Source organism: Pongo abelii, chromosome 1 (assembly GCF_028885655.2).
Source record: "Pongo abelii isolate AG06213 chromosome 1, NHGRI_mPonAbe1-v2.0_pri, whole genome shotgun sequence".
Lineage (NCBI taxonomy): Eukaryota > Metazoa > Chordata > Mammalia > Primates > Hominidae > Pongo > Pongo abelii.
In genome coordinates this window covers 142,083,013-142,150,000 of record NC_071985.2, presented here as the reverse complement: position 1 = coordinate 142,150,000, position 66,988 = coordinate 142,083,013, and the positions used below count along the sequence as shown (strand labels likewise).

Sequence of the window (66,988 nt, the reverse complement as noted above, 5' to 3'; positions counted from 1 at the left end):
CGAGGCAGGCGAGGAGCAACCCCCAAACCCCGAGCCCCAGGCCACCGAGCGCAGGAACCGGGGAGGGGGAGCGGTTTTCGCCCCTGGGGGCGTTTAGTCAGAAATGTTAGGAGAAGGTGCCTGAGGGAGGGGCCGCCAGTCGCAGCGGAGACTCCCCGTTCCCTCCCACTTCTGGGCTTCGGCGTTGGGGTCCGGCCTACAATCTCTTCTTCTGCCCAAGCGAGACCCAGGGGAGTGACACTGGAGGCGTCTGCACCCACAGGGCAGTGACGCGGGCCTCGACTGGGGAAAAGAGCGGAAGGGCTGAGTCCCTATCCCTATTCCACCCATTTCTCTAGTATCTACCTCAGGGTTAGCCAGCGGCCCTCCAGCGCTCAGGCCAGCCTCGAGGGCAAAAGGCAACCCCACCCAGGCCGGTCAGGGCGCGTCTTCGGGCAACGCCACCATCCAGGGTCCGCGGCCGCAGGGAGAACTCGCCTCCCCGCCCCGGCACGGGTACTGTCTGCGGCCACGTGCCCCGGAGGTCGCGGCCCAGCCAGCCCCGCCGACTTGTTCCGCTCTCGCCCCAGCCCCCGGCGGGGCGGGGTGGACGGCGCCCAGATCGGGATCCTGAACGCCCAGCGGGGCCGGGATCGCCTCCTCTCAGATGATCAGCCAGCGTCCCAAAACCGCTGTCGCGTCCCCTTGGTGCCTGGGTTGGGGTGAGAGAAGGCAGTCCAGGAAGAAGATACTCGTCTTTGGCCAAAAGCCGATTGAGCGGAAGTGAGAGAGACCGGGATTTGATATCAACTACCCGCAAGCCCCAACACTCCAGGCCCCCTGATTGTTATGAAATGGGCCGGCAGGGTGCCCACTAGAAATCTAAATTACCCTTCCTCACTGGTGCCTGGAGTAGTCCTTTGGCCGCGCAGTAAACTAATGTTGCTTCCTTTCTCCTTCACCTTCCCTCATCAGTGTTTTCTCCAGATCTTACATAATGCTTAACCCAGTTGTTCTGACCTAAAATTAAAATATATCCCTTAACAGTGTTCCTAGACAAGGGTAACTATAGAAATTCTGCCTGGAAATAATTCTGCCTGAGGCTGTTAACTATACAAGTTGCTTTCCTGCTACTTCCTTCTGGAACAAGATGAAAATCCCCCAATAGAAGCCTGAAGTGACGGAAACTATTACTTCTATGCTGTTTAGTGCGAGGGAGAACAATAACAACAACAAAAATACTTCAACCTCCCCAATTTTAAATTTTCTGATAACTTTGAACACCTTGGCATTTTAAAGATCCAGGTGGCATTTTATCGATAAGAGTAGTAACTGATACCAAATTTTACAAGTTCATTTCACCTTAACTGTCAACTGAGTTTATTTTCCTTAACCAAACAAGCCATTTCCTTAAGGTCATTTAAAACTGAATTTCTTTCCAGCACACAACCATATAGTTTGCTCATCCCTGTCTTGTTAAGGGACACCTAAAAAACAAATACTATTACATATGTATGCATATTACAATCATGAGGCAGTATTTCAAATTAGCACTTTATTCAACTAAGGTGAGAGGGGTTTTGTTTTCATAAAATTGATTAACAAAATATGTTCTTACATATAGATAGCTTTTCTGAGATTAAGTACATTTTCAGTGAAATAAGCACAGACTGACTGAGGCTGCTTGGTGGCAGTAAGATTGTGGAGGAAAAGAGACAGTATTGTCAATGTATGTAATTTTCACCCTGAACACGGTGTGTTTGTTTTTTAATTTTCAATCCTCGTCCTACATTTGCCAAGATGTCCACCTCTGCAATGGAGGGACATATATACAGGGTTTGTGGTTTTGAAACAGCACACAACTCTATGCTGCAAATGGCTCTGATCTAAGGTTTAGGAATACCTGGGGGCCTGGGGCGCTCCCTTGGATGTTTGCAATTCTGTAGTTCAGAGCCTCAGCCAACATGAGCCCCATAGACGAGCTCCGCAGGTGTCTTACACTCCAGTGTGGACAGCAACATTCCTGGCAGAGACTTGTGGGTTAGACAGTACCCCCTGGCATAAGCACAAGAGCACGGAGTATGAAACAGTCCCAACTGTAGTAGTGAGAGCCTCATCCTCCTGGACAAGGGAAGGAGCAAACGTCACAGATTTACCTCTTCTACATAAAACCAGTTGGTGAGGTTTTTACTTCTTTTCACTTTATGAAAACAACTAACACAGAAATTCAATACAAAACGTGTATCAAATTTAAAGACAAAGAAATCACGAAACTCAATTTTTTAAATTGAGTACACATCACATTTCACATACAACACATGCCAGAATTTCCTCGTGGCAAGCGAATTCACTGAAGACCTGCAGTGCATCACATCACAATGTGGAAAACACAAATGTGACTTTCTTTCAGTCTAACTGCATACTACAGGAAATGTGGTTTCAGGTCAGTGTGATCTACTTGTAAATCTAGACTTCTATGTCCATACCTGCCTATGTGCAACCCAGCCTATAAGATTCTGTTTCTAGGCTGGGTGTGGTGGCTCATGCCTGTAATCCCAGCACTTTGGGAGGCCGAAGCAGGTGGATTACCTGAGGTTAGGAGTTCGAGACCAGCCTGGTCAACATGGTGAAACCCCGTCTCTGCTAAAAATACAAAATTAGCCAAGTGTGGTGGTGCATGCCTGTAACCCCAGCTACTCGGGAGGCTAAGGCAGGAGAATCGCTTGAACCCGAGAGGCGGAGGTTTCAGTGAGCTGAGATCATGCCATTGCACTCCAGCCTGGGCAACAAGAGTGAAACTCCGTCTCAAAAAAAAAAAAAAAAAAAAAAAAAAATATATATATATATATATATATATATATATATATATATATATTCTGTTTCTAAAATTAAGAAAAAAAGTATTTCCTTAGTTATGCATTTTTTTTTCTCACCATGGGCTTTGGGTGAGCTGTTTTTCTACTGTCCTAAAAGTTTTTCCCAAGTCTCTCTAGGGCCAGGAAATTAACACAAATTTGATCTGAGATGCTAATGGAAACTTTCTGCTTGGGACCTGCCTACAGACCACTTTTCCCACATTGAAACTAACACACTTCTGCTACACATTCCTGCTATAGTAAGAGCAGTAGGCATTTGGGTAGAGCAAAGAATTCTGTGGAATAAGGGTGGGAGCAGTGGGGATGAGGGGGTGGCGAGATCATCAATACATAACATATACATAACAAGAGACAACAGGAAAGAATGCAGAACCAGAGTCTGTTCCCAATGTTTAAAGAGAACCTCCCCCAACTCCTTCTCAAGTCCTGACCATAGGGAGCAGGTCCTCATAGCTCACACCTATTTTCTGGAGAGCACAAAGGCTGAGGGCATCATTCAGATTCTGGTGACCTGCAACTAATACAATATTTGTGGAATGGGAAGTTCTGTCCTAACCCTGGAAACAAAATAGAATTGTAGTCTCCTAAGCAGGCAGTCACTGCCTCCAAACCTCTGGGCCCAGAATCTTGAAGGAGAAGCTTCCAAATTTCGCCAAGATGGCTCAGCACGCCCGTAATCCCAGCACTTTGGGAGGCTGAGGTGGGCAGATCACTTGAGGTCAGGAGTTTGAGACCAGCCTGACCAACATGGTGAAACCCGGTCTCTATTAAAAATACAAAATTAGCCCAGTGTTGTGGCAGGCACCTGTAATCCCAGCTGCTCGGGAGGCTGAAGCATGAGAATCACTTGAACCCGGGAGGTGGAGGTTGCAGTGAGCCGAGATCACACCACTGCACTCCAGCCTGGGTGAGAGGGCGAAACCCTGTCAAAAAAAAAAAAAAAAAAAAAAAACAGATGGCTCAGCAAACTGAAAGTGGCTGCATCTGAGAAAAAGGAATCTTGGCGCTGAGCGTGGGTGTATGGGAGGAGGAGGGATAGTGGTCAGGGCCTGATTGTATCTGCAGACTGCTACCTATACAGGTGGGATTCAATGACTAAGAACGTTTCCTAGGGTTTCTCCAGTGAGTTTTGGCTATCTCTTGAGGCCCCTTTCCCTAGATTTTGGAATTTCACGTAAAGCTGGGAACTTTGCCCCACCCTCCGACATCTTTTTCTATGGGAAAAGAAATCTCTGGCTAGGGGAAGTTAACCTTTATTTTAAAGTATGTGAACAATCCCCATCTCCTTGAAAGTCTTGAAGAGAAATTCAGCAGAGTGGCATTTTCCTGCTTTCTGAACACATCACCTACCAATTTACCTAGGGTGCTGCAGTGGAGGCGGCCAAATAGCACCTGAGATAAGAGAAAGGAAATACACTCCTACAAAGTTGAACAAACAAGTATTATTCCAGCCTCTCTCTCCTTCCCTATCCTGCGCCTCTCCCTCTGACTCCAAGAATAAGTCACCAGAGTGCCCTAGAAGATTCTTGAGTTTCTGCTCTTAAACGGCTCCTTTTCCAAGGAGGAACGAGGTCTGTTTTCTGATGTTGGGGCCTCAGATACTCTGTGATTGCAACTTAATTTTGTCGTTGCTTCTTTTCAAGATTATTTGGAATGAATTGTTTCTTTTGTTTACTATCCAACAAATGACCTCTGCTAATCTTGTATTCTATCTCCCTAACATATGGAAAACCTATTTATTCTAGCCAATCACAATAAAGTGAAGAAAACCCCATTTTATGGAAAGGTATATATCACTAGTCTGTTGATCATTAAAGATATGATTACCAGTGAAAACCCTCTGAAGATGGCACATTTATGCTTCCAGGAACAGATGGGGACACGCATTTTCCTTGCAAATACTTTTCAAATTGCTCTACTGGTAGCAGTATAAAAATGATATACAGATGCCAGGGCCGGTATGGCCAGGATGAGTGCGCCAGATTTACACAGTAAAGCCTTCACACGCGGGCTGTCAGTTTTGATTGATCTCTACTATACCTCAGGAACTTGTTGACTAGGTAGGGAAACAGTGCAAATAATTCACTGCAGCAAGTCAGATAATTCACACAACCAATCGGTCTGCTTCACTTTCTGGCCGTGACATACGAGCCTTCCCTACAAAGATGCATCATTTTCCAGCTTGAGCAATATTCAATGTCAGGGAAGAAAAGGTATTAAAGGAGTTCGACTATCGCAGAACGAGAAGTTATTTTGGTAATGGGGGACAGATCCCGCTCTACTCCAAGTCCTACCAGAGCTTTCAGACCCAATTGTCATTATCATATTGATTAAAAAAAAGTTCATCATAGTGCAATTTTAGGTTTAACGCCAACAGATCGGGAAAGCGCAAAGAATTATCCCACAAAAGCACAACATTCTTACCGCAGGGACGTTTCCCTGTTCCAGTTCATTGATGGAGTTGATTAAGTTTAAATGAAGCAGACACTGGATAAAAGTAAGGGTATTGACCACTGGGCACCGAGATCCGTGCTTGAAAGGACCTGATACATGCAGAAAAGCAAGATTTGCTAAATGCTCTAATCTTCAATCAAATCTTACATCAATACAGACAAAGTTTGGTAATGAGAGATTCAATGAAGCATGCGGGAGAAAGAATTAATCCTCTTGGTCTAAACTGGCTTCAACTTTGAAGCTTGCTCCGAAGGAAAGACAGTTATCTAAATGCTAAATAAGAAACTTATTGTACTTTTCATGGCATGCTAATCTTTTGTCTATTTCATCTCTATTATGTGTATGCTCATAGATTGCAGTTGTCATGGTGATGATATCTAGCCATGCTCGGGGGACGGTGGTGAGAAGCCGGCGCGGAGGTGGAAAAGACCCCCACGCAATCCACAGTACAAAAAAAAAAAAAGGAGAGAGAGAAACAGAAAGGGGAGAGGAGTGGGCGGGGACCGGACCCCTCCTCAGCTCTTCCCGCCAGGCCCAGGCTCCGCTCACGTCAGAGTCCTAAGGAGGATTGGGCCTCCTGCACTTGGAACCGCGTGGTGAGGCGACCTCAGCGAGGCGAGCAGCATTCGGTAGCGGTAGTGGAGAGGGGGTCGGGCATCCGTCTCACCTCAAATCCATTTCCCTATAAAGGTTTCCAGCTTTTAGTCCGTAGGCTCCTCCCTCCCCATGGCGTCCCCTTCACCCCACAGCGCTGCTGGATAGAAAGGACTGTTGGAGAGGGGACCGAGAGAAGAAAGGGCTCGAACACTTAACTTTTGGACAGGTTATGCCTGGCTGTGTCGGGCGCGGGAAGGTGAATCTTCTGATCCTGACTGCCAGAGGGGCATGAATACCGAGAAGAGTGGCCCACGCAGCCCTGGCAGGAGGTGGAAGCTATAGGGTCACCCAGGGCCTTGGCGACCAAAGGTGACCCTGGGCCCTTTATGTGTTTTACAAAAGTTGCCAAATTAAGACGGGATTATAACTGCTCGAGTCCTCGTCAGGGCTGAAAGGTTGGGAGCCTCAAATATGCCCCGGCAGTGTTGATGAAAAGCTTAAAAAGTAATAAAAGGGAGAAAAGAGCGAGGAAAGTAACATGTATAACTCTTATTAAAGAGAAGAGCCACAGAGAGGTTGTGAACTTGAATCACTGTTTGAACTTTAATTTGTTCATTAACAGGATTTGCCCCTCACTGTGAATGTTATTACTTCCTTTTGCCACTCAGCAACAACTCTGGGCATAATAAAAGAGCCTGGCAAAAAGTTAAACGCCTGGTAATTAATTCATTTAATTGAAAAAAGGGGGAAGAGAGAAAGAGAAGTCCCAATGCAAAAGCAGAAGGCAGAGAGGTTGGAGGAGGGGGCAAGGCTGAAATCTCCATGGAGGCCCTCTCCAAGGCCCACCACCTGTAGGCAGGAGGAGGCTTGGTCTCTGATGAGGTCTCTTTAGCAAAATTAATGCCAGCAGCCCCTGAAGACCCTCTTCCCAATGGCATCTGCCGCTGGTCCAAATCCCCTGGCCAGGCTTTCAGCCAGGGGCTAGTTTGGATGATCTGTTAGGGTGGCATGGATACCAGAAATCCAAAAGCAATAGATATTCATAAACTCTTTCATTAAAAAGTTAAGAGATATCTTTTGCTTTCTCCTCTCCCTTCGATCAGGTTTCTTATACAGTCTTCTCTTTCTAGGCTGGAGTGAAAAGGACTGCCAGTAGCTTGATATAATCTTCATGTTTGCATCTTAATCAGCCTTATAACATCATGCTTTCTTTCCTTCCCCCACCCCAGCAGATGATTTAAATAAACCCAGGAGACGAGAAATGAAATGAACACTCCTTGCTCCTCCTGCTCAAAGCACTAGGACTAAGCCAGCTGGCTTTGCCTTTAACCTTGCAGGGCCTACCTTTTTCTTAGCCACTTATCTTCTTTCTGTGTTCGTCAACCACTGCACACAATCTTCTTTCATGTACATCTTTTTTCCAAGGGAAGCAACGTACTATTCAGGCACCCCAGAGCTATTGGCACGATGTTGCCCTTGCAGCCAAATAAGAGAACAGCGAAGTTCAGGAAATCAGAGGTAGGTCGGTTATCCTTTCCTATTTAATATGTTTAAGGCTTACCACAGTTAGGATTTCCTAACATTTTGAAAACCAGTGTTCATATACATAATCAGTGTGATTTTCCTTAGAATTATCTACCATGTATTCTCCCATTACAAAACTACTAAAGACAGAAAAAAAGAGAAAGGTAGAAAATGTGAGACATTATAAATTAATTCCTAGTATCCAAAACTATTTCCTAGGTTTGTTTTTTAATTAAATCACTTCTAAACCCCAGGAGAGAACAGAATTTCACTATTATCAAATAAATAAAATCGTCAACATTACTATTTTGCTGGCAGCATCCTCGCCCTTTGCCCCAACCCCTCTTGGTGTTACAATCCTAACTGCAAACTCCATACAGCGATAAATGATCTGTACTTATGTCTTCCTGAAAACCAGTGGTTGGAACACACTCGATCTGTATTAATAATAGGAAGGGGGAAGGGGTTTTTAAAAGGGGCTATTTTATAAGTTGAAGCAAATTATAGGGCTTATTTAGCATCAGAGTTACTTCTCACCTTTTACTGTCCCTGGATGCTGAGTGATCTCTCTTTTCCAAAGTTGTGGGTCTATCCTAGTTTTATTGTAGACAATTAATACTAAATATTAGGAGTCTACAAACAAAACAAACAAAAAAGCTCCCCCCTACTCCACACTGCTGAGCCCTAAATTGCTTTTATGAAAATAACTTTAAAAAGACATTGGCCAGGTCTACTAACCCTTCCACTATCCTCATCTAGACCCTGATTATTTTACACATAAAGGAGTGAGTTTCTTCCTTCCTCCAATACAGCTTTCAGAGTGCCTTAAGATTAACTATCCTAAACCCCTACTTTGCCTTGGTAGTTCTGATTGCCTATAACAGCCCCAGCCCCCAGCTTTTTTTTTTTTTTTTTTTTTTTTTTTGAGATGGAGTTTCCCTCTTGTTGCCCAGACTGGAGTGCAATGGCACAATCTCGGCTCACCACAACCTCCGCCTCCCAGGTTCAAGCAATTCTCCTGCCTCAGCCTCCCGAGTAGCTGGGATTACAGGCATGCACCACCACACCCGGTTAATTTTGTATTTTCTCCATGTTGAGGTTTCTCCATGTTGAGGCTGGTCTTGAACTCCTGACCTCAGGTGATCCGCCCACCTCAGCCTCCCAAAGTGCTAGGATGACAGGCGTGAGCCACTGCTCCCGGCCAGCCCCAGCTTCTTAAATTGGCTTTCAAGCCTCCTTCCTACCCTCCCCATAGGCATTAATTAGCTGTTCCTGGTTTGTTTTCCACTACTAGCCTACACAAGGCCAGACAGCTCTTCAGGCAGACAGCTCTCTCTTTGTTCCCTGAAAACAGCACGTGAATTGTCTTTATTTTACTGAAGATGCCAGGCACCATGTTAGGCATTACAAATATTATCTTATTTAATCCCTTCCATTTAAGAGATGGGTATAATTATACCCATTTTAAGGCTGTAGAAGGCTAAAGAAGTTAAGGTACTTGTCCAACTAAGGTCTCACAGCAGCGCTAGGATACTTACATCTGGCTCAAAAGCTGGTATACTTTCCACTCCAGCATACTCTCACCCCTGCTGTGTATGTGCTGTGTGTTCTCATCCCTCCTTCCCCTTGCCATCTGGGATGATTTCTCAATTTCACGCCATATATCTGACTCCTGTCCAGTCTGTAAATCCGGAAAGAAACTTCCACCTCTGTCTTGAAACCTTTCAACCATCATCCTAGTCCTTGGCAGATTGCTTAATTTATCATCTGCAGCACTCACTTGGTGCTCCCATTTTCTGCCTTGTATTGTCAGTTTTATTTTTATTCAGTCCCTTCCAACCAAACTGAAAGCTCCTTGAAGATGGGAATTTGCCTTATATTTATTTACACTCCTCCCTGACTCCCCAGAGCCTAATATTACAACTCCTGTTTGTCATACACTCACCTCATGCACACTAATCCTTAGAAGTGAGCACTGTTATTACTGCCATTTCGCAGATAAAGAAACTGAGACTCAGAGAGATGAAGAAATTTGCCCAAGCCACTAAGCCGGTAAGCAGATCTGATATTCAAACACATACTGCCTGAATCAAATGTCCCTTTTCCTTTGTGACTGTATTGTCCTGGCTCACATATATGGTGCCTCACACAATGTGAACTTCTGAAGCATTCCTGTATGGGGGATACTCAGCAAGCCTCCAGAAAACATCCCTCTAACATGACTTCAGAGAAGGGCATTGTTTTTACTCTTCATGAGGTGAAATCCGGCAACTCAACAGAAGAAAGGATGAGTATATACCCACCTGAGGACACCCACATCCACTTCCCCCTCCTCTCTAGTAGCCATGCCTCATGTTGGTGGGAGCCAATGATGCTGTCTATATCTGTACAGGGGTTTCTGTGAGGTAGAGAGGCAAACTGACCTTCCCCCTTAATCCTCTGTACCTTTTAAATACACAGAGGAAAGAAGGAGAAAATTAAACTGTTAATTTCTTTTAATGGTCTGCAGGGTCCAGAGAGGTGGGGTCCTGCTGTGTCTGCAAAAGAAATGAATTGCTGCTGTGGGAAGAATAACAACTGTTTTTAGAAAATGTTCATAGCTGACCGATTAAGCCAATCTGTAGAACTCAAGTCAGCTTCTTCTTCTCCTTTAAGGCATGAACATGGCAATGGGGATTAATGAAATCTCTAAGAAAAGAAGGACCATTGGGAGTACAATAATCAAGGCCTAGGAGTCTGGTCAATTTTCTCCACAAAGAAAGATTGTCCTTTCAGTGCCACTGCTGCAGAATTGAGCTTGATAGTATAAAGGGGGCTATCTTAAGGTTACTTTATACATAACAGGTCTTCAGGAAGTGTAAAAACAAAATCTCTTGCAATGGCAACAGGGTACTTCCTATGAATCTGAAAAAGGAGTAATGACTATATTATCCATTTGTCTCTAGTATCCACGCTAAAACTATTCTATTCTCCCAAGTTCCCACAGGTGGGTTTCTAGCTTTCTTTATATTTCGGTTCATATATTTGGACAACTCCAGGGCTATAAGCATTACCTTCACCTATAAAACCTGCATTGTAGCACACAAAATCCTGCACATGCACAGCAAGTGTTTCATTTACTTCATCTCAGGTAAGGCACAAACTACCCTGCAAAGTAGACTAGTAGATATTACTATTATATACATTTTGCCTATGAGGAAAACTAAAATTTGCCTCGAGAAACCTAATTGGGACATGATAAACCTAGTTCCCACTCCCGGTCCAGGACTCTTTCTACCACTTCTCAATTCTCATGGCAGTTCTCTACCTTTTCTGTACTCTGGATCCACATGTGAATTTTGGAATCAAAAGACAGGAACCTCTCTCTTTAAAAGAGATGGACTTCAAATTATACTCACCAGGCTTCTACTACAACTACCCTCTCCCCACTCCTGAAGCTATAAACACTATACACAAAATTTAATATTTAGACTCAAATTTTAAAATATTTGCATGAACTCTTAAATCTATAGAAGCTGAGAAGTCATGGCTGGGTGCGGTGGTTCATACCTGTGATCCCAGCACTCTGGGAGGCTGAGACGGGAGTATCGCTTGAGCTCAGGAGTTCAAGATCAGCCTGGGCAACATGGCAAAACCCTGTCTCTACCAAAAATACAAAAAATTAGTCAGGCGTGGTGGCACACAGCTGAGGTCCCAGCTACCTGGGGGGCCAAGGTAGGAGGATGACTTGAGTCTGGGAGGCGGAGGTTGCAGTGAGCTGAGATCATGCCACTGCAGCATTTCCAGCCTGAGTGACAGAGTGAGACCCTATCTCCAAAAAAGAGGATGGGTAGTCATGATGGTTAGGCTCCCCATTTAAAAAGGAAGGCTAAAATCACTGTTACTTGTTTTTCCACAATTACTATTTATGGATAGTTTGCCAGATAACTGTTACTCCCTTGTACCCCTAACTTTATTTTTTTCTTTTTTTTTAGATGGAGTCTCACTCTATCGCCCAGGGTGAAGTACAGTGGGACGATCTGGGCTCACTGCAACCTCCACATCCCGGGTGCAAGTGATTCTCCTGCCTCAGCCTCCCGAGTAGCTGGGATCACAGATGTGTGTCACCATGCCCAGCTAATTTCTGTATTTTTAGTAGAGACAGGGTTTTACCATGTTGGCCAGGCTGGTCTCAAACTCCCGACTTTAGGTGATCCACCTGCCTCGGCCTCCCAGAGTGCCTCCCACAGGCATGAGCCACTGCTCCTGGCACCTAACATACATTTTAAGAGTCATTCTGTCTACCTAATGGACAAGCAGTCCAGTGTCTTTCCCCAGAAAAGATCTAGAATTGGGTCTGTCCACCTTGTTCACTGACCTTTTTAATTAGGTGTATAATCCTGGTATCCAGGGCCCAGCAGGTTTTCCCTTCCCCAACGTCTGGACAATACCCAAGTTCATCAAAGTAGAAACAGGACTCGGTTCCAGACCTTATACCTGGCTGAAAGAATGATATTCTTTTTGTCTCAGCTCAATCTTGGTTAATCTCCATACGCAATCTAACTCTGGAGTGAAAGAGAGGAATGACTCTACTTGTTGCATTGGGACTACTGCCCTATTTCTTTGTCTGCTGGCTGACCTTCCCTATGTAAGAGCATCAGCATTTGCAACATTGGGTTTAAGCAGGAAAGCTCTTTCATCTTTGTCCATTGGCCTTGATCTCTCCTGATCAGTACGGTCTGGATTCTTGCTAATCACTAATGATCCCCTGGCCCTCTATATAATACTAAAGGTATTAGACTTGAACTGTATTCCTACTCAGCTAATTACATTCTTTCTGCTTTTCTTCGTTTTCTGTATAGTCTCAGCTGGAGTTGAATTTGAATTATTTCCTCAAATTTTAAATTGTTTGCTGGTTTTTGGAAAGCAATGGTAAGTTGTTCCCTCAGATGAATACAACTAATTATAATTAAAAAGCCCCATGACTAACCTCTTTCTCCCCCATCCTGCTCTTTTCCTTGGATGACTTTCCATACCATCTCCCATATTCTGGCCTTGAATATTATAATAAGAGCTTAATTCACTGGGCTAGGAGTTTCATGATTCTGTATTTTGTAAAGCAGGTTGAATATTATTAACTTAAAACAATATGGTGGTTCCACTACATATATACTTTTCAGTCTGTATTTATAATCAACTACTAAAAATGACAAGTGTTTTACCTCACAGGTTAGGCCTCACCCATAGGCTAAGAGAAGGCGAAGTTTTTTGTAATAGTCAAAGCCTTGCTCACCAAATAGAATACAAGTTACATTTGATTTCTTAAATGAGTATGATTCTTTAATATTTCAAGGAATGTGGAATGCCAATCCTGTGGAATTATATAGGGCAACCCTAATTTTAGCCATGACATCTTGAATGTTTCCCACCCAATTCCATATTCTAGAACTTAGCTTTTTAAATCATACCAAAATTATGCACTCAAAAAATTTAGAATCAACCAACTAAACTCTTGACAATATAACTTTTTGAAGTAATATGTCTTTATCATACATACCAATGCACTATACATGTATCTGACTGTTAAGTTAGTAATTCATTGACAATCAAAGAGAATGCGTAGCACTTTCCTTAAGGCTGTCCTTCAGCAGCTACTCTTATTCCAGTGGTGCTGCCATATGTTAGTATGACGACTTTATAACTAGTTGAAAAGTCATTGAGGGAAGCCATCTAATTTTCTTTCAGCTTGTTTTGACCCCAAATTATATTATCCTGACTTGACCACCCACCTTATTCTTCAGGGCACTGAAGGATGCTAAAGGAAGATGGCTTGCCACCTCCAAGGCTCTTAACCCAGATGTGCTGTGGGTTCTGAAAGCAGTGCCCAACAAAGAGCTCCAGAAGTGTTTTGAGCAATGGCAGCAATGGAAGCACCTACACAGTAAGTGACAGCCTTCCAAGATGACTTGATAGATGAGAACACACGAAAATGTTTGTGTAAGTTCTGGTGTAGTTGTTAACACGCAGACATTAGTTAGATCTTGGTTATACAGTTTCAGCCCTCCAGCTGAGAGTTAGGGACAAAATTATTCCTAACATATTGTACTTCAAAAAATGGTACATCCTTTAGGTGCATCTTGCAGATTTCACACAAAATGTTTTAATATTTAGGATCTAGATATTGTTTTGAATGATTTCAAGCATTATCCAAGAAAGATGAAAACTATAACTGAGAAAACATATTGAGTATGTTTTTATATTTTTATTAAACCAATTAATTTTAACCAGGTGTATGTATGACTACTTGGGATGCATTTTGTTTACTTAATTGTAGACAATTCTGACTTAAGATTGGGAGGAAAAAAGGTACTGTATGTGGTCTTGATTTTAACTAGAAATATAGTGCTTTTAACTCAAATGAAACCAGCCCGTCCAGTATACCAAATAAGGAGCAAGACCTTTTAAGGATTATTTTGCATTCTAAAGTAATTAAAAGAATATCCCGTTCAATCATGTATGTCCTTTAAACTTTGCTTAATAAGTTTTAAAGGAGAAAAAAAAAAAACATGGTACTGTGTGGTACTGTGAATACGGCACAATCTGGAGAAAACTTTCTGATTCCTAACTTATTTTTTTCCCTTGACTTTCTACTTAAAGTAATCAACACAATTTTCCATTTGTATCAAAGAAAGGCCACAGTTTTTAACTCTTTCATAATAATGTTCCTTGAGTTTCTTGGAGCAAGGAGAAAATATACATATTTTAGTTACATTTCAACAATTACTTATTAAATGTCCATAGGGATCATGTTCAATGGCAAAGTGAAGTGGAGGACCTATAATAGATAATGAATAAATACTTATTGAATGGATGGATGGAGGAAAAGAAAACTGTATCTTGGGCCCCATATAGAGTTCACTATAAAATTAATTCCCACAGATTAGCCTCCCAACGTATTTGGTCCATGTAAATACAACTTCTGGCTATCATATAATATTAAGCCTAAAGCATCTGCTTAAATTTGGACTTGATTTTTCCAATTATTCCAGTTTTAGAAAATGTTTGGTCACATAAATAGAGCTCTCTCACTAACTTACTTGGACTATTTGGTTACATAACATCTCTGTTCCTCAGTTTATGACAGAATGGAAATAAGACAAAAACCTCCTCCTTCCTATAGGGACTTTTTTGAGTACCTTGATAAATACCTACAAAATGATAAATGCTACTACCTCTTTCAACATTTGCACGATGTTAACTAAACACAAAATATTTTTAGTGTGTGAATTAAAATGCCTCTTTTACTGATGGCCTCAGATGTTTCCTTGTAAGATACCGTGTCAAGAACTGGTTTATATATTATCTGTCCTTCCAGAACGCACTGACATCACACTTCCTAATAGCTTGGTATGATGACTGCTGTCAAAATCGCCTGCATGGAACCATCCCTGACCTGGACTGACATCATATATTAGCGTGACAGAGACTAAAAAGCTAAGAACCGCCGTGCGATGGCCGGCTTTGCGCACCAGGGATGGGGGCTACGCTACGCGTGAAGGGCCTCAGTCCTCGGGCTTTAATTTAGGAAGAGAATAAAAGCTGGAGGTCTCGTGGGCGGGACTGGAGGCGGCCAGATAGGCAAGAACCCGCAACAGGAGTAGGGACATTTTTTCTTCAAATTCCAATCCCATCCAGCGATAGACAGGCGCCTGGGTCTCCCTCCTCCACGACCACCACACAAGGCACACACTTTTGCTGGAAACTGAAATCGAAGTCTCTGAGGCAGGCTGGGGGCCAGGCCGGCAGCGGGGAGGAGCAGGGTCCAGCCACTTCGGCGTGGCCTTGGCGAGCGCTCCAGGGTCAGGGGCCGTCGTTCTCGCCGCGCTCCACAGCGCGTCACCCGCTGCCCTCGCGACCCCCGGGCGACCCCGGCATCGCCTGGCTGCGCCGTCCTGGCGGGCCGGCCCTCTCCACGCCCTCTCCTGGGATTTGCGGCGGGCACAGCTCCCTCCAGACTGGGTCTCTTCACTAGCCTCCTCCCCGACTGCAGCGTGGGAACCAGAGCTATCCGAGTCACGAGCCCCAAGTGCACACAAAGCCCCCAACGGGGCCACGGCGCCTCCACGCCTCGCTACCCCCAGCTCCAGGAGCGCAGAATGCAGCGCCCTGGGTCACCGCGTCTGCCCTGCGGAGCAGCCCCGCTGAGGGGAAGCCTCGGGCAGGAGGTGCGACCCCGCGCACGCAAGCACCCCCGCCCCAAGCAGGGCCCTCTGCCCGAGGGAGACTCTCACCTCAAATAAACGGGCGCTGCCGCCTGCAGGGGGAGGACAGCGGGCGGAGAATACTCACGATGGGCCCAGCCGCCCGGTGACTTCGCTGGGAACCACGCGCGGGCTCGCGCCGGGTGGCGGAGCCCCAGCCTGCAGTCCTGCGCCCGCCCCAGCCCCGCCTCCTCGGAAGGGAGGCCTCTACCGTCCGGCAGCGGACCTGCAGCCGCCGCGGGAGACGCTGCCCCGCCCCCAGGCCCCGCCCCCTGTCCCGCCCCTCGGCCCCTCCCCGCCCCGCTGGCCTCCTTTTCCCCTGCCCCCTCCCTCCGCTCCTCAACGCCCGCCGGGTGCAATCTGCTCTCTCCGGGAGACGAACGCGAAGCGACGTGGAAACCCTTCCACCAAAATGAGCTGTGATATCCTTTTGATGGCTATAATTTATTCCAAATCGTCCCTGGACTGAAACGATCAATTAGCAGCCCGAAACGCACTGTGAAGTAAATTGTCACACTCTCTATTACAGGATGGTTATCATATATTTATAAGGTGTGTTTTCTGCAATCAGAACCAACAAGGTGTTGAGCGATCAGTCATACACGCACTTCTTCAAAAAGAGAGGGAGAGAAGCTCAGCATTGTGTGGCGGGGGAATAATCCTCATGACAGTTCTCTCCCCACCCAGTGATGTTTTGTCTTGTCACCTGGGAAGTGCAGTGAGGGCCGGAGCTCTGGACGGACTCTCTTCGCCACGCGTGCGCCTGGAAGCAGGGTCCCTGTGAACTACGGAGAGACCCCAGAGGAGAGATTTCCTTATTGTGTAAACACAAATCAGTTGTAAGGGCCGCTCCCTCTGTCTTTCTCTGTCTTCTCTCGTGTCCACGAAAATAATATCTTACTCTTTGCTTCTAAGCTTCTAATAGAATGTTTGCATCCTACACTTAATCATAAGTATTTTTTCTTCTTCCTCAGGTCTCAAGGTGTTGACCTCCTCTCTCGATATTTAATTGATGATGTCTGGTAGAAATTATGTCTGGGTGATATGAAGTTTACCCACAGAGAGAACCCTGCTTTCTGAATTGAAATCCTCAGCAGAACTCTTCCATCATTCATAAAAGAGATAGCCCAAAGTTCTAAGTAAGTAATAAGAAAGGGCGATTTAGGCCAGGCCCTGTGGCTCACACCTGTAATCCCAGCACTTTGGGAGGCCAAGGCGGGCGGATCACTTGAGGTCAGGAGTTCAAGACCAGCCTGGTCAACATGGTGAAACCCCGTCTCTACTAAAAATATAAAAGATTAGCCAGGCATGGTGGTGCGTGCCTGTGATCCCAGATATTTGGGAGGCTGGGGCAGGAGAATCTCTTGAGCCAGGGAGGTGGAGGTTGCAGTGAGCCGAGATCATGCCACTGCACTGCACTCCAGCCTGGGCGACAGAGTGAGACTCTGTCTCAAAAAAAAAAAAAAAAAATACTGATTCAGCCTGGTAGCTATTTTGACTGGACCAGGCCACGGAGACACTGTTATTTTCCTTCTCAGTGGTCAGGAATATACATCTGGAACTTCTGAGTTTTTCCCCTTACAAACTTTCATCAGATAGTCATCCATGAACCACCTATCAATCATTTTTTAGAAGAGTTCTAGTTTGCATCCAAGTGGTATTCCTTTTGCCTGAAAAACATAGCTTTAGTGCCTAGACTACTGGTTATTGATTGTGAAAAAAATTTAGCAGCTAGAATTATGCCTTTGTAGTAATAAAGTGACATTCATGCAGAGTGAATCACAAGGTGTGAAGGTAAGATGCAGAATTTATACCACATTTTTCTTAGGTTAAGTGCCCCCATGACTTTTGCATGGGAGGGCTTATCTGCAATGCCAACCCTTGAAGAATGGGGAGAAAGGAAATCTGGTTGGGCATTTGAGCTGTGGAGGCAGCTGTTGCCATTGGGCTTTCACCCCCACCCTGCCAGCATAAATGAAGTACCACATTCCTCTGTCAGAAAGCAATGGGGATAGGGAACCTTGCTTCATCTAAGGACTGGCACAGCAAAGAGCCAGACCCAGCACCTTCACCTTGTGCCTTCCAATATTATTGATTTAATTTGCATTTAACAGCTAATATTTATTGAACATTTACTCCATGCCAGGCACTGAGCTTTAAACTACAGGTGCACCTCAATTTATGATGGGATTGTCCTGATAAACCTATTGTAGATTAAAAATATCTTAGATTGAAAGTACATTTTTGACTTACAATATTTTCCATTTATGATGGGTTTATTTGAACATAACCCCATCATAAATCAAGGAACTTTTGTACCATTGTAAAGTTGTAAAGTAGAGAAATGCTAAGTCAAACCATTCTAAGTTGGGGACCATCTGTATGTGTATTATCTTATTTAATTATTTCAACAATCTTATTGGAGAAGGTTCTTTATTTTGCCAAAGGGAAAACTGAGACCTGGAAAGATTAAGTAATTTATGCAAGACCACCCTCCTAGTAAGTGATGACTTCAAATCCAAGTCAGTCATGCCCACACTCTTCACCCCAATAATATAATACTTCAGAAATTTAAGATTTTGATTTAAGATTTTTTTTCCACCAAAAAGATTTTAGTGGAGCTGATGATACAATGAGAGTGGTAAATTCTGGGAGACGATTGAAAGAACAGCTGTTTGCAATAGAAAGCCACACTGGGTACTTACACAACCCCTCCCCACCTTGGTAGATTACCTCTTCTCTGTTCTATCCTTCCTACACTTCGTGATTTCTTTTTCAGAGTTACCACCTGCCATCTAGCGAAACAGACCTCACTCAAGGTCAATGATGGCTGCTAAGCTTGGGGTTGATGGGGGAAGGTGGATGCAGCAGACCCCAGAGAAAACAGAGCACCCTGAGGAGGAGCCGGAGGAGGCCAGAGGCCCTTGTCTCAGACATCCACCTCTGAGAGTGAAATGTTGCTTCCTAATGAACTTTAAATTACCAACATCACTAAACTCTCCCTTAATAGACTTGTAAAGATTTGCTTGCTACCTTTCTCCTCCTTCATGTAGAATTTGTAATCAAGAGCCCAATTTTGTCATTTGGAAATACTAATTATCTAATCATGGCATGCTGTATAAAGTACTTGTCTGCCCAATTAGCTAGGACAATTATTAAAATTCAGAGGCCTAATTATGTCTCAATTTAATGCTGGCAAACTTGCATACAGAGCAGTAATTAAAATCCTCTCTTTCCCTCTGCCTTTAGGGCAGGGGATGATTAGGCCCTGTCAGGGGGTATACTGAACCAAACCAGTGAAGCGTATTGTGCAACATGACCCTGCATTGTTAAGTGTGTCAACATATTAACCTGAATTCCCTTCAGCCCCCACATAATCACATTTGGTGGAAGAATAAAGGAGCTAAAACATGAAGCATTTTATTAAAAAAACATAAATTCATTTTAATTAATGCTGTGAGAGTTCTGGTGAATTTCACGTTTCCAAGTGCTGGAAGACATAAGACTGGTTCATCTAATTACTAGCAAATTTGTTCCTGTTACAACTACTTTTTTTACCCATTTAAAGAAAATAATTTTTTGGGGTAGCATTAAAAAAACAAAAGTCCTAGTTAGCTTCCAGTAATACAGTTGATTACCAGCTTTGATGATGGAACACAAGTGAACGTTGACTTCCAAAAGATTCAAACCCAAGACTGGAGGCATTGAGGGGGGAAAATACTACAATTTAATACTTGAAAGATGTTAATAAAAGTGGAACATTACAAATCATAATATTGAAATAAATTCAAAATATTTATCTTTTGAGCTCTTAAGTTTGATGTCTGAAATTGAACCAGGGTGAGAAGACCAGAGCATTGCACAAATTCATGATGCTTTGCAAGCTCCAGACAGTGTGTGTCCACCTTGCTAGCATCTAAACCACCTTCTCTATGGAGTAAGGAGAGCCACAAAACCCATTAAGACTCCTGAGCTGTCCTCTAAGTTCTGGCTTTCACTCATGATGGTCTTTAGAGATTATTCATGTATTCAACTAATGAAGGACAACATTTAGTCTAGACCAAAAATGAATTATTCTGGAGCAGAACTTCTTTCAATTGCTTCCCAACTTCTTGCTGTATGGATAGCTTCCACGGAGTAAGAGACACACAAATACACACTCATGCACACTCGCACAGTCCCTTACTTGGACAGAGATTACTCTCATCTCAATTGATCTCTTTTTCTTTTTTTTTTTTTAGATGGAGTTTTGTTCTTGTGGCCCAGGCTGGAGTGCAGTGGTGTGATCTCGGCTCACTGCAACCTCCACCTCCTGGGTTCAAGTGATTCTCCTGCCTCAGCCTCCCGAGTAGCTGGGATTACAGGTGTCCACCACCACACCCAGCTAATTTTTTATATTTTTTGTAGAGACCGGGTTTCACCATGTTGGCCAAGCTGGTCTCAACCTCCTGACCTCAGGTGATCTGCCTGCCTGGGCCCCACAAAGTGCTGGGATTACAGGTGTGAGCCACCATGCCCTGCCAATTGATCTCATTTTGAATCTCGTGATCACCTTGTAACACACGTAAGGCAAGCATGTCTCCATGTTAATATGGGGCAGTTAATATACTTGCCGAAGCTCACCACTCCATACTCTTACTTCTTGGTTGTAGGCAGGGTAAGACTAGACTCCGTTCCCCTTGCTGCCCACTGAATCAGACAGTTAGCTATGGATCAGTCACCAATCAGGGATGCTTACTTTGGTTAAATATGTCATGTTGAGATCGAAGTATAGATAATGTTATAAACAATGAGACAACAAGGGGACAGCCTATGTACCAACACCAGAGGACCTCTTGTCCTCAGTCAATACTTACTTGCAACATATTTAGCCATATTTGTTTAGATTTGATGCCTCTGGCCCATTTTCTTCCTCTTTAAGCTTTTATATTTCTCAAGTTTTATATAGTTTCATCTGGGCCAGTGATAGTAAAATTTGGGTTCCTTCCTCCTAATCTTGCTGTGGTACAATGTGGTGTGTTTAGGGACAATTCTGGCTGGTACACGCCCTCTTACGAACAAAGGCAGTGACTACAGCTATCTCTATAAGAGATGGTTGGCTGGAGCCAGGACAGGCCCTTAGGCACTTGTGCTACAAAACCCGGGGGTGGTAGTCCTCCCTCCACACCCGCCGCTACCCCCCACCCCCACCTCCCAGGGAGTATGCCCTGTGTCTTGAAAATGGCCTTGCTCTGAGCCTCTTTGGATGGCAAACTGAAGTGCAAATCTGTGTTCTGACTTGTTCCCGTGGCTGTCAGCATGTTTTCCTCTTGTCAGCAGCAATTGACTGGTCAGGCTCACCCCTGTACAGCAATTGTAACAGCTCATTGACAGACTAGTGACCCAGCTGGACCTGATAATGGAAAACTATTGATTTTTGTGGGCTCCACGAATCTAAAATGAACGACCGATGTAATGTCATCAATTGTCTCGGACTCTGATAACCCAGGGGGAAAAAGTTTCAGGGATTGCTTGTATTTCCTGACAATAGTGTTCCAAAATCTCACTGAGTATATGTAAGAAGAAGCCCATTTCTTAGATGGGCTTTAAATGACCCCGATTAGTCCATCAGGGTTTCAACACCGAGGCTTGCATGTTAAATGAAGTGGAAATTAGGATTATCAATTAGCAGAACTGAGACATAACGTACAATTTAGGAAAGATATTTGTGGAGAAGCACTTTGAGAGGAAAATGTTTACAATGTTTATTATAAAACAAGCTCACAGGAAAAAAAAAAAAGCTGGGAGGAAACCAAAATATATAAGCTCTCCAAGAGCCTTGATGTGTGAAATTGTGATAGAACTATGAGGCTGCTTTGGCTTGCCTGTGTTGATTTATTTGTAGTAGAAAGAAAGGCTTGAAAATAATGTAGAGATGCCTTAAACATGTGTTGCAGGAAATCACTATTTAGTTTTGTTTTTTAAACAATTTTCTCCTTACTTGATCATTTAAAAATCCCCAAACGTTGCTTAGTGTGTTTTTTAGAAACAAGAGCATTTTTTTCTTGAGCCAAATTAGCAATGGGTTGGAGCTAATTTTGCCCAGTGGACAGGTCTAGAAAATTCTGTACTCTATGCTGAATTCTGATAGATAGGATTTCCCTTAATGGCCTCTGCCAAAGGGAACTTGGTTTAAAAAAAAAAAAAAAGGCAAGGCTATTGATCTTGGCTGCCAAACTGATACATTTAGTTCACAATCCACTTGTAGTGAGAACATAATCATCTTATGGTCCTGATCAAATTCAGACATTCTTAGAACACAGTTCTGAAGGCTAGACAAATCAGAGAACATAGAAATAACAGAGGTGCTTCCCCATCCATTTTATTTGCTCAAAGAGGGCTAGAAGTCCCAGTAAGGGTCCAGAAAGAACAGGCCCCAGAGGAGATGAATCTATGTGTGGCTGGACTCCTGTTCACAGGATGCTGCCATCTTCACACTCTCCTGTCATGGTCCTTCTCTGGCCTTTGATTAGCATTGCCCCTTACAACACTACACCTCTGGTTTTCTAGCACTATCAAAATCAACCTTGCCAATTGTTTGGCTGGCTACCTATTAGTAAAGACACACAAGGTTGAGGTTGAGACCTGAAAGAAAATTAGGCTAGGCAAAAAAAATTGGTATTTGGACTTTAATAAATAAAAAAGGCTTGATGCAGAGAACACAAAATTTGCCTGATGCTGTGTGATGTGTCTTATGGCCCAGCCAAGGCATCAACACGTCAAAGGTAAGGGGTGAGGTCTTATATGTTTTGGAATTCTCTTCAGTGGTTTTCATGAGGCCTTGCCTGTCGCAAATATATAAATAATCATTGAATAAAGGAGCAAAAAGGCTATTTTTAAGTATAGAAAGATGAAGGTAACATTTTCCAGCGTACAATAGATTTGGGAGAAAATATTTGCAATCAGGGTTTTCCATGTGCAGGCTCATGCCAGTCCATGAAGGAGCTTCACCTGTCTGTGGTAAATATAAATAAATGAACAAAAGGAAATTAATAGGATTTTATAAAGCAAAATTTAATCTTTTTAAAAGTCCAAGATTGTCTGGGCACGGTGTGTCATGCCTGTAATCCCAGCACTTTGGGAGGCCGAGGCAGGCGGATCACCTGAGGTCAGAAGTTCAAAACCAGCCTGGCCAACATGGTGAAACCCTGTCTCTACTAAAAATACAAAAATTAGCCGGCCGTGGTGGCATGTGCCTGTAATCCCAGCTACTCAGGAGGCTGAGGCAGGAGAATCCCTTGAATCCGGGAGGCGGAGGTTGCAGTGAGCCAAAATTGTGCCACTGCCCTCCAGCCTGGGTGACAAGAGCAAAACTCTGTCTCAAAAAAAAAAAAAAAAAAAAATCCAAGATTATAGTCTTTTGAGATGTTAAACATTTTCTTTTATAAATAATGATTATAATAAATTAATAACTTTACTTGGCAAGGCAAGATTAAAAGTTGGCAAAAATCATACACTGGTCTAATACCTTAAAAATTACTTTTCTTTAGAAGCCAAAGAATGGGTGCACTAATCTAAATACCTATTGTGCCTCTTATTAATATTAAGGCAATCCCATATGACTGTCAACAAATAGAAATATTCATGATTAAGGCACAGCATTAGATGTGATAGGTGTAACAGCACTGGCCTAAGGTCTAGTCATTTGGAGCTTCTTTTAGGTTTTTGGTCTGTATTCTATCTTTATAAATTATTAAATTATTAAAAAATTTTAATTTTTAAACCCAAATCTGTGATTTGATTGAAATGCTGAAAGATGCAATATTAGTCACCATACTTTTAACTTCAAGATACTCTTTTCTGATAACACAGTTCCTATCTTCTGCCCTATGCAATGTCAGGTCTGTTCCCAGCAGCAGTTCCACAGTAATGATGCCACTTGGAAGAGAAAACAATTTCGTTTCTTTGGTTTTTAATTTGATGTGTAAAGTCAAAATTTTAACTCAGAGTATGTGTTTTGCTGTGCTTTGTAACTTGCACTAAAGATTTAAATGTATTAAACACATTCCTTGCAATAACTATTAATAAAATTACAGTATTTATTAATAGAAGATTAATAACTCTGGACCCAGTTTCACCTCCACATTTAACATCTTCCTCTTGTATCTTTTGGAATGCTTTCAGCTGCAGGTAAAAGAGGAATGCTTTGTGTTACTTCACAAAGCAGATCAGAGATCTTGTGGTTCCAGGATTGATTGATGCAGTATCTCAGCAACATAATCGAGGACCCAGGTTTTTTCCATATTTTTCACTGGCTATCTCAGCATGTTTACTTGTCCTCTTATACTCTCTTCCATCATGGAGAGCAATATGACCACACAGTTCCTGGTGTTCAATGTAGATAGTAATACTTAGCAGCAGGAAAAGGGGACATTCCTCTGTTGTGTCCCTTTTAAGACTTAAGGAACACTTCCCCAAAAGCCCATTTTCTCACTTTCCCTCAAGCTTCATCCAGAGTTGTGTCATCAGCCTGTTTCTAAACTGTTTGCTGGCTAAAGGAATAGATTAATCATTATTGGATTCTTAATCTATATCCATCCTCTGGGGCTAGAGAAGAGCACAGCATCCCCTAAAGTATATCACACCTGAAAATAAGTCACCTGAAAAGAAAATTAAGTTTCTGTTAACAAGGAAAAAAAAAAAAGGACACATCAACTTAGAATAACTGTTTCGACGACACTCCCTCTTAGAAGTCAGCCATTATGTAAGAAATTCAGATGCCCTGAGGACACCATACTATGAGGAAACCTGACCCAGCCATTTGGAGAAACACAGAGGCACCAGTCAAGTGAGTGAGAATTTTTTGGACCTTCTAGCTCAGTTTAAGATGAATACAGCCAAGTGAATAATCCAGAACTGCCCAGCCAAGTCCTGCTCAAATTCTTGACCCAAAGAGATAAAATGGGTGTTAGTTTAAGCCTCTAAGATTTGGGGTAGTTTATTGTATAGCAATAGGTAACAAAACATCCAACAATGTGGTGTCTAGAAGAGAGACAGTTTAAATATAGAGGTACTAAGAGGTTGAAATTAAAAGATGGAAAAAAAATACTATGCAAACAGTAAGCATATAAAAGATGGAATTACTATATTAACATCAGACCAAAGTAGGCTTCAAGACAAGCAATGTTGCCAGAGAAAATGGGTAAGTTTCATAATAATAAAATTATAAGTGTATGTATCTAAATCAGAGATTCAGAATACATTGTGCAAGAATTGTCAGAACTAAACAGAAATAGATCATTCAGAATTATAATTAGAGATTTAAGGCCTCCCATGTAGCCCCTCCCCACGCCCATGATTAAGAATACAGAAAAGCTTAACAACACAATCAACTATCTTGATATAATTGATATTTGTATAACACTATGTAATAGTCCATTTTCACACTGCTGATAAAGATATACCTGTGACTGGGAAGAAAAAGAGGTTTAATTGGACTTACAGTTCCACATGGCTGGGGAGGCCTCAGAATCATTGTGGGAGGTGAAAGGTACTTCTTACATGGTGGCAGCAAGAGAAAATGAGGAAGAAGCAAAAGCAGAAACCGCTAATAAATCCATCAGATCTCGTGAGACTTATTCACTATCACGAGAATAGCAGAGGTAAGATGGGCCCCCATGATTCAATTACCTCTCCCTGGGTCCCTCCCACAACACATGATAATTCTGGGAGATACAATTCAAGTTGAGATTTGGTTGGGACACAGCCAAACCATATCATTCCACCCTGGCCCCTCCAAATCTCATGTCATCACATTTCAAAACCAATTATGCCATTCCAATAGTCCCCCAAAGTCTTAACTCATTTCAGCATTAATCCAAAAGTCCACAGTCCAAAGTCTCATCTGAGACAAGGCAAGTCTTCTGCCTATGAGCCTGTAAAATCAAAAGCAAGCTAGTTACTTCCTAGATACAATGTGGGTACAGGTATTGAGTAAATACAGCTGTTCCAAATGGGAGAAATTGGCCAAAACAAAGGGGTTACATGGCCCACGAGAGTCCGAAATCCAGCGGGCAGTCAAATTTTAAAGCTCCAAAATGATCTCCTTTGACTCCAGGTCTCACATCCAGGTCATGCTGATGTAAGAAGTGAGTTCCCATGGTCTTGGGCAACTCTGTCCCTGTGACTTTGCAGGGTACAACCTCCTCCTGGCTGCTTTCATGGGCTGGCATTGAGTGTCTGTGGCTTTTCCAAGTGGACGGTGCAAGCTGTCAGTGGATCTACCATGCTGGGGTCTGGAGGATGGTGGCCTTCTTCTCACAGCTTCACTAGGCAGTGCCCCAGTAGGGACTCTATGTGGCAGCTCCAACCCCACATTTCCCTTCTGCACTATCCTTGCGGAGGTTCTCCATGAGGGCCCCACCCCTGCAGCAAACTTTTGCCTGGGCATCCAGGAGTTTCCATACATCTCCGAAATCTAGGCGGAGGTTCCCAAATCTCAATTCTTGACTTCTGTGCACCGGCAGGCTCAATACCACATGGAAGCTGCCAAGGCTTAAGGCTTCCATCCACTGAAGCCACAGCCCAAGCTCTGTACGTTGGCCCCTTTCAGCCATGGCTGGAGTGGCTGGGACACAGGGCACCAAGTCCCTAGGCTGCACACAGCACAGAGACCCTGGGCCCAGCCCATGAAACCACTTTTTCCTCCTGGGCCTCCAGGCCTGTAATAAGAGGGGCTGCTGGGAAGGTTTCTGACATGGCCTGGAGACATTTTCCACATAGTCTTGGGGATTAACATTAGGCTTCTTGCTACTTATGCAAATTTCTGCAGCTGGCTGAAATTTAGCCTCAAAAAATGGGTTTTTCTTTTCTACTGCATTGTCAGGCTGCAAATTTTCTGAACTTTTATGCTGTTTCCCTTTTAAAATGGAAGGCTTTTAACAGCACCCAAGTCACCTCTTGAATGCTTTGCTGCTTAGAAATTTCTTCCACCAGATACCCTAAATCACCTCTCTCAAGTTCAAAGTTCCATAGATCTCTAGGGCAGAGGCAAAATGCCACCAGTCTCTTTGCTAAAACATAACAAGGGTCACCTTTGCTCCAGTTCCCATCAAGTTCCTCATTTCCATCTGAGACCAACTCAGCCTGGATTTGATTGTCCATGTCGCTATCAGCATTTTGGGCAAAGCCATTCAACAAGTCTCTAGGAAGTTCCAAACTTTCCCACATTTTTCTTTTTTCTTCTGAGCCCTCCAAACTGTTCCAACCTCTGCCTATTACCCAGCTCCAAAGTCGCTTCCACATTTTTGGGTATCTTTTCAGCAAAGCCCCACTCTACTGGTACCAATTTACTGTATTAGTTTATTTTCACACTGCTGATAAAGATATACCCATGACTGGAAAGAAAAAGAGGTTTAATTGAACTTACAGTTCCACATGGCTGGGGAGGCCTTAGAATCATGGCAGGAGGTGAAAGGTACTTCTTACATAGCAGTGACAAGAGAAAATGAGGAAGAAGCAAAAGCGGAAACCCCTGATAAACCCATCACCTCTCATGAGACTTATTCACTATCACAAGAATAGCATAGGAAAGACAGGCTCTCATGATTCAGTTACCTCCCCCTGGGTCCCTCCCATAACACATGATAATTCTGGGAGATACAATTCAAGTTGAGATTTTTGTAGGGACATAGCCAAACCATATCACACTACATCCAACAATATAATATACATTATTTTCAAGGGCACATAAATTGTTTACCAAGATAGACTATATGTTGGGCCACAAAAGATGTCTTAATAAATTTGAATAGACTGAAATTACACAAAGTAAGTTTTCTGACCACAAGAGAATGAAATAAGAAATGAATAACAGTAAGATAATTTTAAAATTCCCCCCAAATCTTTGGAAATTAAATAACATACTTCTATTAATCTATGGGTCAAAGAAGAAATCATAAAGAAAATTAAAAATATTTTGAACCAAATGATTATTTCATTTATTTATTTATTTATTTATTTTTTGAGATGGAGTCTTGCTCTTGTTGCCCAGGCTGGAGTACACTGGCTCCATCTTGGCTCACTGCAACCTCTGCCTCCTGGGTTCAAGCGATTCTCCTGCCTCAGCCTCCCCAGTAGCTGGGATTACAGGCACCCACCACCACACCGGGCTAATTTTTTCATTTTTAGTAGAGACAGGGTTTCACCATGTTGGCAAGGCTGGTCTCAAACTCCTGACCTCAGGTGATCCACCCACCTTGGCCTCCCAAAGTGCTGGGATTACAGGCGTGAGCCACCGCGCCTGGCCAATAATTCCAAAAAGATCAAAAATCAATTATCAAGTTTCCCCATTAAGAAACTGGGAAAAAGCCCAGGCACAGTGGCTCATGCCTGTAATCCCAGCACTTTGGGAGGCCAAGGTGGGCGGATTGCCTGAGCTCAGGAGTTCGAAACCAGCCTGGGCAACATGGTGAAACCCCCTGTCTCTACTAAAATACCAAAAAAAAAAAAAAAAAAAATTAGCCAGGTGTGGCAGCATAAGCCTGTAATCCCAGCTACTCCAGAGGCTAAGGCAGGAGAATTGCTTGAACCAGGGGGTCGGAAGTTGCAGTGAGCCAAGATACCGCCACTGCACTCCAGCCTGGTGACAGAGCTAGACTCTGTCTAAAAACAAACAAACAAACAAAAAACGAAAGAAAGAAGCTGGGGAAAAATTAGCAAATTAAATCTATAGTAAGTAGTTTCATTTAGGAAATAATGAAGAAAACAAAGACAAAAGCAGAAGTCAATAACATAGAAAAATAAAACAATAGAGGAAATTAACAAAGCCAAAATTTGGTTCTTTGAAAAGATTTTGAAAAACCGATAATCCTCTAGCTAAACTTACCAATAAAAAAGAGAAACACAAACTAAAAATACCAGAAATGAAAGAGGGGAATCACCACAGATCCTACAACCATCAAAAGGACAATAAGGAAATATATGAGCAACCCTTATGCTTTTATACAGCTGACCCTTGAACTAGGATATCTTCATCTTTTTTGAACAACACGATTTCTTCATCTTTTATCCCCTTTTTCTTCCTCCTCCTCCTTCTCCATCTTCTTTTTTCTTCTTCTTATTTTATGATTATGATTATTATTATTATTTTGGTAGAGACAGGGTCTCCCTATGTTGCCCTGACTGGTCTCAAACTCCTGGGGTCAACTGATCTTGCCTCAGTCTCTCAGAGTGCTAGGATTATAGGCGTGAGCCACTGATATGAGCCACAAATTTCTTTAAAAAGCAAAACTTGTCAGTGGGACATGTTGGCTCACACCTGCAATTCTAGTACTTTGAGAGGCTAAGGCCGGGGGACATCGCTTGAGGCCAGAAGTTCGAGACCAGCCTGGGCAACATAGCAAGACCCCATCTGTATGAAAAATTAAACAATTACCTAGGCATGGTGGCACATGCCTGAAGTTCTAGCTACTCTGGTGGCTGAGGTGGAAAGATTGCTTGAGCCCAGGAGTTCAAGGCTGCAGTGAGCTATGATTGTGCCACTGCATTCCGGCCTGGGCAACAGAGCAAGACTCTGTCTCTAAAACAACAACAACAACAACAACAAACCTCCTAAAACCTCATCAAAACTGCCATATAAGTAAATAGAAAAATTGAATAGCCCTATATCTATCCAAGAAGTTAAATCCATCATTAGAACAATAACAACAACAAAACTCCAGGCTCAGTTAGTGCCACTGGCGAATTCCATAAAATCTTAAGAGTAGTAATGACATCAGCCTTAAAATAGGGGAGAAGAGGCCAGGCACGATGGCTCATGCCTGTAATCCCAGCACTTTGGGATGCCCAGGCAGGCGGATCACTGGAGGTCGAGAGTTCAAGACCAGCTTGGCCAACATGGCAAAACCCCGTCTCTATCAAAAATACAAAAATTAGCCAGTCCTGCTGGCAGGCGCCTGTAGTCCCAGCTACTCAGGAGGCTGAGGCACGAGAATTGCTTGAGCCCAGGAGGCAGAGGTTGCAGTGAGCCAAGTTCACGCCACTGCCCTCCAGCCTGGGCAATAGCGCGAGACTCTATCTCAAAAAAAAAAAAAAAAGGGAGAAACCATTTCCATGTTTCTTTGATGAAACCAGCATAACCTTGATACAAAAGCTTTAAAAGACAATACAAAGACATAAAATATAAACCATATATCACCTATGAACCTAGATGCAAAACTCACTAAAAATATTAACAAACTAAATCTAGCAATATATAAAAAGGATGTATATAATAATCAAGTGTAGTTTATATGAGAAATTCAAGTTAGTCTCTGTCATTTGAAAATCAATGAAGTTCAACATATTAATAAAGGAGAAAAATAATTTGAACATCTCAATAAATACAGAAAAAGCATTTAATAATTTTTTTTTTTTTTTTTTTTTTTTTTTTTGAGACAGACTCTTGGTCTGTCGCCCAGGCTGGAGTGCAGTGGTGCAATCTCAGCTTACTGCAACTTCTGCCTGCTAGGCTCAAGCAGTTCTCCTGCCTCAGCCTCCAAGTAGCTAGGGCTACAGGTGCCCACCACCAGGACCAGCAAATTTTTGTATTTTTAGTAGAGATGGGGTTTCGCCATGTTGGCTAGGCTGATCTCAAACTCCTGATCTCGGGTGATCCACCCACCTCAGCCTCCCAAAGTGCTGGGGTTTATAGGCATGAGCCACTATGCTCAGCCACATTTGATAAAATTTAACACCCATTAATAATAAACATTTTCAGCAAACTAGAGCTATGGCCTCTATGAAAAACAAACAGCTAAACATTATGTACAATGGTAATATGTTGAATGCTTTCTTCTTAAGGTTGGGAATAAGGCCTGATTCCACTTTTCTTTTCTTTTTTTTTTTTTTTCCGAGACAGAGTTTCACTCTGTCACCCAGGCTGGAGTGCAGTGGCGCAATCTTGGCTCACTGCAACCTCCGCCTGCCAGGTTCAAGCGATTCTCCTGCCTCAGCCTCGCGAGTAGCTGGGATTACAGGCACCTGCCACCACGCCTGGCTGATTTTTTGTATTTTTAGTATAGATGGGGTTTCACTATGTTGGCCAGGCTGGTCTCGAACACCTGACCTGGTGATCCACCCACCTCAGCCTCCCAAAGTGCTGGGATTACAGGCATGAGCCACTGTGCCCGGCCCACTTTTCTTTTAACATTGTAATGGAGTTTCTAGCCAAGGCAATAAAACAAGAAATAACAAGGCATAAAGATTTGAAAGAAAGAAATATAAAAATCTTTATCCCCATTTGTAGATGAATTTAATTAATTAAAATGTTAATTTAACAAGTTACAAAGATATAACATCAAAATATAAAAGTCAGTTTTATTTTACATACTAGCAGCAAACAGTTACAAAATGAAGTACAAAAACCAGTTCACTTTACAATACCATCAAATAACATAGACCCGTTAGTAATAAATTTAACAAAATAAATGTGAGACCTCTGTCTACATTAAAAACTACTAAACATTCCTGAGGGAAATTAAATAAGACCCAGATAAATAAAGAGGCATTCCACATTTATGGATTGGAAAACTCAATGTTTTTAAGATGTCAGTTCTCTCAAAATTGACCTGTAGTTTCAATGCAATCCCAATCATCATCACAACAGACTTTCAAAATAAAAATTGACAAGCTGATCCTAAAAGTTATATGAAAATGCAGAGGACCTAATGGAGTCAAAACAATTTCAAAGAACAAAACTGGAAGAATTAAATTACCTGACTTTGTGACTCACTACAAAGCTACATTTATCAAAGGCAGTACAATATTGCCATAAGCATATAAAGTTGAACTGAATGGAAAGTACGTATATGTGTGTGTGTGTGTGCATATATATATATATATATATATATATATATGCACACACACACACATGCAAACATATATACACATTTTTTTCTTTTTTTTTTGAGCAGAGTTTTTCTTGAGTTTTCTTGAGTTTTTCTTGAGCGGAGTGTTTTTGAGCGGAGTTTTCTTTTTTTTTTTTGAGCGGAGTTTCATTCTTGTTGCCCAGGCTGGAGTGCAGTAGCGTGATCTCCGCTCACTGCAAACTCTGCCTCCCGGGTTCAAGTGATTCTCCTGCCTCAGCCTCCCAAGTAACTGGGATTACAGGTGCCTGCCACTATGCCCAGCTAATTTTTGTATTTTTAGTAGAGACAGGTTTCACCATGTTGGCCAGACTGGTCCTGAACTCCTGACCTCAGGTGATCTACCCGCCTTGGCCTCCCAAAGTGCTGGCACTACAGGAGTGAGCCACTGCACCCAGCATATACATATTAGATTTTCAAACAAAGGTCCCAAGTAAGTGGAGAAAGATAAACATTTCAATAAATTAGTTTCTTGGAGGAAAAGTTGATTCCAGTGCTGGAGCAGGAATAGTAAAAGGAGCTCGTGGTGGTTCAATCTCAGTGTGTTCCAGGGGAGAGGTGGGGGTTATTGTCTCTTCCAGGGGCTGTGCCATACTTTGCCTCCTGGAGCATCAAAGCATCTCTGCTCTTTTCCCCAAGGCCCTCAGAGTCTCTTGAGAATACAACCTGGGTAAAGGTGAGGCTTTCTCTGTAGAATCCAGGCATGAACCAACCCAAATGCCCATCAGCGATAGACTGGATAAAGAAAATGTGCTATATATACATACATACTATGCAGCCATAAAAATGAATAAGATCATGTCCTTTGCAGGGACATGGATGAAGCGGGAAGCCGTCATCCTCAGCAATCTAACAAAGGAACAGAAAACGAAACACCACATGTTCTATTCATAAGTGGGAGCTGAACAATGAGAACACATGGACACAGGGAGGGGAACAACACACACCACGGCCTGTTGGGAGCTGGGGGGTGAGGGGAGGGAGAACATTAGGACAAATACCTAATAATGCACGTGGGGCTTAAAACTTAGATGACAGGTTGATAGGTTCAGCAAACCACCATGGCACACGTATACCTATGTAACAAACCTACACATTCTGCACATTTATCCCAGAACTTAAAATAAAATATTAAAAAACTAAAAAAAAAAAAAGAATCCAGGCATGAATCATGTGGCATTCTGACAGACCATGACAAACCCTCTGGTCACCTCCTAAACTCTCCCTTACCACCTTCATGCTCCTTTTGCATCAATTTTTTTTTAAGTGTGGAAAAACCAGGTGTGGTGGTACATGCCTGTAGTCCCAGCTACTCAGGAGACTGAGGCAAGAGTATTGTTTGAGCCCAGGAGTTCAAGGCCAGCCCAGGCAACATAGTGAGGCCCCATTTCAAAAAATATTGATAGCATAAAATATACCATCATAACCATTTTTAAGTATACAGTTTAGGGCATTAAGTACATTCACATTTTGCAACCATGATCACTATCCATTTCCAGAACTCTTTTCATCTTGCTTCAGTAAAACTCTGCACCTATTAAACACTAATTCCTCTTGTCCTCCAACTCTCATCCCTGGGCAACTACCATTCTACGTTCTGTCTCTATGAATCTAACTACTCTGGGTGTTTCATATAAGTGGAATCATACAGCATTTGTCCCTTTATTTATTTCATTCAGCATACTGTCCTTAAGGGTTCATCCGTGTTGCAGCATGTGTCAGAATTTCCTTCCTTTGAAGGCTGAATAATATTCCATTTTATGTATATACCACATTTTATTCATTCATTCATTCACTGATGGACACCTGAGTTGTTTTCGCCTTTTGGCTATTGTGAATAATGCTGCCATGAACCGGAGTGTACAAGTATCTCTTTGACACCGTGCTTTTAATTATTTTGAGTATATGCATAGAAATGGAACTGCTGGATAGTGTAGTAGTCATATTTTTAGTTTTTTGAGGAACTGCCATATTGTTTTCCATAGCATTTTACATTCCCACCAACAGTGCACAAAGGGTCAAATTTCTCTATATCCTCTCCAACACAATATTTTCTGTTTTTTTGTTTGTTTTTGTTTTTGGTAATAGCCAGCTTAATGGGTGTGAGGTGGCATCTGACTGTGGTTTTGATTTGCATTTCCCTAATGATTAGTGACAGTGAGTATATTTTCACTTGTTTTCTGGCCATTTGTAAACCTCCTTTGGAGAAATTTCTGTTCAAGTCCTTTGCCCATTTTTTAATGAGTTTTTTTTTTTTTTTTTTTGAGGTGGAGTCTTGCTCTGTCACCCAGGCTGGAGTGCAGTGGTGCAATGTTGGTTCACTGCAACCTCCATCTACTGGGTTCAAGTGATTCTCCTGCCTCAGACTCCCGAGTAGGTGGGATTACAGGGACCCGCCACCATACCAGGCTAATTTTTTGTATTTTTAGTAGAGATGGGGTTTCGCCATGTTGGCCAGGCTGGTCTTGAACTCCTGGTCTCAAGTGATCCCCCCACCTCTGCCTCCAAAAGTGCTGGGATTACAGGCGTGAGCCACTGCGCCTGGCTTTGTTTGGGTGTTTGCATAGCTTTTTTTTTATTATTTCAGTTTAGTTTTATATATTTTGATATTACACAAGTGAATGCACAAATACATCCTCATTATAAAAATTTGAACAATAAGAATGTATGTAGGTAAAAGCAAAGTATCCCATTCATGTCCTCTGCCCCTAGCATGTCCACCTCTTTTTCCTCATTGCCCTATAAGTTTGATTAAGTGTATGGCTGCTGGTTGTTGAAATTCCAACTCTGCTGTTTATTCACTAGCTGTGAGATCTCAGGCACTTACTTAACCTCTCCTCATTAGTACCTACCTCACTGAATTGTAGGGACAGGAATAGTAGCTACCTTAGTGAGTTGTTATGATAATTAAATGAGTTAATTCCTGTAAAGAGATGAGAACAGTGCCAGGTGCATTGTTATGTACTCTATAAGGGTTGACTCTTAGGATCAGTTTGGCGTGTACCTTTTCAGAGCTTTCCTATGCCTTTACCTACATACGCATGCATTTGGAAACAGATGGTTTGTAAGTATTTGACCAATGTTTTGCAGTCCTTCTGCACTCATTATACTCTGCTGTCCCTAACACACATGCAATCAGGTTGTGACTCCTTGAGGTCAAACTGATCCCTCCTGCATCTCTCAGATGCAGTTTCAGCAGAGGTTGCACCAACTTCTTTATATTACCCAAGTGGTAATTTTTTAGTAGCAAACAAAAATTTCAGAAAGACAGAGTTCTAGTGTCGGTTTTGCCACTGAATGTACCTTAAGGCCACAGTGACAGCTTCATTCCAACTCCAAAAGTCTTGAGGTTAATATACATCTTTATGGAAACCCTTTCTGAGAGAGCAATAAAAGGCAAATCACACCTCACAACACACAAGAAAACTCCCTAAAGCTCTTCTTTGTCTATTGGCAAAGCCACATTTCTTGGCAATGCTCGGACTCCCAAAGCTCTGGGTTATGGCTCTCTCCTCACTGCCCTGCCTCCAGGGCTTGTCTGGGGACTCTGTTGGCTTTTTATCCACATGGTATAATCTAGTCTCTTTCAGTTCCCATCAGTTCTCACCTCCAGGCCCAGCAGTGATAAGGTCCAGTAGAGACAAGGAAAGGTGAGATGATAAGGAAGGAAAACACTTTGAATTTAATACATATTTTTATTTCTGACACTGACATAACTCCAAGCAAGCCACCTTCCCTCCTAGCCCACAATCTGCCCTCCCTGTCTTCTTCCCCTCCTGCCCCTTTTCTCCCCTTTGCAGGTCACTGTGATGTGAGGGCCCCCACAACCTCCACTCAATCATACCTCATTCCAAAACAAGTTTGAGAACTCCTGCCATAGCAATTCTGGGTCTTTCTTTCTCTTGAGAAGGAGATACTGTCTTGGGAGAAAAACATATCTTTGAGATGTCAGTCATTACTTCATCCATTTCAGAGGGAAAAACTAAGAAATTACGAACACTTTAGAAATCATTCATATTAAATATGCCCTTAACAGTACCTTTTTTTTTCTCAGCTGGCCTTAGGCCTAATCTTATTCTCAGTCTCCATGGAGAATCTGGCCTTCACAGATCCTTTATTTGTTACAATAAAACGCAAAGGATTTCTCGAATATTTCAAATATTCAGTTTTTTTTTTTTAGGTTCACATAGTCCCTGGAGGGTTTTTTATTTTTATTTTTTGCATCTGTTAGCTGTTACTTAAAGCTTTAGGGGAGGGAGATGGGAAGGATAGGAATGGAAGGGATTCTGTTGCAAACAGCTCTTTTTAGTTATGAGTATGCTGGAATATTTTTGTTTTCAAAAAGTAGTCCTTGGTTAAGTTATGCCCTTTCTGTTTGGAAGTAACAGCCCAACTTTCACCTAACCTATGGCATGGGAATCTTTGGTCTCCCATCAGTGAGCCACAATGAACACGGCATTGGCAAATTTCAGTGAGCTTCCCACTTCACTTTCAAACTGCTGTGACTGTGAAACTTTCAAATGCTGTGAAACTTCCTGAGGCTTATAAGAGTTTATCGGAGGCATCTGCATTTATAGGTTAGCAAATTGAGCTGCTACAAATTTGAGCCCACACAATTAGATGCTGAGCAGACCCTCATCTAACATTTCATGAAAAAAAAATCAAACAATTATTTTCCTATTATTTACTGTTTATTAAAAATCTCCCCAATTTGCCAAATTGTCTTTAAACGTAGAGAGAAGGGCTTGCAATTTTAAATAAGGTGGTCATGGACGGAAGACCTCATAGAAAAGGTGACATTTGAGTAAAGACTTGAAGAAGGGAGAAAGAAAGCCATGTAGAGATCCTGGGGAAAAACATTCAGAGCAAAGGGAACAGCAAGGTACGGGCTCTGAGATAAGAATTAATATGGATACCAGGCCTGAAGAATCCCTGAGCAGACAAAGCCAGTTAGGCCTCATGAGTGACCTTAACCTTGCTTAATTTGCAAACATGAGGGAAACCTAATTTGATCCATTTCTTGTAGACACCTGTATTAAAGAAAAATGAAACTTAAGGGTAACCAATCAGAAGCTGCCAACTAACTTATTATAACTAGGGACTTTCCAGCAGTATAGACTAAATGAGACACATGTATAATTGTAATCAATCAAATAGTTTCTTTGATTACTTTTTTTTTTTTTTTTTTTTTTTGAGATGGAGTCTCACTCTATTGCCCAGGCTGGAGTGCAATGAAAGTATCTCGGCCCACTGCAACCTCCACCTCCTGGGTTCAAGTGATTCTATTGCCTCAGCCTCCTGAGTAGCTGGGATTATAGGCATGCACCACCATGCCCGGCTAATTTTTGTATTTTTAATAGAGACGGGGTTTCCCCATGTTGGCGAGGCTGGTCTTGAACTCTTGACATCATGATCCGCCTGCCTCAGCCTCCCAAAGTGTTGGGATTACAGGCTTGAGTCATCGCGTCTGGTTTTTTTTTTTTTTTTTTTTTTTGCGACAGGGTCTCACTCTGTCACCCAGGCTGGAGTGCAGTGGGAGTACAGCCTGGACCTCCTGGGCTCAAGCCATCCTTTCACATCAGTCTCCCGAGCAGCTGGGACTACAGGCCCTGTCCATCATACCCAGCTATTTTTTGTAGTTTTTGCAGAGACAGGGTTTTGTCACGTTGCCCAGGCTGGTCTTGAACCCCTGGGCTCAAGCAATCTGCCCACCTCGGCCTCCCTAAGTGGTAGGAGTACAGGTGTCAGCCACCATGCCATCTCTTTGCTTACTTCTCTGTTTGTCCTATAAAATATTTCCTTTTGCATTCCTTAGTGAAGGCTTAAACCACCTTTTGGTTTGGTGCTTCTTGATTCATGCATCCCTGTTTGCTCAAATGACCTTTTAAAAGTTTCATTGTGCCTCAGTTTACCTTTTAACAGAATGTGTCTGGTATGTTTGAAGAGGAATACTGTGGCTAGAATGGCTGGACCAAAACAAGTAAGGGGAATTATTAGACGAAGAGGCAGACAGAAGCCAGGGTAGAGGGTGGAGGCAGATCACGTAAAGACTTATGGGTTGAGAATAGGAGGAAAGTAAGAATAGAAAATCTATTAGAAGCCTATTGCAAGCCGGGTGCGGTGGCTCATCCCCCTGTAATCCCATCATTTTAGGAGGCCAAGGTGGGCTAATCACAAGGTCAGGAGTTCAACACCAGCCTGGCCAATACGGTGAAACCCTTTCTCTACTAAAAATACAAAAATTAGCTGGGCGCGGTGGCATGTGTCTGTAGTCTCAGCTACTTGGGAGGCTGAGGCAGAAGAATTGCTTGAACCTGGGAGGTAGAGGTTGCAGTAAGCCAAGATTGAGCCACTGCACTCCAGCCTGGGTGACAGAGCGATATTCTGTCCAAAAAAAAAAAAGAAGCCTATTGCAATAAGCCATGTGATAAATGATGGTGACTTTGATCAGGATGGAAATAGTGGAGATGGTAAGAAGGGGTTGCATTCTGGATGTACTTTTTTTTCCTTAACTTTCTTGAGATGTAATATATACCATCAAATGTACCCACTTAAGTGTACATACATTTCTGTGTGTTTTGACAAATTTGTGTACTACCACAATCAAGGTATAGAACATTTCATCACCCAAAAAAGTTGCCTGTGTTCCTTTGCAGTAAATGCATCCCACCCCAACTCCAGGAAACCACTGATTTGCTTTATGTCATTACACATTAGATTTGTCTTTTCTGTAGTTTCATGTAAATTGGAACTATATCTTATGTTTTTTTGTGTGTGTCTGGCTTCTTTCTCTCAGCTTGCTTTTGAAATTTACTCATTTTTTTCATGTTTCAGTAGTTCATTTATTTTTCTTGCTGAATAATATTCCATTGTTTGGATAAACCAATTTGTTTATTCATTACTGTTAATGGACATTTAGGTCATTTCCAGATTTGGACTATAATGAATAAAGCTGCTCTACATACTTCTGTACAAGTCTTTGTGTGAATATGTTTTGTTTCTCTTGAGTGAATACCTAGGAATGTGATTGTCGTAAGTATATCATTGGTCAAGGTAAACATGTGTTTAACTTTAAAAGAAACTGCCAAAATGTCTCCCAGAGTGATTGTATTATCATACATTCTCACTAGCAAAGTGTGAGATTTTGGTTGCTCCATATCTTTGCCAATATTTGTTGTCAATCTTTTTAATTTCAGTCATCCTAATGGGTATATAGCATGTGTGGTGTGGAAACACTGGACCAACAAACTCTTTGACACTTGACCTATCAATAGGTGGAGTCTAACTCCCCTTCCATTGCATATGAGCTGGATTTAGTAACTTTTTATTTGCATCCTTGTAATTGTTTTTATTGAGATATAATTAACATAACATTTACAATTTAAAACCATACAGTTGAGTGAGTGGCTTTCCATATATTCATAATGATGTGAAACTATTACAAGTATCTAATGTCAGAACATTTCCTTTCTTTTTTTTTTCAAAATGGAGTCTCGCTCTGTCGCCCAGGCTGGAGTGCAATGGCGCAATCTCGGCTCAGTGCAACCTCCACCTCCTGGGTTCAAGCGATTCTTTTGTCCCAAGTAGCTGGGACTACAGGTGCGCACCGCCATACCCAGCTAATTTTTGTATTTTTAGTAGAGACGAGGTTTCACCATATTGGCCAGGCTGGTCTCAAACTCCTGACCTCATGATCCGCCCACCTTGGCCTCCCAAAGTGCTGGGATTACAGGCGTGAGCCACCACGCCCGGCCCAGAACATTTCTTTAACACCAAAAAGAAACTTTATACCTGTTATCAGTCACTTCCAATTTCCTTCCATCTCCACCTCACTCCCCATTCCCTAGCAACCACTAATCTGCTTTCTGTCTATGGATTTGCCTATTCTGGACATCTCATACATGGAATCATACAGTATCTGGCCTTTCATGTCCAGGTTCTTTCACTGAGCATAATGTTTTTAAGGTTCATCCACATTACAGCATGCATCAATACTTGATTCCTTCTTATAGATATTATTTCATTGCACAGACACACCACAATTTGTTTACTCATTCACCATTTGATGTATATTGGGTTGTTTCCACTTTGGGGCTATTTTGAATAATGCTAGTATGAAAATTCACGTACAAATTTTTGTGTGAATATGTTTTCATTTCTTCCTTTTTGAGGAACTGCCAAACTTTTCCAAAGTGGCTGCACTAATTTACAATCCCACCAGCAATATATGAAGGTTCCAATTTCTCCACATCCTTGGCAATATTTTTAGTGTCTGTCTTTTTTATAAATCCATCCTAGTGGGTGTAAAGTATTTCTCATTGTGGTTTTGGCTTGTGTTTCCCTACTGACATGATGTTGAACATCTTTTAATGTGCTTATTGGCCATTCGTATATCTTTTTTCGAGAAATGTCTATTCAAACTACTTGCCTGTTTTAAAATTAGGTTATTTTTGAAGTGTAAGAGTTCTTTATATGTTCTGGGACACTAGATCCGTATCAGATATATCATTTGCAAACATTTTCTTCCATTCTGTAGATTGTTTTTTCACATTCTTGATAGTGTCTTTGGATGCAAAACTTTTAATTTCGATGAAGTCCAATTACCTATTCTTTCTTTTGTTGCTTATGTTTTGCTGTCATACGTAAGAAACTGTTGCCTAAGTCTTAAACCCGAAAAACTTTACATTTGTTTCCTTTTAAGAGTTTTTAAAAATTAGCCGGGCGTGGTGGCGGGCGCCTGCAGTCCCAGCTACTCGGGAGGCTGAGGCAGGAGAATGGCGTGAACCTGGGAGGCGGAGCTTGCAGTGAGCAGAGATCGCACCACTGCACTCCAGCCTGGGTGACAGAGCGAGCCTCCGTCTCAAAAAAAAAAAAAAAAAAAGGAGTTTTTAAAGTTTTAGCTCTGACAAAATGTAGATTGTTGATTTATTTTGAGTTAATTTTTCTATATGGTGTGAGATAGTGGTCCAAATTCATTCTTTTGCATTTTGTACTAGGATAGCTAGTTATTCCTACACCATTTGTTGAAAAGACTGTTCTTTGTCCATTGAATGGTCTTGGCACCCTTACTGAAAATCTATGTATGGGTTTCTTTGTGAAGTCTCAATTCTATTCCATGGATTTATATGTCTATCCTTATGCCAGTACCACTCTGTGTTGATTGCTGCAGTAAGTTTTGAAATTGGGAACTGTGTGTCTCCAATTATGTTCTTTTAAAAAAACTGTTAGGCTATTCAGGTTTCCTTGCATTTCCATATAAGTTTTAGAACCAGCTTTTCTATTTCTTCAAAAGAAAGCCATTGGAATTTTCATAGAGAACTGCATTGAATTTGTAGATCTATTTGGGGAGTTCTTTCATCTAAACAATATTTTCCAATCCAAGACACAGGATGTCTTTCCATTTATTTAGGTCTTCTTTTCTTTTTTTGACAGAGTCTCGCTGTCACCCACGTTGGCGTGCAGTGGCGTGATCTCGGCTCACTGCAAGCTCTGCCTCCCGAGTTCACACCATTCTCCTGCCTCAGCCTCCTGAGTAGCTGGGACTACCGGCCCCACCACCACGCCCGGCTAATTTTTTTGTATTTTTAGTAGAGACAGGGTTTCACCATGTTGGCCAGGATGGTCTCGATCTCCTGACCTCGTGATCCACCTGACTTGGCCTCCCAAAGTGCTGGGATTACAGGCGTGAGCCACCACACCCGACCAGGTCTTCTTAATTTCTTTCAATGATGTGCTGTGGTTTTCAGTATATAAATCTTACACTTCTTTGGTTAAATTTATTATTAAGAATTTATTTTTGTTGGTGCTATTGTAAATGAAATTGTTTTCATTTCATTTTCTGATTTTTCATTGCTAATTTATAGAAATACAACTGATTTTTGTATATTAATCTCATATCCTGCAACTTTGCTGATACTAATTAGCTCTAACAGTTTTTTGTAGGTTTTTTAGGGATTTCTACCTATATAAGATTATGTCATTTGCAAATAGAGATTGTTTTACCTTTTTCTTCCCAATCAGGATGTCTTTTTCTTTTATTTTCTTCACTAATTGCCCTTCCAGTACAATATTGAATGGAAGCAGTGAGACCAGACATCCTTGACTTGTTCCTAATCTTAGGGGGAAAGTGTTCAGTCTTTCACCCTTAAATATGATGTTGACTGAGGGTTTTTCATAGATGCCCTTTATCAAGTTGAGGAAGATCCCTTATATTTCTAGTTTATTGAATGTTTTATCATGAAAGAATGTTGGATTTTGTCAAATGGTATTTCCTGCATCTATTGAGATGTTACTCAATAGTAACAAACGTTACTCAATTCTATTAATATGGTGTAATATATTGATTTTCATATTTTGAATCAACTTTCCATTCCTGGGATAAATTCCACTTGGTCATAGTGTGCAATCCTCTTTCTATACTGCTCAATTTGGTTTGTAAGTATTTTGTTGAGGATTTTTGCATCTCTATTTACAAGGGATATTGGTCTGTAGTTTTCTTATGATGTCTGGCCTTGGTATCAATGTAATATTGGCCTCACAGAATGAGTTATGAAGCATTCCCTCCCCTTCCATTTTTTGGGAGAATTTGAGAAGGATTGGTGTCAGGTATTTTTTCAATGTTCAGGAGAATTCAATAGGGAAGCCATCTGATCCTCGACTTTTCTTTGTTGGAAGTGTTTCTCGATTACTAATGCAGTCTCTTCATTGTAAGTCTATTCATGTTTACTATTTCTTCCTGAATCAGATTTGGTATTTTGTGTGTTTCTAGAAATTAATACAATTCATCTAGTTACCTAATATGTTGGCATACAATTATCTATAGTAATCCCTTATACTCCTTTTTATCTGTAAGGCCAGTAGAAATGTTCCCTCTTTCATTTCTGATTTTAGTAATTTGAGTCTACTCTCTTCCTTTCTTTGTTCTATCTAGAGATTTGTCAATTTTGTTGATTTTTTTTTTTGAGAGAGAATGAGAGAACCAGCTTTTAGTTATGTTGGTTTTCTTTGACCCCTTAATTACTCAGAAGTGTAATTTCCATATATTTGTGAATTTCTCAGTTTTATTCCTATTATGGATTTGTTGCTGTTTTTTGTTGTTGTTGTTGTTGTTTGTTTTTGTTTTTTTTTAGACAGAGTTTCGCTCTTGTCGCCCAGGCTGGAGTGCAGTGGCACAATCTCAGATCACTGCAACCTCCGCTGCCTCCCGGGTTCAAGCGATTCCCCTTCCTCAGCCTCCCTAGTAGCTGGGATTACAAGCGCCTGCCACCACACCTGGCTAATTTTTGCATTTTTAGTAGAGACAGGGTTTCCCCATGTTGGCCAGGCTTGTCTTGAACTCCTGCCCTCAGGTGATCCACCCACCTTGGCCTCCCAAAGTGCTGGGATTATAGGTGTGAGCCACTGCACCCGGCTCACCTATTATTGATTTCTAATTTCATTCCTTTGTTGATTGATTTCTAATTTCATTCCTCTATTGATTTCTAATTTCATTCCTTTGTTGTTGGAAAAAACACTATGTATGATTTGAATTTTTTTAATTTTATTGAGGTTTGTTTATGGTCTAACATACGTTCTATCCTGAAGAATGTTCCGTGTACAGTTGAGAAGAATGTGTATTCTATTATTGTTGAGTAGAGTTTTCTTTAGATGTGTTAGGGCTAGATAGCTTATAATGTTGTTCAAGGCTTCTATTTCCTTGCTGATCTTCTGCCTAGTTGTTTATGCATTACTGAAAGTGGGGTACTGAAGTTTCCAATTTTTGACATTTCTGAACTATTTCTCCATTCTGTCCATTTGTGCTTCATGTATTTTGGGGTTCTGTTGTATATGTTATATATGCTTAGAATTGTCACATATTCTTGGTGCCTTGATATTTCATCCTTCTTTGCCTCTAGTAACAACATTTGTTTTAACATTTATTGTGTCTCTTATTAGTATCTCCACTCCAGCTTTTAGTTACTGTTTATATGGAATATCTTTTTCCATCCTTTTACTCTCAACCTATTTGTATGTTTGATTCTAAAATGAGTCTCCTATACACGGCATATAACTGGATCATGTCTTTTTTTTTAAATCTATTCTGCTAAAAGCCTCCCTTTAGCATTTCTTGTAGGGAAAGTCTGATAGCAACATACTCTCTGTTTTGTTTATCTGGGAATATCTTTATTTCTCCTTCATTTTTGATGGCTAGTTTTGCTAGATATAGAATTTTTAGTTGATGACAGGTTTTTTTCTTTCAGTACTTTGACTAGGTAATCACATCACACTGCCTTCTGACCTCCATAGTTTCTGAGGATAAATCAGCTGTTAATCTTATAGCAGATCTCTTGTATGTGATGAGTTGCTTTTGCTGCTTTCAAGATTATTCTCTTTGGCTTTGGCTTTTGACAGTTTGATTATATGTCTAGGTATAAATCTCTTTGAGTTTATCCAACTTGGAGTTTGTTAAATTTTTTGGAAGTGTAGATTAAGTTTTTCATCAATTTGGGCAACAATTGAGTATTACATTCTCTAATATTCTTTCTGCCCTTTTCTTTCACTTCTCTCTCCTTCTAGAACTTCCATTATGCTTATATTGGTATGCTTTATGGTGTACCCCAGGTCTCTGAGACTATTTGCTTTTCTTAAATTTTTTTCTTTCTCTTTCTCAGCTTAGATAAATCTCAGTTGATCTATTCCTTTTTAATCTCTTTCTGCTAACTCATATCTGTTATTAAGCATATCTAGTAAATTTTTCATTTCAGTTATTGTACTTTTCAACTCCATCAATTTCTATTTGTTTTCTTTTTATAATTTCTATTTCTTTGATAGTCTCTATTTGTGAGACATCATTCTCATACTTTAGTTCTTTAAATGTGGTCTCCTCTGAATATATTAAAAATAGCTGATTTGAAGTTTTTGCCCAGAAAGTCCAACATCTGAGCCTCTTCTGGACATTTCCTACTGATTACTTTTATCCTGAGTGTGGGCCATTCTTTCTTGTTTCTTTTTATGTCTTGTAAATTTTTGTTGAAACTGGGCATATTAAATAATATAATATGGCAAGTCAGGGAATCAGATTTTCTCACTTTCCTCAGGGTTCATTGTTGCTGATTATGGTAGTAGTTATTGTTTGGCAACTTTTCTGAACCAGTCCCATAAAGCTATATTCTCTGTTGTGTGATGTCACTGCAGTCTCTGTTTGGTTAATTGAGTGGTCAGCTAATAATTGCACTGAAATTTCCTTAAATGCCTTGAGCCAAAAAAAATCTGTCTTTGCTGAGGAGCTTTGTGTGTATGTTGGGGCACATCTTCAGCACTCAGGCAGGCAGTTACAACTCTGCCTTAGCCTTCACTTTCTGCTTGTGCAGAGCTTCAAGGTCAGCCAGAGATGATAGCCTAGGGCCTTCTTGGGGCTTTCCCAAGCATGCACAGAGCCCTATGCCATGTGTGTGGCCACCTAGAGTCCAAGAAATATGTTGTTTTTCAAAGCCCATATGATCATCTTTCCCCAGCCTTTTCTCTCAAACTTTTTCATTAGTCTACTGTTTGCCCCGACTGTTATCCATCATCCCTGCCAGCAGCAACTGAAACATTTGCCTGTAAATGTTTCAATAAATGCCACTTGTGTGGCAGCTTTATCACTGGACAAGTTCTGAGTCAAGTTAAATAAAGAGAAGCCTTTCTGGCTGATCTTCCAGGAAGCCACCAGACAGGTCAAATAATTCTTTATGAATGAAACCCATTCTGCTTCCTCAGGTATCTGGACTGTGGACTCTTATTTTTAAGGCAACTGCTGAGTTGGGGAGTGGGAATGGGAGCAAGGTATATTAAAATGCCACCAAGCTCACTGTTATTGCTGAGATTCAGCTGTTTTTTTTTTTTGAACAGGCATTCCTCAGCTTGCTTCAAGCCTTTAGTTTATTTCTCGAGTTCTGAAAAAGTTGATTCAGACAGTTTTTGTCAGTTTTTACATTGCTTTTTTGGAGGGGTGAAATTTCAGAGTTTCTCATCTGACATTACTCCTTAGTGAAAAACTTTTAATGAATAGATGCAGCAGAAGTAATGCCGAATGTCTTCCAAGGTTAGGTTGAAAAAGATGATGCAATTTCCACCTGGCTCTCTCTTGAAACACTTACCCTTGGAATAAGTGACAAATGGTGACAGCCAACATTTTGGAAGAATGCCCAGAATATATGGACAGGCTACATGATTGTGTTTGAGACAACAGCCCAGCTACAGTCTAAGCTAATGGCCAGTATTAACTACCAGACATATAAGTGAATGAGCCTTCAGTGGATTCTAGTCCCTTTCCATTAAGTAGCCCTAGCTAAGTGGAGTAGGGATAAGTATACCCCTATCGAACCCTGCTCAAGTTGCAGTTTCGTGGATAAACTCAACATTATTGTTTTACACTATTAAGTTTTGGAGTGTTTTAAAATACAGCAATAGGTAAATAGGTAATTGGAATACAGTTAGTGTATTACTCAGGGTTCCCTAGAGGGACAGAACTAATATAGGAGCTTATTAAATACTAACTTACACGATCACAAAGTCCCACAATAGGCCATCTGCAAGCTGAGGAGCAAGGAGAGCCAGTCCGAGTCTCAAAACTGCAGAACTTGGGAGTCCGATGTGTGAGGGCAGGAAGCATCCGGCACAGGAGAAAGATGTAGGCTGGGAGGCTAGGCCAGTATCTCCTTTTCACATTTTTCTGCCTGCTTTGTATTTGCTGGCAGCTGATTATATTGTGCCCACAAGACTAAGGGTGGGTCTGCCTTCCCCAGCCCACTGACTCAAATGTTAATCTCCTTTGGCAACACCATCACAGACACACCCGGGATCAATACTTTGCATCCTTCCATACAGTCAAGTTGACCCTCAGTGTTAGCCATCATTGTCAGGTACCTGAAAGAGGTGTGCTGCTGTAACCCAAAATCTCAATTATAGGTACTGGCTTTGGGTGGAAGCTTGAAGGACCTCAAACGGATTGTTAATTAAAGTCAAAGTGTTCTCAAAGATACTCTTAGTAGAAACCTGATGGCCCTCAAGGAGGCTGTTGGGATTACAGGGATTACAGGAACTTGAAAAATGTTATTGGAAACTGGGGAGAAGGGGATCATTATTACATGGTAATGAAAGTTGGACTTCACTGTTTGTTTCAATAACATGAAAACTAGGAAATTTACACAATGAACTGGCTGTTCTAGCTAAGAAGATTTTCAGGCAAAATGTTCAGTTTCTTATTTAGGTCCTTTTGGCTGCTTACAGTAAAAGCAAAAGGAGAAAGAAGTGCTGAAGAATGACTGTTAAATATAAACTAACAAGCGCTTGCTGGTTTGGAAAAGAAAACTCTCATTGCCAGCTTTTCCAGATGGCAAATGTTGCTAAAATTAAGAAATGGATTTGGGACAGAGTTCAAATCTAGGAGTGCTGTTAGGAAAACATGGTATATAATTGCAGTCCAACATATGACTTTAAGACTTTTGGTAAGACGTCAGAAAGATTTAAGACGGTGCCTCTTAAGAGTATGCCTTACAGATCCTCTCTATTAAACAATAGGGCTCCTAAGGATCTTATGGTCGTTGTCCCACAGAACCTTGTAGGATGCCCAAGAAGAATAACTTATCTTGACAAGACTTGTGAGTGCAGCTTTTGTCTAATGGATTGAATCTTGATAAGACTCATAGAAAACCAACAAAGTTTTTAACAAAATTGTATCAGCAAACACTGCCAGCTTGAACTGAAAGAGACTGAGACATTACAAAATGATAGGAAACTTTTGGCTCTCAAAACTACTAAGTTCAGGAAGCAGGCTGAGAAATCTACTTGGTAGCCTCATAGACCATTTCTTATATGCAAGGAAGGATGACTCCCAAGTTCAAGAAAAGATGACAAAAAGCCCAGAGGGAAGAGCCAAGAGCTGTAGGGAATCATTCTCAGGCAGTAGAACTAAGCACTAATCAAGAAACTGGCAACATGTGCCCTGCCAGATTTTTAAAAGTCTGTGGAGCAATAACTCCTGCGTACTTCGTTTTCCACCTTTTTGAATGGATCTAAAGCAGTTTTCGTGCCCCACCATTGTATGCTGAGGGAGGGGACAGAAGATTTCTTTGTAGTTCACAGGTCTTCACATCAAGAACTGTACTTCAGGAGCTGTACTTAGGGAACCACATCCAAGGAGCCTCAGCTGCCTCTGGATCTGATTTAGATGGTGAAATCTTTGAACTTAAACCTGGTTCTGATACTGTTAAGAGTCTTTAGGGAGGTTTAAATATGTTCTGCATGAAGCAGGAATGTAAATAATGTGTGATAGACTGTGATTGCTATAAACATGTTTGCAAATTCTTTGACACTCTTCTTCTCCCCTTAAATGTGGGCCAGCTTTAGTGACTTGCTTTTAATGAATAGAATAAGATAGAATGTTGATGTATGACTTCAACTTCTGAGGCGAGATTTTAAAAGGTGATAGCATTTTTACTTAGTTCTCTCTCTTGGGATGCTTGCTCTTGGAATCTGGCCATGTTGAGAAGAATCCCAGGCTATACTGAGAGGCCATGTGCAAGTGTTCAGCTAAAGACCCCAGTTATCATCCTAGCTGATGGCTAACATCAACTGCCAGACAAATGAGTGAATGAGCTTTCAGATAATTCCAGCCCCAGCATTTAAGTGGCCTCAGCTAATGCCTAATGGAGCAGAGGTGAGCTGTCCCTCCTAAGGCCATACTAGTTTGCAAGGATGTTGGTAAAATAAATGCTGTCATTGTTTTTAAACCACTATATTTGGAGCTGGTTTGTCACACAATAGATAATTGGAACAAAGTGGTGGTTTTAATTTGCATTGCCCTGATTAATGATATTGAATATCTTTTCATATGACTATTGGCCACTTACATATTTTCTTTTACGTATCTTCATTTTTTCAAATTTTTGCCCTTTTTTATTCCAGATACAAGTCTTTTTTAAAGAAATATATATTTGAAGACATGTATTCTCCCAGTCTGTGGCTTGCCTTTGCATTTTCTTAATGTTGACTTTAGAAGAGAAGATGTTTTAAAGTTTTATAAATTTATCATCTTTTGAGTACCTACAATGATTTACGTACTTTCTCTATATTGCCTTCAGTCCTCACAACAACTTTCTTAAAAAGGGATTATCATTGCCATTTTGCACATGATGAAACTGAAGGTAAGAGAGGATAATTTGAGAATAAGAAATGAAGTAACACAATAAGAAACAGTATCAGGCATCAAACCTAGGTATGCATGATGCCAAAGCAGGGCTCTTTTCCTTCTGCCATGCAATAAACCTCAGTAAAACTTACATCTGGAACATCCCTCTTTGGCTTTACTAATTAATGCCCTGGAGCAGTCACTAAACTTTTAGGAAGAGGCCTCGGTTTCTTTTTCTATAAGATCAAGAAAATGATACCCATGTCACAGAAGCCCTATGAGGATGGTTGTGTATGAAAAAGCATTGTAAACTCTCATGTCCCTCATAAATGCTTATTTCTTGATCAAAACTATACTGAAGAATTGGTTTATCCCCATAGTACTTTCCCATAATTTTGGGACAATTTGATAGTTTGTCTTTCCCTTTTTACCCCACAAAAATTCTATAAATATATTATTTTGCCTCCCCCTTTATACATCAGATTACTCTTAAATTTAATAAGGAAAAAAATGTCGTATTTTTACTCAATATTCCTTCCAAAAGTCTGGCCTACTTTCCTCCTATGTTTACAACCAAAAAGTACTCTATGGCCTTTTAAGATCTGTTAGTAAACAGACAGCTGGTCTCAAATGACCAAGAAACCATAAATGAGCACTGGCAGGTCTAACATGCCAACGGGCCCTCCTCAGACAGAGTTCGCATCCCACCTGTGCCTGGATGGGCCAGAGCGAGGCTGTCACAGCCAGGTCCAACATCTGTTTGCTCACAGAAACACATTACTTCCCCTGCTGTAGGGTGGTGGTGGACCGTGGGTGCTATCGCAGGTCAAGGTTACGCTGTGGGTGAGACTCCACAGCTTGAGGAGGTTCCATACCATGAGTGCAGGAAGACACTGATACTTGCCAGCATGTGCCCCTTTTCTACAGTTATCTTCCTCTAGATTCTGAAAAATAGAACACACTGCTTGGTGTTAAATTTCTTTGAGGTTAACACAAAATGCTTGCTTAACTAAACTTGCTTTCTCTCTAAACCTGCTGTTTCCTCAAATCATCCCTGGGCATATGCAGTGCTTTGGACCAAAAATCCGTTAAGTATTTAGGGTTAATAAGTTGATTCCATCATTAAAAAATAATTTATTTTGGGTTATTATTTTTCTAGCATTCACTTTTAGTAAGCCAAGGGATAATTTTAGTGTGCTTTTTACATATTTTATAAATCTACCTTGTTTCCAATAGTTTCTAGTTTAAATTGAACCATTTTCCATGAACATTTTTAGGTCAAAGATGGTTGAATATCAGCAACTTCATATAATTTCACCTAATTACATTGTGAACAGGAAGTGATGTTCTCTCCTTAGATAAAAGGGTGTTGGTATAAACACCCAGTTTAGCTCTGTATTTCTACTTATCCTTTGATGCTTTTTCTTTAGTTCTCCCCAACATAATATTTAATTTTTAAGATCTCTGCGCCCCTTTCCCTGCCTCACCCCATCGTAGCTTAACAATTATTTCAATCTCTCCTAGAAATAGTTTATAAATACATTGGTTTTTAGTAGTTCAGAAATGTCACCAAATCACACCACCTTTCAAGCCTAAAAAAGCGGTATCCACCATTAGAATTCTGCAAGCAGCTTTTCTTTCATTTCCTTCTTGATCATTGAGCTGAGATGTTTTAGAAGGTATCCTTTATAAACTAAGATAACTTAGAACCAGCATCCACCTTTCAGAGGATATAAATACTCTTTCATTCCACATATGGTCCCATTTGGTGGTTCTATACACAAACCATGCCTCTTTGTCTGGCTTCCATTTATAAAACTTGGCATATGAGAAATACAGAACTGTGATTCCAGGTCTGGCTCTCCCAGTGTTTAGAAAACACATATCTACACCTCCACACCCTGGCAGTGGCCCAGGCCTGACCATGAATTCAGAATTTGAGGGAAAGAGTTTGCCTTGGAAAACCTCTAGTGAGGCAGTCTTTTTTGTGATGTGATCTGACTCCTTTGTAGAGCTTCTTACTTCCTAACAGCATCCACTAAAGATCTGCAGGGGGCCGGGCATGGTGGCTCACGCCTGTAATCCAATCCCAGCACTTTGGGAGGCCAAAGTGGTGGGTCATCTGAGGTCAGGAGCTCGAGACCAGTCTGGGTAATATGGTGAAACCCCATCCCTCCTAAAAAAAAATACAAAAATTAGTCGGGTGTGGCGGCACACGCTTGTAGTCCCAGCCACTTGGGAGGCTGAGGCAGGAGAATCACTTGAACCCAGGAAGTGGAGGTTGCAGTGAGCCGAGATCACGCCACTACACTACAGCCTGGGTGACAAGAGTGAAACTCTGTCTCAAAAAAAAAAAAAAAAATCTACGGTGGATAAATGTCTCAGAGGAACAGAGGAACACTTAAGTTGTCAATATATCCCTTGCCATCAAGGAGAGCCACTGCTTCCTTGTGTGTCAAATTCAAAGTTTGTTGATCTGCAAGGAGATCCATCATCAGTCTCCATTACCAAAGCAGTAAGATTTCCTTAGTAACCTCTTTCATCCATATATGGAGTGCACAACTCTAGCTATCAAAAGTATCTTAGCAATTTTTTAGTCCCACAGAGGGTGGATTGTGCTGGGGATCTGCAGAAAGTCTTCCTGTGTGGCTTCAGAATAACATCATTCATGACTTTCTCTACCATTTTTCTTTTTATATCAGGGGAGAATCAAAATGTGATACTAAGGAGAATGATCAGGAGGCCCTCTGTATGTTTCATCGTTTCTTACTTGGACAGCTGCAAAGATTGAGATCTTAGTGTTGATTTAACTAAGATCTTTCCTCCTCCTCCTTCTTCCTGCCTTCTTCTACACTGTCATCTTGCCAGTGGCTCATGTCAACCAAGTCGGAACCAGCCAATGAATCTAATTCATTAGCTCATGGCAATGCAAAATAGCACTGTTAACTCAAAGCAATTAAGAAGACTGGGTCACACGGTTGTTAACTGTGTCAGAGAAAAATTTCGTGAAGAAATAAATCTTGAGTATGACCTTGGATGTGCAGTGATATACTTTGGATATTTGTCCCTGACCAAACCTCATGTTGAAATGTAATCCCCAATGTTGGAGGTGGGACCTAGTGGTAGATGTCTGGGTCGTGAGGATGGATTGTGACCCAGCAGGCACCAAGTGACGTGGCTGCTCCTGCTTTGCCTTCCACCATGGGAAAAGCTCCCTGAGGCCTCCCCAGAAGTCAAGCAGATGCCGGCACCATGCTGATACAGCCCACAGAACTGAGAACCAATTAAACCTCTATTCTTTATAAATTACCCAGTCTCAGGTATTTCTTCACAGCAATGCAAGTACAGAATGTACATGAAACTGGTAAAACTCATTGACTTAGCGATGTGTTCATCAACTGTAACTGAGCAGATTATTTACATTAAATAAGTAGCTAAAAAAGAAATACCATCCAACCAGACAAACAGCAGCCTAGCAACAAAACTGTATTAGGACAATGGTGATGTTTTATTCATCCTGGCAGATTCCATTATGCCTCACCACAGAAAGCACCTATTACCTACTTATTGAATAAACACAGTACTAATCATTGGTAGAGGGTCTGAGACTGAACAATGTTACCAGTGTTATTCGGCATTGTGTAGTGAGAGGGAAACAGATATTTAGTAATCAGATGAATATTCAAAATTCAACATGTGTTACTTGACATTGAAGAGGTGATTTTAGCTCTCCTGAGCCTTTCCTGATTTGTAAAATGACATCTCTGAGGACTATTGTGAAGATGAATGAGTAAACATGTGCAAGTTCACTGTTAATGGGGATGAAGGTATAATATTATTATGAACACCATTATTAGTTTTGTATGAATATTAGCCATCTCATGATGGGAGTGACTATGTCCTAATAATCCATTGCTTTCTCTCCTAAGGTTTAGGGGAAGTTTTTGCAATTCCCAAATGGTTTGTCTTTTAAATACAGAAAGCAGAAATTCATAAGTAAATGTGAAGGCAACTAGAGGTTCCAGTTCTTACCCAGTATTTGATTTCTAGGCAGGAACACCACCCATTTGGGCATTCAGGTACTGGAGAAGTTAATGCCTTTTGTTTCCTTTACATCAAGACTGACGATATGAGAGATACATTTCCTGGAGTCACAGAGATACATGCAGGTCCAAGAATGAAGATAGGAGGTGGGCCATAAACTGACATGTTAACTGAAAGTTCTACTCTTTCAAAAAATTGGCAAATAAATAATATCTTGGAATGGCTGTCAAATGTTTCTAGTTGGGCTTTTATCCAATGGTAAGTAGTATTTCCCAATGTGTTGAGTTTTTAAATACCTAAATACTAAAATCCAAAATAGAACATCCAAATTATTTTACTTTGAAGGTTGGGCTTAGTGCTCCTAAGAATCAGTTCTTCTGCTGACTGGTAAACTGATTTTTCTGTTTATAGCAACCAGAACATTTAAAGGCCTGGGTGATACACTACAAAGAGCAGTATCACGGGGGAATCTTTTTGCTAAATATTAGTCTCTGTGATTTAAAAAACATAGCTCTGAGAAGTCCTGTGTTTGGTTTGCCCAGGCTGGAGTGCAATGGCGTGATCCTGGCTCATGGCCACCTCTGCCTCCCAGGTTCAAGTGATTCTCCTGCCTCAGCCTCCCCTGTAGCTGGAATTACAGGCATGCACCACCATGCCTGGCTAATTTTGTATTTTTAGTAGAGACAGGATTTCTCCATGTTGGTCAGGCTGGTCTCGAACTCCCGACCTCAGATGATCCGCCTGCCTTGGCCTCCCAAAGTGCTGGGATTTACAGGCATGAGCCACCGCGCCCGGCTGGTTCACTTTTATAGTTTGTGACAATGTGGGAGGGAGAAGTTCTACTTGGTAATGACAGTGGTAGCTGTCACTGAATGACAGTCAAAGTGATGATTCTGAACTTCGGTGTTCTATGTATACTTGACATAGGACCACTGGTGTGCTGGAGCAATGAGAGGTGAGTGTGCACATTTCTTCCCAACTCTGCTTCTGGTGACATCATTTTGGTAGCTTGCAGTCAGCCACAGCGAGAGCATTTACATCATAGAAATTGGCAAGTGCTACAAATTAAGTACCTGTGCACATAACCACCCCCAACCCTTGCCTGGAAAACCAGTTGTTAAACACTGACTGACACACCATTCCATCCGACTAAATTTTTTTTTGTTTTTTGAGACAGTCTCACTCTGTCACCTAGGCTGCAGTGGCTCAATCTCAGCTCGCTGCAACCTCCGCCTCCGGGTTCAAGTGGTTCTCTTGCCTCAGCCTCCTGAGTAGCTGGGACTACAGGTGCATGCCACCGTGCCTGGCTAATTTTTTTATTTTTAAGTAGAGACGGGGTTTTGCCATGTTGGCCAGGCTGGTCTCAAACTCCTGGCCTCAAATGATCCACCCACCTTGACCTCCTAAGTGTGGGGATTATAGGTGTGAGCCACTGCGCTCGGCCCAGACTAAACTTCCTGAATGCTATTCTTACTGATATTGAGTCTATGATTCTTAAAGTACAAGAGGGTACAGTTGTTAACAGGTTGTTTGTAAAATTTTAATCTAAAATACCACTAATATCTTCCTGGATCTGTATCAGCAGAAGTACTTCTATCTTAGTCAGGCATCCTAGTTCCCCAGAATCCCAGCCTTCACTGTAATATATTTGGTGCTGGTCTAATGCCCTAAGGTTCTCAGTCTCTAAGACAGCTTGACTCTTCTGGAAATCAAAGGCTGTTCTATAGAAAACAGACAGTTTGATTAAAAAACATTCTATTGATGCCAAATGTTTGTTTGAAAATTCTCTCCAGGAGAAGGCTCTTCCAGAAACTGTATACAGATCAGAGATGCCAATGAGACTCAGGCTCATTTCAAAATTGTGTCAACTGACAAAGCTAAAAATGAAGACTCCCTTACTATTCCAAGAGCACTGAGAAAATTTCCAGTTTAATTAGTTAAATGCTGTCATTACATTGATATATACATATTGCTCTCTTATTTGTGTCATTATGTATTTGTGTGCTTCTATCTTGTTATTTGATGTTTGTACGGATCATTCTCCAGGTTCGGGATTCTCTTTCTTGTGTAGCTCATCACATTTCTTACTACAGGGCTACCCATGTCACAGATAGACAGTAAATGTTGTGGGAGATAGTAATGAGTTTTTAAGACTTCCATAGAATAAGATTCACTCGGTAACCCACTTCAGTTTACAAGATTGTTCCTCATTCCTTGCCCAAATCCCTCACACTGAGGCTTATATCCATTTGTTTGGAACGCAGGGGAGATAGAGAACAGCTGATCACCATCTTCCACATAATGGCCCTTCATATTTGTATCTGGGTGGAGCTTACATTCAAGACAGAAGCTTAGGGCCCAGTACGAGACTGGCTGAATAGGCTTTGTTCTTTAAAATGTTAAAACTGCCATCACTCAGCCTACTGCTCTTTTAAATGAGTTTTCTTTTTTCCTACACCAGTTTCAGTGGTTTTCCAGGGTAGGAAGTCCAAGTGACTAGACATCTGAATAAGCATTAATATGTTTTGCAGTCTTCATTCAGCTCACAACTCTTCGATATCATTTTGCTCCACAATAATTCAGGTCAATTCCTGAAACACAGTATGAGACATGTTATCAATGCCTGTAGCCCTGAAGAAGTCCAGCTTAAGTAGGCTTTCCCCAGAATCTTGTATTGCTTCTTACCTTACCAGTCATATGCACCATTTTCACTCTGGTTTTTAATGAACAGTTTACCTGAAATAAATTGGCAATAAAATTTATTAACATTTTTCATTCTCGTATCATTTTGAACTTGGCTTTTCATTTATCAGACTTATTTTCCTTCCTTTTTGAGTCTGTCTAGGCTGGGTGTGGTGGCTCATGCCTGTAATCCCAACACGTTGGGAGGCTGAGGCAGGAGGATTGCTTGAGGCCAGGAGTTTGAGACCAGCCTGGGCAACATAGCAAGACCCCCATGTCTCCAAAAAATAAATTAAAAGAGAAGAGTCTGCTGTCTAAACAATTTTGCTTATATATCCTTTGTATTAATTGCAGCTCAGTTCTTAGCAAGGTTTTCTAATTTTATTTCAATAAAGGGTCATAGTTTTATAGAACTTGGTGAAGAAAATGATTATTTTTAATTTTATTCCAACTTCCATATCATGCTCCTTCTTTAGCATCTATTTTTGTCAGAAACAGTACCATAGACCACCAAAATTTTTTCTTAGTATTTACAGGGTTCTGTATATTTAGGGTGCTTTTGAAATAAGAGATATCATCATCTCCTTCTTGCCCAATAGCCAACGAAATATTTAGCATTCTGAGAAATGCCAAAGAAGTACTAAAGAAAGAATATTTTCCATTTAGGCAAATCATATCATTGCTCCTGAAGTGTAAAATATTTCCAAAATAATATAGAATATAAGACACCCAGTAGACTCTATCTTAGAGACAGGATGTGATTGCCTTTATTTTGAAACATGCCTGAAATCTCAGTTTAAAGTATAAACTAAGTTAAAACCTTAGAAATTTCTCCTGAGTAGTGCTCATTTGACACACTCTTCCCAGAAGGTTCTGACAGAGAACAGACACTCTAATTTTTAGAACTCTCTGCTCAAACTCGTGTTTGGAAGGCCAGATTACCTAGTTAGAAACAGTACTTTAGTTTTACTTAACTAAAAACAACGTTATTCTCTATTTTACCACATAAAGGATACATTTTGAAAGATATCTGGCTTCTCAATTTAAACTGAAATTTGTAGTATTTTTTTTAAAATTGTGGCTTCAATAAAGGAAAAAAGATCAGTGAATGTTTACAGGACTACCCAGAAGACAGTTGTTATAATAATTTCCACAACACAGTTTACAGAATATAAAATTAGGGTCATATTTAGCTTTTGTTATGAGAAGATGATGTGCTCATGGTTAAGCAAATTTGGTGCATCCCACTGGGTTATGTGTCATTCAGTGAGATGTGGGCCAGATGGTGGATGCAGAAGTCTTTTGCTAGAATACATCTCTATAGAGGATGATGTCGCATTGGACTTGGTGACCAGGCAGATACTGAATGCAACTCAGTCACGGTATTTAAATCACATTAAGACTCTCTTTTATTTATGGCTCTCCTTGTGATTTTGTCTGGCTTATGTCTAATTTGCTAGCCTCCATGTGGCGATATGATGTGCTACCAGTTCTGCTTTTTATGTTTACCAAAATGAACTCTGCATCCCTGTCAGAGGGATAGTTTCCAGAAAAAATTCATTGTTGCATAAACCTATTAAAATAAAGCATAAACTTAATTAAAACAACATCTTATTTTTACATGCTATTTTTCATCATCTTCATACTGTTCAAACCAATTTTATTAGTGTAAGTTTACTTTTCTGTTGTAATTATATAATTACTTTTCTGTTGTAATTATATAATTTTAGAGGTGGAAGAACAAGATCCGGTAGTCTTTCTAGTGATAAGGAACTAAATCAATTGTGAATTTAGGGTCTTGTATTGGATAAAGCAGGGCAAAACCCAGGCGCAGACATCAAGTTTTGACACCTGGATTAGTATTCTTTCCACTACTACTCCCTAGCTTCGCTCTAACAACCACTACACTTAAACATTGCCTTTACCATCATCGTCGTCATCATCTGACCACAGTAGGACATTTCATTTGTTTCTTTTTTAAACCATGGAAAAAGGTCTTCTATTTGCATAATTTTATTCTTCCTGTAGTCAGGGGGAAATTATATTTACTCAGTAAAGGAAAAAGCCAACTATGGTTTTATGATTTGGGTGTTTCTCAATGTTGTAATATCAGAGACAGTAGCTGTGTGAAATCTGTGGCAATGACACATAGAGCTCTTCTCAAAACTGAAGCCTTCTTCCTGCCTTCATCAGTTTTAACGAACGTTTTCTAGAACACCTCCTTCTCCCTCAGCCCTCATCCATAGGAAGCAAAATTTGTTTTTCTTTTCCCGGCTGGCACTTCCAGCATATCCACTGTGTTGAGTCTGAAATTGCTTTCATGGAAGTCTCCTTTCTAACATCCCCTAGTGCTAGTTCTAGAATCTCTGATGTTCTTTTAGCAATTAGATTCTCTTTGACCTGTCCAGCTTATCAAATCTCTCATCATGTTCTTGTTCAATTTATCTTTTGTCCTCACCCACACCACTGGCATCAACCTGAAGGACCTGTTATAAGATTAACATTTACCTTTTACAGACATAAAAAGCCCTTTCCTGTAGTAGGAGGTGGCATTATCCAACACAGGTACAACTGTATTTATCACAGTAAGACCTTGGGTCACGGATTCTTAAATTACAATCTTGGTCTTCATAATCCTTGATAATATTGATTTTCTTTAAGCTATCAATATGAAAATGCTTTATTTACTAAAATTAGTTAGGCCAAAGCCCCAGGATACATGTCTAGTAAAAGGAATCAACTCACTTAAAAGCATATAGGATTTACAATTCTTAAGTCAAATCTCCCCAACAAAGTTATATATTTTCTTTAGAACCAAACAGATAAATGTTTCAGATATCACTCCTAAAGAACCAGTGGGGTTTGTTCATTAAGTTTAGGCCAGTTTGACAAAATCACTCAGCTTTATCTTTTTTTAAGAAATAAAACCTCCACAATGGAAAGTAATCACTTGGGAAATGGTTGGATTTTCATTCCATCATGGTAATTTTGTACGTCAATTCTTTTTTTAATTATTATTTTAGTACTTTCATATTAACATCAGTTCCTTTTGTAGAGATTGGACCTTTCAGTGTAAACTAATAACATTTCAACATTTTTGGTACTGGAATGTAATTAAGACAAGTAGGGGTTCAGAAAGGTAGAACTGTAATGGGGTAAGGGGGATAACAATATGGCTGAAAAAAACTTGTCTGCTCTTTATAATAGGAATTTTAAACTATCTTTGACAAGACTTTAAGAATGAACAACAAAAAAATCAATCAAACAAAAACCAATAAATAACAAATACTAACAACTCCTCTCTAGGTATGGTGATAAACTCTACAATTTGACGCAGAAAAGGGTTAAGACAATCATAGTAATCCCTTGCCAGTGACTGTTTAGGAAGAGGCATGTCTGCTGTGTCTGCCAATGACAATGTGGGAGAGGTCACCCAATGTTATTCTGATTTTTCCTTGCTCTTAAAAATTGATTTTGAGGATTTACTGTTTAAAATTTTCTAAATCAATAGTTACAAAACATACATGCTAAATGTTTAACTGAATTTCTTCCGCTCCCAAAGGATAAATATAACAAAGAATATAAGATAAGTACAAGAAAGGAGTGACAAATAAATAATGGATTACAGGCAATTATTTAAGAAAGAAGTTCCCTAGGGATATATCAGATTAAGGTCTACAGAAAACAACTCCAATTGAAGGGTTTTTAAAATTATGTCATTGGTAGGGGGTAACCCTTTGATAGAAAGCACAGGTGCCTGATTTAAAAAACAAATATCTACCACCTATTGCCACCACAGATTGCAAAGTAGCAATTGCAGAAGCAGCAATTCAGACAAAGAAGTCTTGTTGGTTACCAATCTGATTTAGCTCCAGGATTCTTTCTTTCTGGACTAGAGATCAGGGTGAAGAGTCTTCTCTATAACTTCTTTTCCTGGGACCCCACTCTGGTTCTTGTTTGGCCTACGATGTGGTAGGGATAGGATGAGGTAGAGTTTATGCTTTTATCGGAGAGAGGCAGTGTTGAGCTGAACTTACATGAGATGTAAGCGAGAAATGCAAAGCATAAAGAAACCAGAAAGCACTAAGGTTACAAGAGAGAAAGAATGCTCAGCCTAGAAGCAATCACTTTTAACTTTCTGATAACATGAAAAACTCCACCTTATAACAAACACAATGCCCAACAGCCAGGACCTATTAGCCCTGCTCCTCATGAGGAATGAGGACTGGAGTAGGGTATACTCGCTCTTGGGAACTGGAGTGTACTGCTAGCTGCCTGCAGGAGAACTGACATTTAAAACACATTTTGCTTGAGATCCTAATAGCAAAGGGCATACGGTCTGATGCCAGACCACCTGGATTTTTAATTTCGCTTACTATTGATCAGTTACTGAGAAAGTTGGTCTTTATGCCTCATTTTTCTCATTGTAAAAATGCTATTTTCTACTTCACTGTACTGCTGTGAGAATAAAGATTAATATATGTAAAATATTTAGAATGATGTCTGACACATAGCAAGTGCTCAATTTATATTATCTATAATTATAAATTTTATCACTATATCATAATGTTATCTGGTTATGGCAAGAAGTTTTGCTTTAAAAGGAAAAACAGAAATGACTGATAGCTGGAGAAGGCAGGGGTCAAAAAAAAGGTTTTTTGTTTTAAGATGGAGGAAAATAAGTGTGGAGAATGGTTTAACTGGGGTTGGGATTTTGCCAAGAGAGCGCAGAAAGTGAGACAGACAAGGGAAGAGTGATTATAAGAGAGTGAATCTTGATGACAGACCGACGAATATAATTTGGGTAAAAACATGGAGGGGGTAGATGGCAGCTGAGAGTCAGTGAAAAGGTGGTTAACATCAATGGACTGTTAGGCCCTGGTGAGGCTGAAGAATTACTGGAGTCAAGGTTTAAGAGAGAGTAAAATCAGAAGGATAAGAAGTGGTAGTTCAGAGAGTAGGAATATCGAAACTGAGAAAAAATAGGCTGCAGTTTCATGAAGACAGACAAGGTTTAGAGCATCATGATGAGAATATGAGGCCAAGAAACGGTGAAGGCTAAGTCTGTTAGAGACATCCTATGATCTTACATTTCTTACTATGACACAGAGGCCCTACATGACCAGCTCCAAACTACTTCTCTATCTCCCACTTTTCCACTTGTTTCTCTCCAACCACGGTGGCCTTCTTCCGGTTCCTTCAGAACACCAACCATGCTCCTTTGCACTTATCCTTCCTAGAGCCCAATACTTTTCCCCAAGATAATTATACTGCTAATTACATCACCTTCTTTGGTAACTTGCTTTAATGTCACTTTCTCTTGGACGATAAAATCTCAAGATTTAGAATGGGGTAGTGTTGTAGAGAGTAACCGGGAGCTAAAAATGTTCAAGGCTTTGGTATACTGGGGAGTTGTCAGTGGTATAGCCTGAAAGCATGAGCTTCAAAGCTGAGGATGTTTAAAGAAGAGGAAGAAGAGTTTAAAAATAACAATGAAGAATAAATACTATCAGAACTTTCCTCCCTCTCGTATGAATTAAATTAAATTTACTGTTGTGTCAGCATTACCATTTAGAACCCTTTGGTTTTAACAGTAACTGTGTAAGAAAGTGATTTCCTTTTAAACTGTGTGGGCCCAACACCACACAGCAGACTGTATACTAACATTCCCAAACACCAATTCAAATAGCCACATTAGCTCTAGTCTTAGAGAGAAAGGGGCTGGGGTGATGGTTCATGCCTATAATCCCAGCACTTTGGAGGGCTGAGGAAGGAGGATTGCTTGAGGCCAGGAGTTTGAGATCAGCCTGGGCAACATGGTGAGACCCTGTCTCTAAAAAAAATTTAAAAATTAGCCAGGAGTGGTGGCACATGGCTGTAGGCCCAGCTACTCCGGAGGCCGAGGTGGGAGCATCACTTGAGCTTAGGAGTTCGAGGCTGCAGTCAGCTATGACCAGCACTCCAACCTGGATGACAGAGTGAGACCTTGCCGAAAAAAAAAAAGAAAGAAAAAAGGAAGGGAGGGAAAGCGGGAGGGAGGTAGAAGGGAAAGGACAAGGGCATTTGCCTGCCCTATCAGAAGAGAAAATATGACACTAACAGATGTCTAACAGAGATAACAGACCTTTAACGTTATACATGAGAGAATGTAAGTTCCATCTTCCTAGTGAATGGCCCTAAGTCTTCATTGTATTGGCCTCCTAAGTGAGAAGAGGGCCCATGAAGCTATGATCTATGATGTATAGACTTAAACATATTATACAAAATATTAGGAGGGTCTGCAAAAACCATGTTCACATGATATCATTCACCTTTGGTAAGTAATGTTTTAGTTCTGAAATAGTACCATAACAAGTATTCCAAATTAGCAGCTTGGTTACCACCTTAATCAAAGAGAAATGAATAGCAGTAAACGTCACCTTCTAAAAACAAAAAAAGCAGAATGCAGAATATACAACTTAAATCACAGGGTAAAAAATGTGTTCATTTAAATCACTTTATGTTTTAGGTTAACATATTACAAAAATACTTTTCCTCCTTATCTTTTTCTACGTATCTCATAAAAAATATATATCCAGTGGTTGTAGAGAGTAGAAAGACAGCATTGTTGCAATAATCTGAAAGGACTTAAAAAAGTTAGGCACAGAAAAAAAAATAGAGGATTTGAGGCAGCTAAAAAAGAACACTTTTGAAGCATAACTACCATGCCTTAGACTTGACTTTACAGTAGTTTAGGGAAATAATGTATCACTCATATTTACATGAACAATTCTTCAATCAATCAAAAAAAGAGACTATACTGCAGAATCCTCTAATCCCTAAAAATTGACATAAAGAAAAAATTTAAATCTGTAACAGGGTTGGGGGAAAAATAGCATACTTTGGTTAATAAAAAATTGTATAACTGAAGAAACAGAAGGCAAAGGAAATCTAATAAAATGAGGAAATTAACCCAAACGATACATGGGAAGATTGCTACAACAGGTGGTAAGGGCTCTGGAGGCTGGGGTTCTCTTAGTTCAGACATGGCAAGGCTATGACATTGCTCTACAATACCAAAAACAGAAACAGCCTGCATTTCTAGAAAACTCAGTATTTATATGTTGTACTCTCTCTCTACAATCACCAGAAACAGGCTGAATTAATATAACATTTGCAGAAAGGCTAGCAAGGAACCTAAAACATAAGATGAGCAAACAAGCACGAATCACCAACTATGTGAGGAAAACCTAACCCCAAGAAAACATTCAATAGTGTAAAGAGAGTTAAAAACATATATAATTGCTGAGGGCCAAGAGGAAATCATATCCACAAAACAAAATGGATCCTTAAGAAGAACAATTAAAGATCTTAGATATAGAAAGTGCTGAGTGCCAATAAACAAACAAACCAAAATATCAAACCCCAAAACAACTCATCAGATAGCTGATTAGCAGAATGCACAGAGCTTTAAAGTCAACCTGTGTTGGAAGACTGAGCTAAGGAATTCTCCCACAGGACAGCGCAATAAAAAACTAAGAGAGACATGGAGGATAGATTTATAAGTCCTAATATACACCCGGAAAGAAGTGCCACAAGGACAGAACAGAAATAATTAAGGGAAACAAGAAATGATAAAAATAAGTATCCCAGAACTGAAAACAGACATTGGTCCTCAAATTGAGAATGCCTACAAAGTATTGATCAAGATGAAGGAAAAATAAAGACACATCTTGGTGAACTTTCAGAACATTAAGGATAAAAAGATAATCTTACAACTTTCATGGGGGAGGGTAGGAGATTGACAAAGAAATTAGACCAGATTGGCACCAGACTATCCACAATACTAGATATAAGACAATGGAACAATCTTCAGAGGCCTAGGGGAAAATCTATTCTACCCTCAGACAAACTGGAAGTACATTTTCAGATGTACAAAGATTCAGAGAGCATACCACCCATAAGGTTACAGCCCTTTGTGAAAAAAGCTCCTTGAGGTTGTATTCTAACTATTCTAAGAGTAAAACGTATAAAAAACCACGGAAGGTGAACTTAAGAATTAAATTACAAAATACTGATTAAAAAATAATATGGAAGTACAATAGGTAAACCCATTGAGACAAAATGTAGACTGGTGGTTGCCAGTGGTTGGGGGTAAGGGAAAATGGGGAGCAAGTGCTTCCTATGTACAGGGTTTCTTCTTGGGGTAATGAAAACATTTTTGAACTAGGTAGAGGTGGCTGTTGGACAACAGTGTGAATGCACTAAATGTCACTAGATTTTTTACTTTAAAATGGTCTGTTATATCAATTTTACCACAATCTGCAAAAATGTTCCATAAAAATAGTAACTAGTTCAGCTTGGAACTCCAACTGCATATAATTTTCTTTGAGGCAACCACTACACTTCAGTATGCAGCAGAAATGCTTTATGCATTTTTCCCATTTCTTCACACAGAATATTAAGTAATAAAGGGTCAAGACTTAAAATTAATAAATTAAAAAACAATATGGAAGCCAAATTTCAAGTGATCAAAAGGAAAAAAAGGTTGCTGAATGTGAGGGAAGTAAAGCATACTAAAGTTCTTGTGTTGCTGGAGAAAAAAGATAAAATGCATGGGTGATTTCAATACAGGTTCCCTTTCCTCTACTCTTCTCCTAAGCCAGATGGTGACTGGGACTTGTAGTAGCTGGTGTACATGTGTATGAGACTTGGGGCTCTGCTGGGGTCCTATTAGAGAAAAGAGAACCAATATGCAACTTTCTTCTTCAAGTGTTGGAAGCTCAGTGTGGAGGACCAGAAGATGCACCTTGGGAGAGACTGAATATCAGGAATATGTAGGCTCCAGGGAAGAAGGTCAATTCTGGCCCACAAGTAAGTGTACTATGTGTTTTTGAAAGAATAAGTGGACTGAGTCCCCCTTATCTTGAGACCCAGAGATTATCTCCCAGAGAGCTCAGGGTGATAAGGGACCAGACACATCCTTCAGGTACTTCAGCAAGAACTGCCACTTCACTATCTACTGCTTGGTGGATTACTAACATGTAGGACACCACAACAAACGGACCAGAATTCAATGAGCTGAAAAAGAAAAATAATCCATTTAAGGAGGCCCAGCAATAAGAGGAAAATGAGCAGAGTAATCAGAATACACCTTTAGTAAAACAGGAATGCTACAGAAGAAAGATGAAAACATGAATAAAAATAAGAGCACTTAAGGTGATTCACGTGCAGCACATACACATACACACACAACTTCCAAAAGTTTAGTAACATTGTTTTTTAAATAGATTTTTAAATGAGGGCTATGCATGGTGGTTTGATCCACGTTACTTGGGAGGCAGAGGTGGGAGGATCACTTGGGCCCAGGAGTTCAAGGCTGCAGTGAGCTATGATCCTGCCACTGCACTCCAGCCTGGGTGACAGAGCGATACCCTGTCTCTTAAAAAAAACAACAAAAAAAATTTAAATGATAGTTTTAAAAGGAGGATGGTCACTAAGCACAAGAAATATCTCAAAGTACAAAGCAAGCATATGTAAATGGAAACCGTGAGGAAAAAGATTTAAAGAATAGATCAAAGAAATCTAACATACAATGGGAGTTCTAGAAGGAGACAAAGGAATAAATGAAAAAAATAAAATTATTCAGCAGGTAACAGTAGAAAATTTTACCTGAGTTAGAGAAAGACTGAAATCTACTCACTAAGTCCCAAGCTGTACATTTAGACATGGTTGGTAAAGTTCCTGAACTCTAAACAGAAGACCTTATAAACATCCAGGCAGAAAGAACAAGTTACTTATAAGGAAAGAGGCAATGAAAATAGCCAGTCTATCCACCCTGAGATAAACAGCATCTATCCACCCTGAGAGAATGGACTGCCTCCAGTGATCCTTTACCTGGTCAATTAATTATTCATCTTTCAGGGCAAAAGAAAAGTAACTAGAAAAGAGGCCTCAAGATGGAATTAGAGAAAAGGAAACACTGGTTACTCATGTAAATTTAAATTTAATTGGGGAAGGATAGATTTCTTAGGATTATGACAATAAGGACGCAAAATTTAGAAGAGAAGGGTAGCAAAATCATTCTGAAGATCTCACTGTGACAGCAGTGAAGGAGGTAAGTATATTCTAAAGAAGGACAGGGAACTTGTTCTGCCATTATTAGAATATAGTAGTAACTCTGCAATCAAATAAATATGGTATTGATTAAGAAAAAGATAAAAAGAACAGTTGAACAGAATAGAGATTCCAGATGCAGATCCTAGGTTACACAAGAATTTGATATGTGACAAAGTTGTTCAATTCTGTTAGACAAAGAAAAACTGTTTAATAAGTGGTGTTGATATCCATTTTTGGTATAAGAAATGGACTCCTATATAATACTGTAAAAGCAAAAGTAAATTCCAGATGGATTAAAAACAATTTTTTAAAAAAAATCTAGAAAACTACATGTATTATCTAAGAAAAGAGGTATTTCTCTCTGTCCTCTATTATTCTATACAAATATATGCATAAAAATTAACCAAAAACTCCTCAATCAACCCAATAAAAGTTGGAAAAGGAAAGAATCATTAAGAAAGCACAATACATAGAAACCATAATATGATGAGTAAGTGTAAACATATGCACAAAAATATGAATCGTTATATTTACCTACTCATCTTAACTTGGGTGAAATAATAAGAAAATCTAGCTCTACGTCCAAAATAAGCTGACATTAGGAAAGAAGGAAAAAAGATATCCCTCCTTTTTTTTTGTATTTGAAAAACTGAACAATCTACCAAGTAGATATAACAGCAACGAACCTCTATATACTTAAAAACAAGGTTAAAAAATAAACTGAGGTTTAGCAGAAACATACAATAACAATCACACTGAGATCCTAAACTATCTTTCATAGAATCTGACAAATTATATAGAAAATAGATGAGTAGGCCAGACACAGTGGCTCGTGCCTGTGATCCTAGCACTTTGGGAGGCCGAGGCGGGTGGATCACCTGAGGTCAGGAGTTCAAGACCAGCTTTGCCAACATGGCGAAACTCCACCTCTACTAAAAAATACAAAAATTAGCCACGCACTGTGGCGGGCACCTGTAATCCCAGGTACTTGGGAGGCTGAGGGAGGTGAATTGCTTGAACCCAGGAGGCAGAGATTGCAGTGAGCCGAGATTGTGCCACTGCACTCCAGCCTGGGCAACAGAGTGAGACTCCATCTCAAAAAAAAAAAGAAAGAAAGAAAATACATGAGTAAAATATAGATAATTAAAACAGCATCATTTAAATCCAGACTATATATATGATATAAATTATATTTTAAAATATATGTAAATAAACTATATATCATGTATATATAAAATTCTATACCAAAAAAACAGAGATTATACGTTATTTTCAAACACATTAAACACTACCAACAAGTAATTACAGATCTTAGACCACAGAAAAAATTTCAACAAATTCCCAAAAGTTCTGTAGAAATTGGTTAAAAAGTAAATCAAAGTTGAAATATAATGTAAAACGTAAATAACAATAGCTCTAGTATATCTACGCCTGTGGAATATCAAATTGACATGGATAGAA

The 66,988-nt window shown here is 40.6% G+C and overlaps 4 long non-coding RNA genes across 9 annotated transcripts in view; 1 reads left to right on the top strand and 3 right to left on the bottom strand.

The window, feature by feature from the left end:
- Positions 1-1,065, bottom strand: part of LOC129047418 (uncharacterized) — a 6,302-nt gene extending 5,237 nt beyond the window's left edge. The window contains exon 1 of the long non-coding RNA XR_008513548.1: positions 346-1,065. This is a non-coding gene — a long non-coding RNA (uncharacterized LOC129047418). The remainder of the gene's footprint in view (positions 1-345) is intronic.
- The window catches only part of LOC100936397 (uncharacterized), a 68,270-nt gene extending 52,414 nt beyond the window's left edge, over positions 1-15,856 (bottom strand). Inside the window, exon 1 of the long non-coding RNA XR_008513549.1 lies at positions 15,701-15,856. This is a non-coding gene — a long non-coding RNA (uncharacterized LOC100936397). The remainder of the gene's footprint in view (positions 1-15,700) is intronic.
- Positions 12,248-19,468, top strand: LOC112129722 (uncharacterized). Of its 6 annotated transcripts, none has more exons than XR_008513545.1 (4): positions 12,248-12,341; positions 13,211-13,350; positions 16,645-16,809; positions 18,450-19,468. It is a non-coding gene; the product is annotated as an uncharacterized LOC112129722 (long non-coding RNA). The 6 variants fall into 6 exon arrangements; XR_008513546.1 differs by lacking the exons at positions 12,248-12,341; positions 13,211-13,350 and adding exons at positions 15,972-16,222; positions 16,358-16,509; XR_008513540.1 differs by lacking the exons at positions 12,248-12,341; positions 13,211-13,350 and adding exons at positions 15,978-16,222; positions 16,358-16,492.
- A 35,187-nt stretch (positions 19,469-54,655) lies between these two features.
- On the bottom strand, positions 54,656-66,702 carry LOC134762155 (uncharacterized). Its single transcript, XR_010141862.1, has 2 exons — positions 55,433-66,702; positions 54,656-55,338 (listed from the first exon to the last, which is right to left on the bottom strand). It is a non-coding gene; the product is annotated as an uncharacterized LOC134762155 (long non-coding RNA).
- Between the last annotated feature and the right edge of the window lie 286 nt (positions 66,703-66,988).